Source organism: Trachypithecus francoisi, unplaced genomic scaffold (genome assembly GCF_009764315.1).
Source record: "Trachypithecus francoisi isolate TF-2019V2 unplaced genomic scaffold, Tfra_2.0 Lachesis_group6, whole genome shotgun sequence".
In the NCBI taxonomy this organism is placed as follows: Eukaryota; Metazoa; Chordata; class Mammalia; order Primates; family Cercopithecidae; genus Trachypithecus; species Trachypithecus francoisi.
The window spans coordinates 67,437,150-67,509,238 of NW_022681471.1; the positions used below are offsets into that span (position 1 = coordinate 67,437,150).

At 38.6% G+C, this 72,089-nt stretch overlaps 1 pseudogene across 1 annotated transcript; it reads left to right on the plus strand.

Annotated features, from left to right (window-relative positions):
- The first annotated feature begins 29,149 nt into the window (after nt 1-29,149).
- Nucleotides 29,150-58,821, plus strand: LOC117077531 (annotated as a pseudogene). Its single transcript, XR_004434794.1, has 3 exons — nt 29,150-29,154; nt 37,198-37,202; nt 57,267-58,821. The product of XR_004434794.1 is annotated as an elongation factor 1-alpha 1-like (transcript).
- Nucleotides 58,822-72,089: the final 13,268 nt, after the last annotated feature.

The following is a 72,089-nucleotide window of genomic DNA, read 5'->3' on the forward strand; positions in this document are numbered from 1 at the left end:
AGGCAAGGAGATGGAGAGCATTAGGACAAATACTTAATGCATTCACGTTCTGCACATGTATTCCAGAACTTAAAGTAAAATAAAAAATAAAAATAAAAATAAATTGTTCATATTCTTTGCCCATTTTTAAATGGATTTATTTTTTCTTGTGTATTTGCTTAAGTTCCTTATAGATGTTGGATATTGACTTTTTTAAGATGCATAGTTTGCAAAATTTCTTCTTTTCTGTAGGTTGTGTTTACTTTGTTTATAGTTTCTTTTGCTGTGTGGAAGCTCTTTAGTTTAATTAGGTCCCACTTGTCAATTTTTGTTTTGGTTGCAATTGATTTTGGAGTCTTCATCATGAAATATTCACCAGTTCCTATGTCCAGAATGGCATTGCCTAGTTTGTGTTCCAGGGTTTTTATAGCTTTGGGCTTTACATTAAGTGTTGAATCCATCTTGAGTTGATTTTTGTATACGATGTAGGAAACAAGTCCAGTGTTAATCTGCAAATGGATGGCCAGTTATCTCAGCACCATTTATTGAATAGGGAGTCCTTTCCTCATTTCTTGTTTTCATCAAACTTTATCAAAGTTTCAGTATACAAAATCAGTGTAGAATAATCACTAGCATTTCTGTGCAACGGCAATAACAAAGCTGAGAGCCAAATGAGGAATGCAATCCCATTCACTATTGCAACAGAAAGAATAATATACCTAGGAAACTGAGAATCAAGTAAAGAACTCAATTCCTTTTACAACAACTGCAAAGAAAATGCATAGAAATATACCTAACCACAGAGGTCAAAGTTCTCTACAAGGAAATCTACAAAACACTGCTGAAAGAAATCATAGATGACACAAACAAATGGAAACATATCCCATGCTCGCAAATGGGTAGAATCAATATTGCAAAAATAATCATATTGCCAAAAGCAACCTATAAATTCAATGCAATTCCCATCAAAATACCACCATCATTCTTCAAAGAACTAGAGAAAACAATCCAAAAATTCATGTGGAACCAAAAAGCCTCTGCATTGCCAAAGCTAGACTAAGCAAACAGACAAATCTGGAGGCATCACATTACCCGACTTCAAGATATACTACAAGGCTATAGTTTCCAAAACGACATGGGCCTGGTATAAAGATAGGCACACAGACCAATGGAACAGAATGGAGAACCCAGAAATAAACCCAAATACTTACAGCCAACTGATCTTCAAGAAAGCATACAAAAACATAAAGTGGTGAAAAGAATCATATTCAACAAACTGTGCTGGAATAATTGGAAAGTCACATACAGAAATATAAAACTGAAACTTCATTTCTCACCTTACACAAAAATCAAGTCAAGATGAATTAAAGACTTACATTTAAGACCAGAAACCATAAACATTCTAGAAGATGATACTGGAAAAACTCTTTTAGACGTTGGCACAAGCAAACAATTTATGACCAATAGCCCAGAAGCAAATGCAATGAAAACAAAAAGAAATAAATAGGACTTGATTAAACTAAAAAGCTTCTACACAGTAAAAGAAATAATCAGCAGAGTAAATAGACAATCCACGGAGTGGAAGAAATTCTTTGCAAACCATGCATTTAACAAAGTACTAACATCCAGAATCTACAAGGAACTCAAACAAATCAGAAAAACGAAGTCAAATAATCCCATCAAAGAGTAGGCAAGGGACATGGATAGACAATTCTCAAAAGAAGATACACAAGTGGCCAACAAGCATATGAAAAAAATGCTGAACCTCACTACCATCAGAGAAATGCACATTAAAACTACAATGAGATCCCACATTACTCCTGCAAGAATGGGCATAATTATTATGAAAAATATAAAATAATAGATATTGGCATGGATGTGGTGAAAAGGGAACACTTTTATACTACTGTTGGAAATGTAAATGAGTACAGCTACTCTGGAAAACAGTATGGAGATATATGTTTAAAAACTAAAAGTACAACTATCATTCAATCCAGCTATCCCTCTACCAGGTATCTACCCAAAGGAAGAGAAATCATTATTTTAAGAAGAAACGTGCACCATGCATGTTTATAGCAGCACAATTTACAACTGCAAAATTATAGAACCATCCCTAATGCCCATCAACCGAGTGAATAAATAAAAATATTATATATATAATATATATACCATAGAATACTGTATATATACACCATATATATATATATATATATATATATATATGTGCCATAGAATACTACTCAGCCACTAAAAGAAACAAAATAATGGCATTCACAGCAACCTGGATGGAATTGGAGACCATTACTCTTAGTGAAGTAACTCAGGAATGGAAAACCAAGTATTGCATGTTCTCACTTATAAGTGGGAGCTAAACTATGATGATGAAAAGACAAGACTAATATTATGGACTTTGGGGACTCAGGGAATGGGTTGAAGAGGGGTGAGAAATAAAAGACTACACATTGGGCACAGTGTACACTGCTTGAGTGATGGGTGCACCAAAATCTCAGAATTTACCACTTCAGAACTTATCCATGTAACCAAAAACCACTTGTTCCCCCAAAACTAATGAAATAAAAAAAAATTTAAACACCAAAATAAGAACAAGATACCTAAAATTACAGCTAACAAGGGAAGTGAAAGGTCTCTACAATGTGAACTACAAAACAGTGCTCAAAGAAATCAGAGATGCCAGAAAGAAATGGAAAAACATTCCATGCTCATGGAGAGGAACAATCAATATTGTTAAAATGGCCATAATGCCCAAAGCAACATACAGATTTAATGCCATTTCTATCAAACTACCAACAACAATCTTCACAGAACTAGAAAAAATATTTTAAAATTCATACAGAACTGAAAAAGAAGCCCAAATAGCCAAGGCAATCCTAAGCAAATAGAACAAAACTGGAGGTATTATCTTACCTGACTTCAAACTGTATCACAGGGCTACAGTAACCAAAACTGTATGGTATCAGTACAAAAACAGACACATAAACCAATGGAACAGAATAGAGAATCCAGAAGTAAGGCTCCACATCTACAACCATCTGATTTTTCACAAATGCATAGACTCTAAATAAAATTTAAAAAACTGGAATTTAGCCATCTAAAAATATGGTTTAACTCAGAACACCAAGAATAGTTGTATGTTAGAAAATTTATAAATTAACTTAATAGTTTTAAAGTTTTTGATAAATTCAAGACTAAGAAAAGGATGGAATAAAAATACTTTTATATGTTAACAAATTTAATCCTCACAATAACCTTACAATAATTTTCCTACCATTATTATTCTTATCTTACTGATAAATAGGCAGAAATATATTAAATAACTTTCCCCTACCTATGCAATACACCGGCAAGTAACACTAGAAAATGTAATTAGAGAAAGCTCCTTCTTGCCATAGCACAAAAATTATCATACACCTTAGAATAAACCCAAGAAGAAATATGAAATGGTAACATTTGATATAGTTTGGCTGTGTCCCCATTCAAATCTCAATTTGAATTTTATCTCCCAGAATTCCCACATGTGGTGAGAGGGACCCAGTGGGAGGTAATTGAATCATGGGGACCAGTCTTTCCTGTGCTATTCTTGTTATAGTGAATAAGTCTCACGAGATCTGATGAGTTTATCAGGGGCTTCTGCTTTTGCTTCTTCCTCATTCTCTGTTGCTGCCACCATGTAAGAAATATCTTTCACCCTCCACCATGATTCTGAGACCTCCCCAGCCCTGTGGAACTGTAAGTCCAATTAAACTTCTTTTTGCTCCTAGTTTCAGGTATGTCTTTATCAACAGTGTGAAGACAAACTAATACACATTTTATTGAATGGCATGATAAATGGGGAATAAATCATACTCATCAATGGGAAGACCCAATATTATAAATTTGTCAGTTCTTTTCTATTTTAGTCTAAGAATTTGAATCAATAGTAATTAAGGATTTTGAAATGTTGATTCTACAACTCAAATCTGAGTATTCAGGAAAGGCCAAAATAATGTAGTGGACTTAATAATAGGTATCAACACATACGAAATTATTAGAAATAAAAGAAAGTGACAGTGGAATAAGCAAAAACAATCACTGCAAAAGGATAAAAAGTCCATGAAGACAATTCCATATCATCTTTTAATATTTGAGAGGAGCAAACTGCCCAATGTAACCTGAAATATTTTATATATTTTGTGTTAAAAAGAAACCCATAAATAAAAGTCCATATATTTTATGACTCACAATGTGTATATAAGTTAATTGAAAAATGCCGCAAAGAAAACCCATCATACATTAGTGGCTAATTTGTGGGGTGGATTGTTAATGAAAAAATTTAACATAATTTATAATGCTTTGCGTCTTTTTAACACAGAAAATGTATTTATGTATTTTTTGTAATTAAAATTAATTTTATAATAAAAACAAGAGACGGTTTGTAAGAATATGGAGTTCTTTTCACATACTCAAATATTGAGTGATTACAGTGTATTATAAGTCATTCTAAGCAACTTATGTGTACTAGTGAATTTTTAAAATTTCATAGATATGAAAACTCTCACAATGTCACACAGCTTGCAAAGTGTAGAATGAGGACTGAATTCAGGCAATCTGGTTTCAGAGCCTGTCATCATAGCCCCCACCACTGTATATGTTAATCAGATTTTTATATTTTAATAGATTAAAGGTTAATAATCTAATAAGCTATTATAACATTAGTATGAATATGAAATGACATAAACATATGGCAAAATATATAAATAGAAAATTCAGAGATAAGAAATAAAAATGATGGCTGAGAGTGACAAGCAATGATAAGAGGTGTCACGATGGCTGACATTGTGAAGATAGTACTACACTTAAGTTATTCTAGGGGGGGCGGAGCAAGATGGCCGAATAGGAACAGCTCCAGTCTCCAACTCCCAGCGCGAGTAACACAGAGAAGACGGTGATTTCTGCATTTTCAACTGAGGTACTGGGGTCATCTCTCTAGGGAGTGCCGGACAATCGGTGCTGGTCAGCTGCTGCAGCCTGACCAGCGTGAGCTGAAGCAGGGCGAGGCATCGCCTCACCTGGAAGCGCAAGGGGGAAGGAATCCGTTTTCCTAGCCAGGGGAACTGAGACACATAACACCTGGAAAATCGCGTAACTCCCACCCCAATACTGCGCTTTAAGGAAACAGGCACACCAGGAGAATATATCCCACACCTGGCCGGGAGGGTCCCACGCCCACGGAGCCTCCCTCACTGCTAACACAGCCGTCTGCCGCGATCTATCCGCAAGGCAGCAGCGAGGCTGGGGGAGGGGCGCCCGCCATTGCTGAGGCTTAAGTAGGTAAACAAAGCCGCTGGGAAGCTCGAACTGGGTGGAGCTCACAGCAGCTCAAGGAAACCTGCCTGTCTCTGTAGACTCACCTCTGGGGACAGCCACAGCTGAGGTCCAATAGGGAAAGCAGCAGGGGCGGTGCAGAGGCGAACGACTCTGTCTGACAGCTTTGGGGAGAGCGTGGATCTCCCAACGCGGAGGTTGAGATCGAGAACGGACAGACTGCCTGCTCAGGTGGGTCCCTGACCCCTGAGTAGCCTAGCTGGGAGACATCCCCCACTAGGGGCAGTCTGACACCCCACACCTCACAGGGTGGAGTCATCCCTGAGAGGAAACTTCCAAAGGAAGAATCAGACAGGTACACTCGCTGCTCAGCAATATTCTATCTTTGGCAACCTCTGCTGCTGATACCCAGGCAAACAGGGTCTGGAGTGGACCTCAAGCAATCTCCAACAGACCAACAGACAGTCCTTCTGACTGTCAGACGGAAAACTATCAAACAGGAAGGACACCTATACAAAACCCCATCAGTACGTCACCATCATCAAAGACCAGAGACAGATAAAACCACAAAGATGGGGAAAAAGCAGGGCAGAAAAGCTGGAAATTCAAAAAATAAGAGCGCATCTCCCCCTGCAAAGGAGCGCAGCCCATCGCCAGCAACGGATCAAAGCTGGTCAGAGAATGACTTTGACGAGATGAGAGAAGAAGGCTTCAGTCCATCAAACTTCTCAGAGCTAAAGGAGGAATTACGTACCCAGCGCAAAGAAACTAAAAATCTTGAAAAAAAAGTGGAAGAATTGACAGCTAGACTAATTAATGCAGAGAAGATCATAAACGAAATGACAGAGATGAAAACCATGACACGAGAAATACGTGACAAATGCACAAGCTTCAGTAACCGACTCGATCAACTGGAAGAAAGAGTATCAGCATTGAGGATCAAATGAATGAAATGAAGCGAGAAGAGAAACCAAAAGAAAAAAGAAGAAAAAGAAATGAACAAAGCCTGCAAGAAGTATGGGATTATGTAAAAAGACCAAATCTACGTCTGATTGGGGTGCCTGAAAGTGAGGGGGAAAATGGAACCAAGTTGGAAAACACTCTTCAGGATATCATCCAGGAGAACTTCCCCAACCTAGTAGGGCAGGCCAACATTCAAATTCAGGAAATACAGAGAACGCCACAAAGATACTCCTCCAGAAGAGCAACTCCAAGACACATAATTGCCAGATTCACCAAAGTTGAAATGAAGGAAAAAATCTTAAGGGCAGCCAGAGAGAAAGGTCGGGTTACCCACAAGGGAAGCCCATCAGACTAACAGCAGATCTCTCGGCAGAAAATCTACAAGCCAGAAGAGAGTGGGGGCCAATATTCAACGTTCTTAAAGAAAAGAATTTTCAACCCAGAATTTCATATCCAGCCAAACTAAGTTTCATCAGTGAAGGAGAAATAAAATCCTTTACAGATAAGCAAATGCTTAGAGATTTTGTCACCACCAGGCCTGCCTTACAAGAGACCCTGAAGGAAGCCCTAAACATGGAAAGGAACAACCGGTACCAGCCATTGCAAAAACATGCCAAAATGTAAAGACCATCGAGGCTAGGAAGAAACTGCATCAACTAATGAGCAAAATAACCAGTTAATATCATAATGACAGGATCAAGTTCACACATAACAATATTAACCTTAAATGTAAATGGACTAAATGCTCCAATTAAAAGACACAGACTGGCAAACTGGATAAAGAGTCAAGACCCATCAGTCTGCTGTATTCAGGAGACCCATCTCACATGCAGAGACATACATAGGCTCAAAATAAAGGGATGGAGAAAGATCTACCAAGCAAATGGAGAAAAAAAAAAAGCAGGGGTTGCAATCCTAGTCTCTGATAAAACAGACTTTAAACCATCAAAGATCAAAAGAGACAAAGAAGGCCATTACATAATGGTAAAGGGATCAATTCAACAGGAAGAGCTAACTCTCCTAAATATTATGCACCCAATACAGGAGCACCCAGATTCATAAAGCAAGTCCTTAGAGACCTACAAAGAGACTTAGACTCCCATACAATAATAATGGAGATTTCAACACTCCACTGTCAACATTAGACAGATCAACGAGACAGAAAGTTAACAAGGATATCCAGGAATTGAACTCATCTCTGCACCAAGGACCTAATAGACATCTATAGAACTCTCCACCCCAAATCAACAGAATATACATTCTTCTCAGCACCACATCGCACTTATTCCAAAATTGACCACATAATTGGAAGTAAAGCACTCCTCAGCAAATGTACAAGAACAGAAATTATAACAAACTGTCTCTCAGACCACAGTGCAATCAAACTAGAACTCAGGACTAAGAAACTCAATCAAAACCGCTCAACTACATGGAAACTGAATAACCTGCTCCTGAATGACTACTGGGTACATAACGAAATGAAAGCAGAAATAAAGATGTTCTTTGAAACCAATGAGAACAAAGATACAACATACCAGAATCTCTGGGACACATTTAAAGCAGTGTGTAGAGGGAAATTTATAGCACTAAATGCCCACAAGAGAAAGCAGGAACGATCTAAAATTGACACTTTAACATCACAATTAAAAGAACTAGAGAGGCAAGAGCAAACACATTCAAAAGCTAGCAGAAGGCAAAAAATAACTAAGATCAGAGCAGAACTGAAGGAGATAGAGTCACAAAAAACCCTCCAAAAATCAATGAATCCAGGAGTTGTTTTTTGAAAAGATCAACAAAATTGACAGACCGCTAGCAAGACTAATAAAGAAGAAAAGAGAGAGGAATCAAATAGATGCAATAAAAAATGATAAAGGGGATATCACCACCAACCCCACAGAAATACAAACAACCATCAGAGAATACTATAAATGCCTCTACGCAAATCGACTAGAAAATCTAGAAGAAATGGATAATTTCCTGGACACTTACACTCTCCCAAGACTGAACCAGGAAGAAGTTGAATCCCTGAATAGACCAATAACAGGCTCTGAAATTGAGGCAACAATTAATAGCCTACCCACCAAAAAAAGTCCAGGACCAGATGGATTCACAGCTGAATTCTACCAGAGGTACAAGGAGGAGCTGGTACCATTCCTTCTGAAACTATTCCAATCAATAGAAAAAGAGGGAATCCTCCCTAACTCATTTTATGAGGCCAACATCATCCTGATACCAAAGCCTGGCAGAGACACAACAAAAAAAGGAATTTTAGACCAATATCCCTGATGAACATCGATGCAAAAATTCTCAATAAAATACTGGCAAACCGGATTCAGCAGCACATCAAAAAGCTTATCCACCATGATCAAGTGGGCTTCATCCCTGGGATGCAAGGCTGGTTCAACATTCGCAAATCAATAAACATAATCCAGCATATAAACAGAACCAAAGACAAGAACCACATGATTATCTCAATAGATGCAGAAAAGGCTTTTGACAAAATTCAACAGCCCTTTATGCTAAAAACGCTCAATAAATTCGGTATTGATGGAACGTACCTCAAAATAATAAGAGCTATTTACGACAAACCCACAGCTAATATCATACTGAATGGGCAAAAACTGGAAAAATTCCCTTTGAAAACTGGCACAAGACAGGGATGCCCTCTCTCACCACTCCTATTCAACATAGTGTTGGAAGTTCTGGCTAGGGCAATCAGGCAAGAGAAAGAAATCAAGGGTATCCAGTTAGGAAAAGAAGAAGTCAAATTGTCCCTGTTTGCAGATGACATGATTGTATATTTAGAAAACCCCATCGTCTCAGCCCAAAATCTCCTTAAGCTGATAAGCAACTTCAGCAAAGTCTCAGGATACAAAATTAATGTGCAAAAATCACAAGCATTCTTATACACCAGTAACAGACAAGCAGAGAGCCAAATCAGGAATGAACTTCCATTCACAATTGCTTCAAAGAGAATAAAATACCTAGGAATCCAGCTTACAAGGGATGTAAAGGACCTCTTCAAGGAGAACTACAAACCACTGCTCAGTGAAATCAAAGAGGACACAAACAAATGGAAGAACATACCATGCTCATGGATAGGAAGAATCAATATCGTGAAAATGGCCATACTGCCCAAGGTTATTTATAGATTCAATGCCATCCCCATCAAGCTACCAATGAGTTTCTTCACAGAATTGGAAAAAACTGCTTTAAAGTTCATATGGAACCAAAAAAGAGCCCGCATTGCCAAGACAATCCTAGGTCAAAAGGACAAAGCTGGAGGCGTCACGCTACCTGACTTCAAACTATACTACAAGGCTACAGTAACCAAAACAGCATGGTACTGGTACCACAACAGAGAAATAGACCAGTGGAACAGAACAGAGTCCTCAGAAATATACCACACATCTACAGCCATCTGATCTTTGACAAACCTGACAAAAACAAGAAATGGGGAAAGGATTCCCTATTTAATAAATGGTGCTGGGAAAAATGGCTAGCCACAAGTAGAAAGCTGAAACTGGATCCTTTCCTTACCCCTTATACGAAAATTAATTCAAGATGGATTAGAGACTTAAATGTTAGACCTAATACCATAAAAACCCTAGAGAGAAAATCTAGGTAGTACCATTCAGGACATAGGCATGGGCAAGGACTTCATGTCTAAAACACCAAAAGCAACGGCAGCAAAAGCCAAAATTGACAAATGGGATCTATTAAACTAAAGAGCTTTTGCACAGCAAAAGAAACTACCATCAGAGTGAACAGGCAACCTACAGAATGGGAGAAAATTTTTGCAACCTACTCATCTGACAAAGGGCTAATATCCAGAATCTACAAAGAACTCAAACAAATATACAAGAAAAAAACAAACAACCCCATCAAAAAGTGGGGAAAGGATATGAACAGACATTCTCAAAAGAAGACATCCATACAGCCAACAGACACATGAAAAAATGCTCGTCATCACTCGCCATCAGAGAAATGCAAATCAAAACCACAATGAGATACCATCTCACACCAGTTAGAATGGCAATCATTAAGAAGTCAGGAAACAATAGATGTTGGAGAGGATGTGGAGAAATAGGAACACTTTTACACTGTTGGTGGGATTGTAAACTAGTTCAACCATTATGGAAAACAGTATGGCGATTCCTCAAGGATCTAGAACTAGATGTACCATATGACCCAGCCATCCCACTACTGGGTATATACCCAAAGGATTATAAATACTCTACTACAAAGACACATGCACACGTATGTTTATTGCGGCACTATTCACAATAGCAAAGACTTGGAATCAACCAAATGTCCATCTGTGACAGACTGGATTAAGAAAATGTGGCACATATACACCATGGAATACTATGCAGCCATCAAAAAGGATGAGTTTGCGTCCTTTGTAGGGACATGGATGCAGCTGGAAACCATCATTCTTAGCAAACTATCACAAGAAGGAAAACCAAACACCGCATGTTCTCACTCATAGGTGGGAACTGAACAATGAGATCACTTGGACTCGGGAAGGGGAACATCACACACTGGGGCCTATCATGGGGAGGGGGGAGGAGGGAGGGATTGCTTGGGGAGTTATACATGATATAACGTTATGCACATGTACCTAGAACTTAAAGTATAATAAAAAATAAAAAATAAAAAATAAAAAAAAAAAGAAAATGAATAAGCAAAAAAAAAAAAAAAGTTATTCTAAAAATTAAATGCAGTTAAGTAAAAAATCAATAGGCCATAGATTTGTTGTTCGTAATTGACAAGCTGACTGTCAAATTCAACTGGAGCAGAAAATATGAAAGATTAAAACATGTTTTTTAAAGATAAAAATGAGTAACAAATTTTCTTACACAAATAAAGCATTATAAGAGCCCAGTAATTAACACAATGTAATATTGACACATAAATCAAAGGAATACAATAATTTTAGAAATCAATGTTACCTAAGCACTACTATACCTGCACAGAGATACATATTCAGTGACGTTCCCTATGTCAGTATTAGTAATTGTAAAATAAAATGTAAATAGCTCAAATATTCATCAGAAAAAATTGGTTAAATTACTGTAAAACTTAATGATGGTACATTATGCTATGCATAGGATCTCTATGTAATTACATGTTAATGCTGTTGCTGTACTACATAACATCAGTTGCAAAAGGAAAGTTACAGAACAATGTTAGTCCAGAGCTTATTCTGTCAGTTAAAGTCAAATTCCCTAGCTTTTCAAGGTATTAGTAATCTTTCTTGCCCAATAAATATAGTAATGGGACCAACCTAATTGTGATATTGTTAATTCTTATTGACAAAACATAAAAAGTGCTTAGTGTAGTGTGTTGCACAGAGTAGGCCCATCATAAACATTAGCTATTAGTATTCATAGTGGATGTAATATGTAAATATTAATGTTAGCAGGGAAAGGTGGGGGTTAAAAGCAGAAAATCTTTCCTTCTATTCCCTTTCCCTCCTTTCCCCTACTTCTCCCCCTCTTTATTTTCTCTTATGTTCTTTCTAATGATATATAATTGTATCAATATATTTATAGCATAAAGTCAGAAGTTTAAAAAAAGATTTTTCAGCCCTACCTAGCATTGAAAGATTCTAATATCACTGAAAATTAGAATCCTGATTGATAGTCTCTGAGTCTTGAGCAAACAAAAATTATTACCCTCTGGGTTTTTTCTTGGAAATATCTCTAATGAAAATCCTTTATTTCCTGATTAAGGCTCATTATTTGGGCACTCTTTTGCAACTCCAGCATGCTACAAATGCTTTATTGACAGGTGGCCAGACTGCATACCACATGACCCCCACCCCCACTGCTCCTTGCCAGGCACGACCCTTCAACTTGGGCTCCCTCCCAGTGCAGCCAACCCATCCCTGCCTAACACTGCAGTCAGTCATGATTTTGTATTCCTCTGGGACCAAATTGCCCAGAGGTACCTGAAAGCCTTTCACTATCACCTATGCTGTTGCCCTTGCCCACACTACCCTCAGGCCAGAGAGGGAATGAGGAGACTTGGCACAGTTGTGCACAACCAGAATGGATTCTACAGCCAAGATATAAAGAAGGAGTGGGCAGACTGCACACCCCACAACTCCCCACCTTCACTACTCCCTGCCAAATGAGGCTTGCCACCTTCTGGCATCCAGCCCACTCACTTTTCCCCAAATGAGCATTTTAGTTATGTCTCAAAGCCCTTCTGAAAACCCAGCCCCAACAGGCATGTGATATTCCCTTGGGCTCTCACCACCTAAGCATTTTGCCTTCCCCTTCCTGAGCATCTGGCCAGTGACCTGGGGATCAGTTTGCTCCTTCCCATCACAGGAAGCACTTGAACTCTGGTCTATCCTGACCCTGCTCCAACCCCTCAGGACTCAAACATGCTGTTCACCAGGCCACATAGGGGCCGGCGAAGTGGGTAACTATGTATCAGTTTCCAATTCTGCTGTCACATAACCACATCCCCAGAGCCTGTGGTCATGTGAACTCAAGCATCCAACACCATGACAACCAACACCTACCTGCATGAGTTGAAAGACAGAGACCTGCCTTTACACAAATCAGCAGTGCTATTACACTGGGGAACAGGCAAACTATAAAGCTATCTGTATTGGGCTGAGTAACAAGGTTCTACCCTGACACCGTTTCCACAGAGTCATTAAACAAGAGTTTCCTGTGGCCCTCAATAGTATTGTGCTCTGGAGAGAGACTACAGTGTCCATCTGAAATAGGAGTAGCCTGGAACAGAATTTTGAGAGGAAAACATTTCACATTCCTGCATAATTAGGATTCTTGAAGAAATTGCAACCAAGAATTTCATATCTCATAAAAACAAGCTTCACAAATGATAGAGAAATAAAATATTTTCCAGACAAGCAATCACTAAGGAAATTTGTTACCGCTAGGTCAGACTTACAAGGAACACTTAAGGAAGTTTTAAACATGGAAATAGAAGAATGATACCTGCTATCACAAAAACACACTTAAGTACATATCTCACAGACCCCATAAAGCAATTACAAAATCAACATTACAAAGTAACCAGTTAACTACTTCATGACCAAATCAAAATCTCAGATATCAATATTAACCTTGAATGTAAGTAATATAAACATCCCCTAAAAAGCACAGAGTGGCAAGGTGAATAAAACACAAGACTCAACATCTTCTGTATTTAAGATACAAATCTCAGATGTAAACATTCATAGGCTTAAAGTAATGGGTTACAGGAATTGCTGTTGTTATATTTGATAAAAGAAACATTAAGCCAACAACAGTCAAAAGGGACAAAACGGGATATTACATAATGATAAAGGGTTAAATTCAACAAGAATATTTAACTATGCTAAATATATATGCACTCAATATTAGGGTACCTGGATTCATAAAACAAGCACTTCTAAACCTACAAAATGACGTAGACATCCGCACAATAATATTGGGAGACCTCAACACCCCACTGACAGTGGTGAACATATCCTTGAGGTGAAAAACAAAGAAATTCTGGACTTAAAGCTGACACTTGCCCAATTGGACTCAATAGACTTCTACAGAATACTTCACCCAAGAAATCACAGAACATACATTCTCCTTCTCTGCACACAGAACATACTCTAAGATTTACCACTTGCTCAACTATAAGCAAGGGTCAATAAATTCAAAAATATTAAAATCATTAAACTTATGCTCTTCGGCCAAAATGAAATAAAAATATAAATCAATACGAGGAAGATCTCTAAAAACCACACAATTACATGGAAACTAAACAACTAGCTCCTAAATGACTTCTGGTTAAACAATAAAATTAAGGAAGGAATAAAATGTTCTTAGAGACAAGATAAATAAAAACAGAGACACAACATACCAAAATCTCTGGATACAGCAAAACAGTGCTTAGAGAAAACTTTATACTGCTAAACACCTACATCAGGAAGTTACAAATATCTCAAATTAAGAATTTAACATTGCATTTACGAAAAAGAAAACTAACCCTAAAGGTAACAGAAGAAAGAAATAACTAAAATCAGCAGAACTGAATAAAATTGAGACCTCAAAATCCAAACATATGATTTAAAAAACTAGTTTTTTCTTTTTTGTAAAGACAAATAAGATCAATACACCATCAGCTGGGTTAAAGAAAAGAAAGAAGATCCAAATAAGCACAATAAAAAATGACAAAGGTGACATTGCAAGCAACCCTACAGAAATACAAAAGATCCTCAGACTACTATGAATGCCTCTGTGTATACAAACCAGAAAAGATAGAGAAAATGAATGAACGCCTGGAGCCACATAACCTCCCAAGATTAAATCAAGAAGAAACTGAAACCCTGAAGAATGATATAATGAGTTTCAAATTTGAAGCAGTAATAATAATAAAAAAAAAAAAGCAAAAGAAGTTCTGCACCAGATGAAGTCACACCCAAATTCTATCAGGCATACAAAGAGAGCTGATACCAATCTTAACAAAACTATTCAAAGAGGAGCAACTTCTCCTTTCATTCTATGAAGCCAGTTTCATAGTCTGGCAAGCACAAAATGAAAAAGTAAATTACAGGCCACTGTCCCTGATAAAGAAAGATGCAAAAATCCTCAGTAAAATACTAGTAAAGTAAATCCAGTAGCACACCAAAAAAACTAATTCACCACAATCAAGTAGGCTTTATTTTAGAAATGCAAAGTTGCTTCAACATATGCAGATCAATAAATATTAATCACTACATAAATAAAAACAAAAACTGTATGATTATTTCAATAGGTGTAGGAAAAGCTTTTGATAAAATTCAACATTTTTTCATGATAAATACCCTCAACAAACCAGACATCAAAGGAACATACCTTAGAATAAGAGCCATTTATGACAAACCCACAGCCAACATCATAGTAAACAGGCAAAAGCTGGATGCATTCTTCTAAAGATCTGGAATAAGACAATGACGCCAACTCTCACCATTCCTATTCAACATAGTACTAGAAGTCCTAGCCAGAGCAATCAGACAAGAGAAATAAATAAAAGGCATCCAAATAGGAAAAGAAGTCAAATTATCTCAATTTACTGATGATATAATTCTATGCCTAGAAAATTCTAAGAACTCCACCAAAATGCTCCTAGGCCTGATAAAAGACTTCAGTAACGTTTTGGGACACAGAATCAATGTACAACTATTAATAGCATTTCTTAACTAAAAGCCAAATCAAGAATGCAATCTCATTCATAATAACCACATCGTGTACAAACACACCTAGCTAAAAGGGGAGATATCTTTATGAGAAAAACTACAAAACACTGCTGAAATAAATCATAGATATCACAAACTAATGGAAAAACATTCTGTGCTCATGGAATCAAAAGTGAATTAATATTGATAAGTATTGTTAAAGAATCAATCAATATTGTTAAAATGGTCATACTACCAAAAGCAAACTACAGATTCAATGGTATTTCCTACCAATCTATTAATATCATTTTCCACATAATTAGAAAAGGCTATTGTAATATTCACATGGAACCAGAAAATAGCCTGAAAAGCTATAAGAATAGCCAAAGAAATCCTGAACAAATTGAACAAGACTGGAGGCACGACATTGCCTGTCTTCAAACTCTACTACATGGCTACAGTAACCAAAACAGCATGGTACTGATTAAAAACAACAACAACAACAACAACAACAACAAAACAGACACATAAACCAATGGAATGGAATAGAGAATCCAGAAGTAAAGCTTCTCACCTAAAACCATTTGATTTTCAACAAAGTTGACAAAAGTAAACAATGGGAAAAGGACCCCCATTCAACAAATAGTGCTGTAATAACCAGTTAACTATATGCAGAAGAATGAAATTGAACCCCTACTTTTTTTTTTTTTTTTTTTTTTTTTTTTTTTTTTTTTTTTTTTTTTTGAGACGGAGTCTTGCTCTGTCGCCTGGGCTGGAGTGCAGTGGCCGGATCTCAGCTCACTGCAAGCTCCGCCTCCCGGGTTTACGCCATTCTCCTGCCTCAGCCTCCCGAGTAGCTGGGACTACAGGCGCCCGCCACCTCGCCCGGCTAGTTTTTTGTATTTTTTAGTAGAGACGGGGTTTCACCGTGTTAGCCAGGATGGTCTCGATCTCCTGACCTTGTGATCCGCCCGTCTCGGCCTCCCAAAGTGCTGGGATTACAGGAACCCCTACTTTTAACCATATACAAAAACTAATTCACGGTAAAGTTAACACTTAAAGATAATACCAAAAACTATAAAAATCCGGGAAAACATTTAGGAAACACTATTCTGGACATTGGCCGTGGCAACTGATTTATGACTAAGGGTTCAAAAGCAGTAGTAATGGAAACAAAAATTGTCAAGTAGGACCTAATTAAACTTACGAGCTTCTGCACAGCAAAAGAAACTATCACTTGTACACTGTAGGTGAGGAAATAAATTAGTTCAGCCACTGTGGAAAGCAGTTTGAAGATTCTTCAAAAAACTAAACATAGAACTACCATTTGACCCAGCAATCTTATTACTGGGTATATACACAAAGGAAAATAAGTAATTCTATCCAAAAGATACATGTGAGGATTGGGGCCAAGATGGAGGAATAGGACCAGCACCTGTCTGCAGCAATCAGATACACCAATGCAGAAGGTGGGTGATTTCTGCATTTCTAATGGAAGTACCCAGTTCATCTCACTGGGACTGGTTAGGCAGTGGGTGTAATCCACGAGGGTGAGCAGAAGCAGTGTGGGACATCGCTTCATCCGGGAAGTGCAAGAAGACGGGAAAACCTCCCTCCCCTAGCCAAGTGAAGCCTTGAGGGACAGTGTTACCTGGCCAGAATACTATGCTTTTCCCATGGTTTTTGCAATCTGCAGATCAGGAGATTCCCTCATGTGCCTGCACCACCAAGGTCCTGGGTTTCAAGCACAAAACTGGGCAGCTGTTTGGGCAGACACCAACCTAGCTGCAGGAGATTTTTTTGCATAAGCCAGTGGTGCCTGGAACCCCAGCGAGTCAAAACCATTCACTCCCCTGGAAAAGGGGCTGAAACCAGGGAGCCAAGTGGTCTCACTCAGCGGGTCCCACTCTCATGGAGCCCAGCAAGCTAAGAACCACTGGCTTGAAATTCTCACTGCCAGCACAGCAGTCTGAAGTTAACCTCGGATGATCGAGCTTGATAGGGGGAGGGGCATCCGCCATTACTGAGGCTTTAGTAGACGGTTTTCTCCTGACAGTTCTAAGGAGACCGGGATGTGTGGACTGGGTGGAATTTACCACAGTTTAGCAAAGCGACTGTGGTCAGACTGCTTCTAAATTCCTTCTAACTGGGCAGGGCATCACTGAAGGAAAGGTAATAGCCCCAGTTGGGGGCTTACAGATAAACTCCCATCTCCCTGAGACAGAGCACCTGGGAGAGGGGTGGCTGTGGGTGCAGCTTCAGTGAATTTAATCTCTCCTGCCTACTGGCTCTGAAGAGATCAGCTGATCTTGACAAGAGGGAGTCTCCCAGCACAGTGCACCAGCTTTGTTAAGAAACAGACTGCCTCATCAAGTGGGTACCTGACTTCCGTGCTTCCTGACTGGGAGAAACCTCCAAACAGGGTTAGACAGACATCTCATACAGGAGAGCTCCAGCTAGCATCAGGTCAGTGTCAGTCTGGGATGAAGCTTCCAGAGGAAGGAGCAGGCAGCAGTCTTTGCTATTCTGCAGCCTCCACTGGTGATACCCAGGTGAACAGGATCTGGAGTGGACCCCTAGCAAACTGCAGCAGACCCGCAGAAGAGGGGTGTGACTGTTAGAAGAAAAACTAACAAACAGAAAGCAACATCAAAATCAACAAAAAGACTCCCACACAAAAATCTCATTCAAAGGTCATCAGCCTCAAAGATCAAAGGTAGATAAATCCACAAAGATGAGGAAAAACCAGCACAAAAATGCTAAGAATTCCAAAAACCACAATGATCCTCTGAATGATCACAACTCCTCTCCAGCAAGGGCACAAATTGGATGAAGAATGAGATTGAAAAATTGACAGAAGTAGGCTTCAGAAGGTGAGTAATAACAAACTCCTCTGAGCTAAAGGAGCATGTTCTAACCCAATGCAAGGAAGCTAAGAAACTTGATAAAATGTTACAGGAGCTGTTAACTAGAATAACCAGTTTAGGGAGAAACATAAATGACCTGATGGAGTGGAGAAACACAGCACGAGAACTTCATGAAGGATACACATGTATCAATACCTGAATTGATCAAGCAGAAGAAAGGATATGAGAGATTGAATATCAACATACTGAAATAAGTTGTGAAGACAAGATTGGGAAAAAAAGAATGAAAAGAAACGACCAAAGCCTCCAATAAATATGAAACTGTGTTAAAAGACAAAACCTATGATTGACTAGTGTACCTGAAAGTGACAGGGAGAATTAAACCAAGTTGGAAAACACACTTCACGTTATTATCCAGGAGAACATCCCCAACCTAGCAAGGAAGGCAAACATTCAAATTCAGGAAATACAGAGAAAATCACTAAGATACTCCTAGAGAAGAATAACCCCAAGAAACATAATTTCACATTCTCCAAGGTTGAAACGAAGGAAAAAATGTTAAGGAAGCCAGAGAGAAAGGCAAAGTAACCTACAAATGGAAGCCCATCAGACTAACAGCGGTTCTCTCTGCAGAAACCCTACAATCAAGAAGAGAGTGAGGGGCCAATATTCAACATTTTTAAAGAAAAGAATTTTACACCCAGAATTTCATATCCAGCCAAACATAGCTTCATAAGCAAAGGATTAATAAAATGTTTACAGACAAGCAGATGCTGAAGGATTTTGTCATCACCAGGCCTGCCTCACAGGAGTTCTTGAAGGAAGTATTAAATATGGAAAGGAAAAACTGGTACCAGCCACTGCAAAAACACACTAAAAGATGAAGATCAATGACACTATGAAGAAAGTGCATCAACTAATGTGCAAAACAAGCAGCTAGCATCATGGTGACAGAATCAAATTCACACATAACAATACTAACCTTAAAGGTAAATGGGCTAAATGCCCCAATTAAAAGACAGACTGGCAAATTGGATAAAGAGTCAAGACCCATTAGTGTTTTGTTTTCAGGAGACGCATCTCACATGCAAAGATGCACATAGGCTCAAAATAAAGGGACGGAGGAATATTTACCAAGCAAATGGAAAGCAAAGAAAGCAGGGGTTGTAATTGTAGTCTCTGAAAAAACACAGTTTAAACCAACAAAGATCAAAAAAGACAAAGAAGGGCATTACATAATAGTAAAGGGATCAATGAAACAAGAAGAGCTAACTATCCAAAATATATATGCACCCAATACAGGAGCACCCAGATTCATAAAGCAAGTTCTATGAGACCTACAAAGAGACTTAGACTTCCACACAATAATAGTCGGAGACTTTTAATTGGAGACTACTGCCAATATTAGACAGATCAACAAGACAGAAAATTAACAAGAATATTCAGGACTTGAACTCAGCTGTAGACCAAGTGGACCTAATAGACATCTACAAAGCTCTCCACCCTAAATCAACAGAATATACATTCTTCTTAGCGCAAGATAACACTTATTATAAAATTGACCACATAATTGGAAGTAAAACACTCCTCAGCAAATGCAAAAGAATGGAAATAATAAGAAACAGTCTCTCAGTCCACAATGCAATCAAATTAAAACTCAGGATTAGAAATACACTCAAAACCGTACAACTACATGGAAAATGAACTACCTGCTCCCAAATGACTACTGGGTAAATAACAAAATTAAGGCAGAGATAAAAAAAAAATTATTTGAAACCAATGAAAACAAAGAGACAATGTACCAGAATCTCTGGGACACAACTAATGCAGTGTTAAGAGGGAAATTTATAGCACCAAATGCCCATATCAGAAAGTGGGAAAGATCCAAAATGGAAGCCCTAACATGAGAACTAAACAAACTAGAGAAGCAAGAGCACACAAATTCAAAAGCTAGCAGAAGACAAGAAATAACTAAGACCAGAGCAGAACTGAAAGAGATAGAGATACAAAAACCCTTCAAAAAAATCAACGAATCCAGGAGCTAGTTTTTTGAGAAGATTAACGAAATAGATACACTGCTAGCCAGACTGATAAAAAAGAAAAGAGAGAAGAACCAAACAGACATAATAAAAAATGATGAAGGGGCTATCACCACTGAGCCCACAGAAATACAAACCACCATCAGAGAATACTATAACCAACTCTATGCAAATAAACTAGAAAATCTAAAAGAAATAGATATTCCTGGACACATACAACCTCCCAAGACTAAACCAGGAAGAATTTGAATCCCTGAATAGACCAATAACAAATTCTGAAATTGAGGCAGTAATTAATAGCCTAACAATGAAAAAAAAAAGGCCAGGACCAGAGGAATTCACAGTCAAATTCTACCAGAGTTACAAAGAGGAGCTGGTACCATTCCTTCTGAAACTATTCCCAAAACATAGAAAAAGAGAGACTCCTCCCTAACTCATTTGATGAGGCCAGCATCATCCTGATACCAAAACCTGGCAGAGGCACAACAAAAAAAGAAAATTTCAGGCCAACATCCTTGATGAACATTGATGCAAAAATCCTCAATAAAATACTGGCAAACCGAATCCAGCAGCATGTCAAAAAGCTTATCCACCATGATCAAGTCACCTTCATCCTGGAATGCAAAGCTGGTTCAATGTATGCAAATCAAGAAATGTGATCCATCACATAAACAGAACTAATGTCAAAAACCACATGATTACCTCAATAGATGCAGAAAAGGTCTTTGATAAAATTAAACATTGCTTCATGATAAAAAAAAAACTCTCAATAAACTAGGTATTGATGGAACATATCAAAAAATAATAAGTGCTATTTATGACAAACCCATAGCCAATATCATACTGAATGGGCAAAAGCTGGAAGCATTCTATTTGAAAACCAGCAAAAGAAAAGAATGCCCTTTCAAATCACTCCTATTCAACATAGTATTGGAAGTTCTGGCCAGGGCAATCAGGCAAGAGAAAGAAATAAAGAGTATTCTAATAGGAAGAGAGGAATGGAAATTGTCTCTGTTTGCAGATGACATGACTGTATATTTAAAAAACTCCATCGTCTCAGCTCAAAAACTCCTTAAGCTGATAAGCAACTTAGTAAAGTCTCACGATACAAAATCAAAGCATTCCTACACACCAATAATAGACAAGCAGAGAGGCAAATCATGAGTGAACTCCCATTCACAATTGCTACAAATAGAATAAAATACTTAGAAATACAACTTACAAGGGACATGAAGGACCGCTTCAAGGAGAACTATAAACCACTGCTGAAGGGAGTAAGAGAGGAAGCAAACAAATGGAAAAACATTCCATGCTATATGGATAGGAAAAATTGACATCACGAAAATGGCCATACTGCCTGAAGTAATTTATAGGTTCAATGCAATTCCCATAAAACTACCCTTGACTTTCCTCACAGAATCAGAAAAAAACTACTTTAAATTTCATATAGAACCACAAAAGAGCCTGTATAGCCACAACAATCCTAAGCAAAAAAAAACACAACTGGAGGCATCACGCTACCTGACTTCAAAGTATACTACAAGCCCACAGTAACCACAACAGCATGGTACTGGTACCAAAACAGATATATAGACGAAAGAAACAGAACAGAGACCTTAGAAATAACACCACACGTCTACAGTCATCTGATCTTCAACAAACCTGACAAAAATAAGCAATGAGAAAACGATTCCCTATCTAATAAATGGTGCTGGGAAAACTGGCTAGCCATATGCAGAAAACTGAAACTGCACCCTTTCTAAACACCTTATACAAAAATTAACTCAAGATGGACTCAAGACTTAAATGCAAACCGTATAATTATAAAATGTCTAGAAGAAAACCTAGGCAATACCATTCAGAACATAGGCATGAGAAAATAATTCATGACTAAATTACCAAAAGTAATTGCAACAAAAGCCAAAATTGACAAATTGGATCTATTAAATTAAAGAGCTTCTGCACAGCAAAAGAAACTAGCATCAGAGTGAACAGGCAATCTAAAGAAGGTGAGAAAATTTTTGCAATCTATCCATCTGACAAAGGTCTAATATCCTTAGGAACTTAATATACAAGGAACTTAAACAAATTTACAAACAAAACAAAACAAAACAAAACAAAAACAACCCAATCAAAAAATGGGCAAAGGATATGAACAGACACTTCTTAAATGAAGACACTTATGTGGCCAACAAACATATAAAAAAAGCTTATCATCACTGGTCATAGAGAAATGCAAATCAAAACCACAATGAGATACCATCTCACACCAGTTAGAATGGTGATCATTAAAAAGTCAGGAAACAACAGATGCTGGAGAGGATGTGGAGATATAGAAATGCTTTTAGACTGTTGGTGGGAGTGTAAATTAGTTTAACCATTGTGGAAGACAGTGTGGTGATTCCTCAAAGATCTAGAACCAGAAATACCATTTGACCAAGCAATCCCATTACTGGGTATATACCCAAAGGATTATAAATCATTCTACTATAAAGACACATGCACACATATGTTTATTGCAGCACTATTTACAATAGCAAAGATTTGGAACCAACACAAATGCCCATCCATGATAGACTAGATAGAGAAAACGTGGCACATATATTTCATGGAATACTATGCAGCCATAAAAAAGAATGAGTTCATGCCCTTTGCAGGGACATGGATGAAGCTGGAAACCATTATTCTCAGCAAACTAACACAGGAACAGAAAATCAAAGACTGCATATTCTCACTCATACATGGGTATTAAACAATGAGAACACATGGACATAGGGAGGGGAACATCACACACTGGGCCTTGCAGGGGGTGGTGGCAAGGTGAGGGAGGTCATTAGGACAAATATCTAATGCATGTGGGGCTTAAAACCTAGATGAGGGGTTGATAAGGTGCAGCAAGCCAACATGGCATCTGTATATCTATGTAATAAACCAGGACATTCTGCACATGTATCCCAGAACTTAAAGTAAAAAAACAATAATAATAATAATACATGCATGTACGTGTTCATCAGAGCACAATTCACAATAGCAAATATGTGGAATCAACCTAGGTACTAAACAATGCTGGATTCAATAAAGAATATATAGTACATACTATGGCATACTATGCAGCCATAAAAATGAATAAAATTATATTATTTGCAGCAACATGGATGCAGCTAGAGGCCATTATGCTCAGCAAATTAATGAAAAAATAGAAAACCAAATACTGCATGTTATCACTTATATGTGGGAGTTAAACTTTGGGTACACAAGGACATAAAGATGGTATCAATAAACAATGGAGATTACTAGGTGTTAAGGGTTGAAAAACTACCTACTGGGTACTCTGATTACTACCTGGGTAATGAGATCAATTGTACCCCAAACTTCAGCACCACACTACATACCCATGTAAAAAACCTTCACATGTATGCCTTGAATCTAAAATAAAAGTTGATTTTTTTTTTTAAAAAAAGGCTCAATACTCACATTTAAATATTTTTCTCTTCTACTTTAGGCGCATATTTAGTGCTCCCTTCAGAAGCTCTTGCGAGGGAGGCCTGGTGGTAACAAAATCTTTCAGCATTTGCTTGTCTGGAAAGGATTTTATTTTTCCTTCACTTATGAAGCTTAGTTTGGCTGGATATAAAATCCTGGGTTGAAAATTATTTTCTTTAAGAATATTGAATATTGGCTGGCTCCCACTCTCTTCTGGCTTGTAGAGTTTCCGCTGAAGCTCCATTCTTAGTCCTATGGGCTTCTCTTTGTAGGTTACTTTGCCTTTCTCTCTGGTTGCACTTAACATGTTTTCCTTCATTTCAATCTTGGAGAATCTGGTGATTATGTGTCTTGGGAGTAATCTTCTTGAGGATTATCTTAGTTGTGTTCTCTGTATTTCTTGAATTTGAATGTTGGCCTTTCTTGCTAGGTTGGGGAAGTTCTCTTGGATAATATCCTGAAGTGTGTTTTGCAGTTTGTTTCCATTCTCCCCATCTCCTTCAGGTACTCCAATCAATCGTAGGTTTAGTCTTTTTACAAAGTTCCATATTTCCTGGAGGCTTTGTTTGTTCCCTTTCATTTTTTTTTCTCTAATCTTGTCTTCATGCCTTATTTCAGCAAGATGGTCTTCAAACTCTGATATCCTTTCTTCCACTTGGTCTATTCGTCTACTGATACTTCTGTATACTTCATGAAGTTCTCCTGCTGTTTTTCAACCCCATCAGGTCACTTGTTTCTCTCTAAACTGATTATTCTAGTTAGCAGCTCCTCTAACTTTTTATCAAGGTTCTTGGCTTCTTTGCATTGGATTAGAACATGCTCTTTAGCTCAACATAGTTTTTTATTATCCATCTTCTGAAGCCTACTTCTGCCATTCATTCATCTCGCTTTCCATCCAGTTTTGTGCCCTTGCTGGGAGACCTTGTGATCATTTGGAAAAGAGTCACTATAGCCTTTTTGGTTTTCAGCTTTTTTTTGTTGATTGTTTCTCATCTTTGTGTGTTTGTCTAGTTTCAATTTTGAGGCTGTTGACCCTTGGATGAGGTTTTTGTAGGGAATTTTTGTTGTTGATTCTTTTGTTACTTTCTGTTTGTTTTTATTTCAATCATCAGGTGTCTCTTCTGTAGGGCTGCTGTGGTTTGTTGGATGTTCACTTCGGGCCCTATTCATCTGGTTCACTCCAGCACCTGGAGATGTCACTCAAGGAGGCTGGAGAACAGCAAAGATGGGTGGTTGCTCTTTCTTCTGAAATCTCTAATGTCAAGGGGCACCAAACTGATGCTAGTAGGATCACTCCTGTATAGGTTTTCTGACAACTCCTGTTGGAGGGTCTCACCCAGTTGGATGTTGTGGGGAATAGGACCCTTTTAATGAAGCACTTTGACTGTCCCTTGATGAAGGGGGTGTGCTTCACTGAGGGGAAACCTACTCGTCTGGGCTTCCCGGATTCCTCAGAACTATTTGGAGGAAAGGCTAAGTCTGCTGGTCTGCAGAGACTGTGGCGACCCCTCCCACTAAGGGCTCAGGCCCAGGGAGATCTGGCTTCTGTCCCTGAGCTTGCGGCTAGAGTTGGAGTTCCTGCAGGAAGCCCCACTCAGTGAGAAAGGATGAGTCAGTTTCAGACCTGAAGACACGCTCTGGTCGCAGTCTGTCACTGTTAGTGTGTTGGGCTGTGAGGGACACTTCTTGGGACCAAGCCGTCCAGCTTCCCCAGCTCCAGCAGGGAAAAAGCATGGCCTGGAGCTATAGAGATGGATGGCACCCTTCCCCTGCCCAGGGAGCTTAGTGTTTTAGGCAATTGTGAGTCCCATTATTGGCTCCTGCCCCTCCGCAAGGAGCTCAAAGGGCTTAGACAGCAGGCAGTTGCAGCTGTGCTGCTGGTAGCCCTTCCCCTCAGGAACTCAGCATGCTTAAGCAAATTCTAGCTGAGAGGTGCTTGAGAATCTGGGGCCCTCGGTCCTAGTGGTGTGGGTTTGCGAGCGGGATCTTCTGATCCGTGGGTTGCACAGTTCTGTGGAAAAAGCATGGTTTCCCTGGCTGGGTGGCACACTCACCACCACTCTTGGCTTGGGTGTGGGAGCTCCTATGCTTCATGTTGCTCTCAGTTGGCCACCACAGGACTCTGCTCTTTCTTCCTCTCCATGGATCACGCCAGCCGCTTAATCAGTTCTGGCGAGAGAACCTGGATATCTTGGTTGCTGGTGAAGGATTCACATGCTAATTATGGTTCTTTCCGATGGGAGACTCTGATCGCTGCTGTTTCTAGTCAGCCATCTTGGGCCCCACCCAATAAATTTCTTTTGACCCCGCCCCAATAAATTTCTGTCCTGGAAGCTTTAACATCCTTTTTGTTTTTATTCTCAATTGACCACCTTATCTCCTACTATACTAAGAATACAGATACAATTAAAAGTGAATATCACACATACTCTTATCACTGTGTCTACAAACATATGAGATATACACCCATATATTCTCCCACCTCACATGCTATTATAAATTAACTCTCCAGCAAAAGTCAGAAATCCATTTTTGCACTATATTCCATTCTATCCCTTTTCTTTCTCTTTCTCTTATATACCACCTCCAAAGCATACAGGAAGACTTATTTTTCCTTTCTAAACAAGGAAGTCTTCCTCTACTTATTCCTCACATTTCTCTGTTTTGTTTATAAAAAAGCTCCTCAATACAACCGGATGCGGTGGCTCACACCTGTAATCCCAGAAGTTTGGGAGGCTGAGGTGGGTGAATCACAAGGTCAGGCATTCAAGACCAGCCCGGCCAACATGGTGAAATGCCATCTCTACTAAAAATACAAAAAATTAGCTGGGCGTGGTGGTGGGCACCTATAATCCCAGCTACTCAGGAGGCTGAGGCAGGAGAATCACTTGAACCTGGGAGGTGGAGGTTGCAGTAAGCCGAGATCACGCCACTGCACTCCAGCCTGGGTGACAGTGTAAGACTCCATCACACACACACACACACACACACGCACACACACACACACACACATTGTGTAAATAAAAGATTGCTACTTTTTTTTCCCAATTCTCTCAAGCAAGGCCCTTGATTTATCCTACTCTTGTTTCCACTACATTAATTAGCCCAGCATTTCCTTCTGTGTTATCTTTCTTTTTTTTCCCCCGAGATGGATTCTCACTGTGTCACCCAGGCTGGAGTGCAGTGGCATGATTTTGGCTCACTGCAACTTCTGCCTCCCTGGTTCAAGCAATTATCCTTACCTCAGCCTCCCGAGTAGCTGGGATTACAGGCGTCTGCCACTGGGCCTGGCTAATTTTTGTATTTTTTAGTAGAGACAGGCATTTGCCACGCTGGCCAGGCTGGTCTTGAACTCCTGACCTCAGGTGATCCACCTGCCTCGGCCTCCCAAAGTGCTGGGATTACAGGCATGAGCCGCTGCGCCTGGCCCTGTGTTATCTTTAACTCACTGTCTTCCGTATATATGTGCCAATGGTTCTCAAAGTATGGTTTCCAGGCCTGCAACATCATTATCACCTGGGAACTTGTTAAAAATGCAAATTTTATGGCTCCATCTCCAACCTTTTATATCAGAAACTCTAAGAAGCCTACTTTGCAGAAGTAGGTTTCAGAAGATGGGTACTAAAAAACTACCCCGAGCTAAAGGATCATGTTCTAACCCAACGCAAATCAGCTAATTTCTCAGCAATTTGTATTCTAACAAGTGCTTCAGGTGACTTTGGTTCATGCTAATGTCTGATAATCATTTTCCTACAAGGAATTTAATAAATATTCTCATTGTGGTTGCCACTTTGATGGGGAAAGGGCAGATTCTATAAAGAAAGCAATGAAGAGACTGCATCCTAAAGGTGTAGCTTCTTGGCACCTGGCTGTGAGATGTCTTCTTTCAGAAAAAAAGGGAGGCCAGGCACAAAAAGAGTGTATTAAGTTGGTGGTAGAGATGGAGATTTGCTATGGTTCTACCATTGTTGCTTGCTCAGTTCGACATGGGTTGATAGTCTAAGAAGCTTTCTGTAACATCTAGAAGCATCCTTGCTAAGGTCACTTAATGCCATTAAAGAAAAAATTTAGGTACTATAGAACAGGGAGTATAATTGTAGGTATGATATAGGAAGAAATGAACTTTTAAAATTTGTCCAAAACTTTGATATTTAGTGGATTCATCCATGATAGAAACCCAAAATGTTTTTCCCCTTAGGAAACCCTAAAATTCACATGGGTCTCGGTGCTCCATTTCTTTGAGAATAATTATGGAGACCCTGTGGAATCAATATGCTGCTTTATAAGATCCTCAGAAATTTCTTCCTCAGTTTTTCTTCAGGATGTTGGTGTAAAGCATGAATAATCAGCACATTGCCATCTGATTTGATGAAGTTAAACAGAGTTCCTCACATACAGGAAGGCTGTGTCATTTCAAAGTCCTATTCCTTGCCTTCCTGCCTACAGATTTTCATGAGTAGACTAGTGAATACACACAAGGGGTAGTTGAGAGTTGCCTTTCTTAATTAAACAATATTCTATTTTACCGTACTTTTCCCATTTATTTCTAGTTTCCTTAGATTAAGTCACCTACTCTACAGTCTTAAGGCTCCTTTCTTTTCTCATGTAGAATCATTGCAAATCTGTAAGATGACTGACTTTGTAATAATGACATATAATAGTGTTTGTAATTCTAGCAGTTCTGATTTTAATTCTAAATGTATTTCCTGAGGAATCTCGGTTAACTTCTCTGCCTCTTATTTCCAATAAAGGAGGTAAAGGAAACAGCGATGCCTTCAAAGTTGTCTCTGTTCTTCTAATTTTCCTCTGAAAGGTTTTATACTCCTCATCCACAAAAGTTATGTGATGATCTTTTCATAGTTTTCATACTTATTACACTAAACTTGCCCCCTTATTCTCAGCAGTAACTTCAACACTCTTTCTCAAATAAAATAGCCAGTAGGCAGGAACAAGTATTTGCTTCTTTCTTGAAAAAAAGGGATCCTTTTTCTTTCTGTTTAAGTGCAATCACGTTACCAGTGCACGGGAAAGTGATCAGTCTGCCTTGTGATTATGTTATTGCCTAGCATCTTAGAAATTAATTTATTTATTTATCTTTTAATAATTTTTATTTCCATAGGTTTTTGAGAAACAGGTGGCATTTGGTTACATGAATAAGTTAGTTCATGGTGCTTTGTGAGATTTCGAAGCACCCATCACCAAAGCAGTATACACTAAACACAAGTTGTAGTCCTTTATCCCTCACCCCCTTCCTACCCTTTCCCCCGAGTCCCCTAAGTGCATTGCATTATTCTTTTTTTTTTTTTTTTTTTTTTTTTGAGACGGAGTCTCGCTCTGTCGCCCAGGCTGGAGTGCAGTGGCCGGATCTCAGCTCACTGCAAGCTCCGCCTCCCGGGTTCACGCCATTCTCCTGCCTCAGCCTCCCGAGTAGCTGGGACTACAGGCACCCGCCACCTCGCCCGGCTAGTTTTTTTGTATTTTTTAGTAGAGACGGGGTTTCACTGTGTTAGTCAGGATGGTCTCGATCTCCTGACCTCGTGATCCGCCCGTCTCGGCCTCCCAAAGTGCTGGATTACAGGCTTGAGCCACCGCGCCCGGCCGCATTGCATTATTCTTATGCCTTTGCATTCTCATAGCTTAGCTCCCACTTATGAGTTAGAACATACGATGTTTGTTTTTTCATTCCTGACTTACTTCACTTAGAATAATAGTCTCCAGTTCCATCCAGGTTGGTGCAAATACCATTAATTTGTGTGTTTTTTTTTTTTGTTATGGCTGAGTACTAGTCCATTATATATATATTTATATATATTACAATTTCTTTATATATATTTTTATATATTATAATTTCTTTATATATATTTATATATAAAGAATAGAATACTAAAATATGTATTCTAGTTAGCAGCTACTCTTTTTATCAAGGTTCTTAGCTTCTTTGCATTGGGTTGGAACATGCTCCTTTAGCTTGGTGTAGTTTTTATTACCCACCTTCTGAAGCCTACTTCTGTTAATTCATTCATCTCATTTTCCATCCTGTACTGCACCCTTGCTGGAGAGACGTTGTGATGACTTGGAGATGAGGCACTCTAGCCTTTTGGGTTTCAGCTTTTTTGTTGTTGTTGATTCTTTCTCATCTTCGTGAGTTTGTCTAGTTTCAATCTTTGAGGCTGCTGACTCTTGGATGGGCTTTTTGGGGAGATATATATATATATATATCTCACAATTTCTTTATCCACTTGTTGACTAATGGGCTGGTTCCATATTTTTGAAATTGCAAATTGTGCTGCTATACACATATGTGTGCAAGTTTCTTTTTTGTATAATGACTTCTTTTCCTCTAGGTAGATGCCCAGTAGTGGAATTGCTAGATCAAATGCAGATCTACTTTTTGTTCTTTAAGGAATTGCCAAACTGTTTTCAATAGTGGATGTAGTAGTTTACATTCCCAACATCAGTGTGAAAGTGTTCCCTATCACCGCATCCACGCCACATCTACTGTTTTTTTATTATGGCCATTCTTTTTTTATTATTTTATTTTATTTTTTATTATACTTTAAGTTCTAGGGTACATGTACACAATGTGCGGGTTTGTTACATATGTATACATGTGTCATGTTGGTGTGCTGCACCCATTAACTTGCCATTTACATTAGGCATATCTCCTAATGCTATCCCTTCCCCCTCCCTCCACCCCACGACAGGCCCCAGTGTGTAATGCTCCCCATCCTGCGTCCAAGTATTCTCATTGTTCAATTCCCACCTAGGAGTGAGAACATGTGGTGTTTGGTTTTCTGTCCTTGTGATAGTTTGGTCAGAATGATGGTTTCAGCTTCATCCACGTCACTACAAAGGACATGAACTCATCCTTTTTTATGGCTGCATAGTATTCCATGGTGTATATGTGCCACATTTTCTTAATCCAGGCTCTCATTGATGGACATTTGGGTTGGTTCCAAGTCTTTGCTACTGTGAATATTGCCACAATAAATATACGTGTACATATGTCTTTATAGCAGCATGATTTATAATTCTTTGGGTATATACCCAGTAGTGGGATGGCTGGGTCAAATGGTATTTCTAGTTCTAGATCCTTGAGGAATCGCCACACTGTCTTCCAAAATGATTGAACTAGTTTACAGTCCCACCAACATTGTAAAAGTTTTCCTATTTCTCCACATCCTCTCCAGCACCTGTTGTTTCTTGGCTTTTTAATGATCGCCATTCTAACTGGTGTGAGATGGTATCTCATTGTGGTTTTGATTTGCATTTCTCTGATGGCGAGTGATGATGAGCATTTTTTCATGTATCTGTTTGCTGCATAAATGTCTTCTTTTGAGAAGTGTCTGTTCACATACTTTGCCCACTTTTTGATGGGGCTGCTTGATTTTTTCTTGTAAATTTGTTTAAGTTCTTTGTAGATTCTGGATATTAGTCTTTTGTCAGATGGGTAGATTGTAAAATTTTTCTCCCATTCTGTAGATTGCCTGTTCACTCTGATGGTAGTTTCTTTTGCTGTGCAGAAGCTCTTTAGTTTAATTAGATCCCATTTGTCAATTGTGGCTTTTCTTGTCATTGCTTTTGGTGTTTTAGTCATGAAGTCTTTGCCCATGCCTATGTCCTGAATGCTATTGCCTAGGTTTTCATCTAAAGTTTTTATGATTTTATGTCTAACATTTAAGTCTTTAATCCATCTTGAATTAATTTTTGTATAAAGTGTAAGGAAGGGATCCAGTTTCAGCTTTCTACATATGGCTGGCCAGTTTTCCCAGCATCATTTATTAAATAGGGAATCCTTTCCCCATTTCTTGTTTTTGTCAGGTTTGTCAAAGATCAGATGGATGCAGTTGTGTGGTATTATTTCCGAGGCCTTCTTTTGTTCCATTGGTCTATATCTCTGTGTTGGTACCAGTACCATGCTGTTTTGGTTACTGTAACATTGTAGTATAGTTTCAAGTCAGGTAGCATGATGCCTCCCACTTTGTTCTTTTTGCTTAGGATTTTCTTGGCAATGCGGGCTCTTTTTTGGTTCCATATGAACTTTAAAGTAGTTTTTCCCAATTTTGTGAAGAATGTCATTGGTAGCTTCATGGAGATGACATTGAATCTATAAATCACCTTGGGTAGTATGGCCATTTTCACGATATTGATTCTTCCTGTCCATGAGCATGGAATGTTCTTCCATTTGTTTGTGTCCTCTTTTATTTGTTGAGTAGTGGTTTGTAGTTCTCCTTTAAGAGGTCCTTCACATCCCTTGTAAGTTGGATTCCCAGGTATTTTATTCTCTTTGAAGCAATTGTGAATGGGAGTTCACTCCTGATTTGGCTCTCTGTTTGTCTGTTATTGGTGTATAGGAATGTTTGTGGCCGGGTGCGGTGGCTCAAGCCTGTAATCCCAGCACTTTGGGAGGCCGAGACGGGCGGATCACGAGGTCAGGGATCGAGACCATCCTGGCTAACACGGTGAAACCCTGTCTCTACTAAAAAATTCAAAAAAACTAGCCGGGCGAGGTGGCGGGCACCTGTAGTCCCAGCTACTCGGGAGGCTGAGGCAGGAGAATGGCATAAACCCAGGAGGCAGAGCTTGCAGTGAGCTGAGATCCGGCCACTGCACTCCAGCCTGGGCGACAGAGCGAGACTCCGTCTCAAAAAAAAAAAAAAAAAAAAAAAAAAAAAAAAAAAAAAAAAAAAAAAAGGAATGTTTGTGAGTTTTACACATGGATTTTGTAACCTGAGACTTTGCTGAAGTTGCTTATCAGCTTAAGGAGATGTTGGAATGAGACGATGGGGTTTTCTAAACATACAATCATGTCATGTGCAAACAGGGACAATTTGACTTCCTCTTTTCCTAACTGAATATCCTTTATTTATTTTTCCTGTCTGATTGCCCTGGGATTATGGCCATTCTTACAGGAGTAAGGTGGTATCGCTTTGTGGTTTTGATTTGCATTTCCCTGATCATTAGCAATGCTGAGAACTTTTTTTTCTAATTGAGCATTTGTATATTTTCTTTTGAGAATTGTCTATTCATGTCCTAAGCCCACTTTTTGATGGCATTGTTTGTTTTGTTCTTGGTGATTTGTTTGAGTTCGTTGTAGATTCTGGATATTAGTCCTTTGCAGATGTGTAGATTGTCAAGATCTCCCACTCTGTGGGTTGTCTCTTTACTCTGCTGCTTCTTTTGCTGTGCAGAAGCCCTTTCATTCAATTAAGTCCCTCCTATTTATCTTTGTTTTTGTTGCATTTGCTTTTGGGTTATCGGTCATGAAATCATTGCCTGAGCCAATGTCTAGAAAGATCTTTCTGATGTTATCTTCTGGAATATTTATGGTTTCAGGTCTTAGAGTTCAGTCCTTGATCCACCTTGAGTTGACTTTTCTATAAAGTGAGAAATGAGGATCCAGCTTTATTCTCCTACCTGTGGTTTGCTGATTATCCCAGCACAATTTGTTTAATAGGGTGTTTTCCCCACTTTATGGTTTTGTTTGCTTTCTCCAAGATCAGTTGGCTCTAAGTGTTTGGGTTTATTTCTGGGTTCTATACTCTGTTCCATTGGTATATATGCCTATTTTTATACCTGTACCATGCTGTTTTGGTGATTATAGCCTTATAATATAGTTTGAAGTCAGGTAATGTGATGCCTCCAGATTTGTTCATTTTGCTTAGATTTAGTTTGGCTATGCAAGCTTTTTTTTTTTTTTTTTGGTTTGTTTATTTCATATACATTTTAGGACTTTGTTTTTCTAGTTCTGTGAAGAATGATGATGGTATTTTGATGAGAGTTGCATTGGATTTGTAGATTGCTTTTTGCAGTATGGTCATTTTCACACTATTAATTCTACCCATCCACGAGCATGGGATGTGTTTCCATTCATTTGTGTCGTCTATGATTTCTTTCAGCAGTGTTTTCTTTATTTTTTTTTTTTTTTTCTTGTAGGGTTCTTTCACATCCTTGGTTAGGTATATTCTTATGTATTTTCTTTCTTTTTTTTGTATGTGTTGTAAAAGTGGTTGAGTTCTTGATTTGATTCTCAGTTTGGTCACTGTTGGTGTATAGCAAAGCTACTGATTTGTGTACATTAATTTTGCATTCTGACAGTTTGTTGAATTATCAGTTGGAGGAGCTTTTTGAAGAAGTATTTAGTATTTTCTAGGTATACAATCATATAATTAGCAAACAGCAACAATTTGACTTCTTTTTTACCAATTTGGATGTGCTTTCTTTCTCTTGCCTGATTGCTCTAGCTAGGACTTCCAGTACTATGTTGAATAGAAGTGGTGAGAGTGGGCATCCTTGTCTTGTTCCAGTTCTCTGAGGGAATGCTTTCAATTTTTCCCCATTCAGTATTATGTTGGCTGTGGTTTGTCAGAGATAGCTTTGTCATAGATGAGGTATGTCCTTTGTATGCTGATTTGGCTGAGGGTTGTAATCATAAAGCAATGCTGAATTTTGTTAAATGCTTTTCTGAATTTTTTGAGATAATAATGTGATTTTTGTTTTTTAATTCTGTTTATGTGGTATATCACATTTATTGACTTGAATACGTTAAACCGTTCCTGCACTCCTGGTATGAAACCCACTTGGTCATGGTGGATTATCTTTTTGATATTCTCTTGGATTTGGTTAGCTAGTATTTTGTCAATAATTTTTGCAGCTCTGTTCATCAGTTATATTGGTCTTCAGATTTCATTTTTTGTTATGTCTTTCTCTGATTTTGCTCTTATGGTAATACTGGCTTTATAGAATGATGTATGGAAAATTTTATCTTTCTCTATCTTGTGAAAGAGTATCAATAAGATTTGTATCAATTGTTCTTTAAATGTCTGATTAAATTAAGCTGTGAATACCTGTTCTCCTGGATTTTTTTGTTGGTAATTTTTATTACCTTTTCGATTTTGCTGCTTGTTATTGTTCTGTTCAGGGTTTTCAGTTTTTCCTGATTTAAGTTAGGAGGGTTGCATATTTCTAGAAATGTATCCATCATCTCTAGGTTTTGTAGTTCATTCATGCAAAGGGTTCATAGTAGCCTTGGGTAATCTTTTGTATTTCCGTGATGTCGGTGGTAATATCTCTCATTTCCTTTCTAATTGAGCTGATTTGAATCTTCTCTTGTCTTTTCTTGGTTAATCTTGCTAATGGTCTATCAATTTTATTTATCTTGTCAAAAAACCAGATTATTATTTTATTTAACTTTGTATTTTTTGGTTTCAATTTTATTTAGTTCTGCTCCGATCTTGGTTATTTCATTTTCTCTGCTGAGTCTGGGTTTGGTTTCTTCTTGTTTCTCTAGTTCCTTGAGGTGTGACCTTAGATTGTCTATTTGTGCTATTTCAGACCTTTTGATGTAGGCATTAAGGCTATAAACTTTCCTCTTAACACTGCCTTTGCTGTATCCAAGGGGTTTTCATAGGTTGTGTCACTATTATTGCTCAGTTCCTAGAATTTTAAAATTTCCATCTTCATTTCATTGTTGACCCAATGATTATTCAGCAGCACGTTATTTAACTTCTATGTATTAGATATCCATTTTTATTCCACTGTGGTGTGAGAGAGTGCTTGATGTAATTTTAATTTACTTAAATTTATTGAGACTTGTTTTGTGGCTACTGCATCATCTATCTTGGAGAAAGTTCCATGCACTGATGAATAGAATGTATATTCTGTGTTGTTGGGTAGAATGTTCTGCAAATAACTGTTAAGTAATTTGTTCTAGGGTATAGTTTAAATTCATTGTTTCTTTGTTGACTTTCTGTCTTGATGACTTGTCTAGTGCTGTCAGTAGAGATTGAAGTCCCACACTATTATTGTGTTACTGTCTATTTCATTTCTTAGGTCAAGTAGTAATTGTTTCACAAATTTGGGAGCTCCAGTGTTAGGTGTACATATATTCAGGATTGTGATATTTTCCTGTTGGATAAGGCCTTTTATCATTATATAATATCCCTCTTTTTTCAACTGCTGTTTCTTTAAAGTTTGTTTTGTCTGATATAACAATAGCTATTCCTGCTCTCTTTTTGTATCCATTTGCATGGAATGTCTTTTTCCACCTTTTTAACTCAAGTTTATGTGAGTCTGTATGTGTTAGATGAGTCACTTGAGGGGAGCAGATACTGCCCTCATGAGGCCTTATCCATGGGTAAGCCCTCAATGCTTATCCATTCTGCCATTTTGTATCTTTTAAGTGGAGCACTAATGCCATTTACATTCAATGTTTGCAATGAGATGTGAGGTGGTGTTTCATTCATCATGTTATTTGTTGCCTGAATACCTTCATTTTATTTATTGTATTTTTGTTTTATATGTCCTGTGAGATTCATGCTTTAAAGATTTTTTTTACGTGTTTCCAAGATTCATTTCAAGATTCAGAGCTCCCTTTATCAGTTCTTGTAGTGCTGGCTTGGTAGTGGTGAATTCTCTCAGCATTTCCTTGTCTGAAATAGACTGTACCTTTCCTTCATTTATAAAGCTGTTTTGCTGAATACAAAATTCTTAGCCGATAATTGTTTTGTTTAAGGAGACTGAACATAGGGCCCCAATCCCTTCTAGCTTGTAGGGATTCTGCTGAGAAGTTTGCTGTTAGTCTAATCAGTTTTTCTTTATAGGTTACCTGTGCCTTTGCCTCATAGGTATTAAGATTATTTCCTTTGTCTTGACTTTAGATAACCTGATGACTATATGCCTAGGCAATGTTCTTTTTGTGATGAATTTCCCTGGTGTTCTTGGAGCTTCTTGTATTTGGATGTCTAGATCTGTATCAATTCTGGGGAAGTTTTCCTCAGCTATTTCCCCAAATGTGTTTTCCAAAGTTTTGGATTTCTCTTCTTTTTCAGAAATGCCAATTATTCTTATGTTTGGTCATCTAACATAATCCCAAACTTCTTGGAGGCTTTGTTTATGTTCACTTTTTTAAAAGTTCTCATTTCTTTGTCTTTGTTGGATTGAATTATTTCAAAAACTTTGTCTTTGAGCTCTGAAGTTCTTTCTTTTGTTTGTTTAATTCCATTGCTGAGACTTTCTAGTAAATTTTGCATTTCTCTGTGCCCTTTATTTCCTGAAGTTGTGATTGTTTTGTATTTATGCCAATTCACTGAAGATTTCTCTCCTCACACCTTCTATCATTTTTTAAAACAGTTCTTTAAGTTGGGCATCATCTTTTTCTGGTGCCTCTTTGATTAGCTTAATAATTGACCTTCTGAATTCTTTTTCTGGCAATTCAGGGATTTCTTCTTGTTTTGGATCTATTGCTGGTGAGTTAGTTTGATTTTTTTGGTGGACATTAAAGAATCTTGTTTTGTTATATTATCAGATTGTTTTTCTGGTTTCTTCCCATTTGAGCAGTCTATGTCAGAGGGAAGATCTGGGGCTCAAGGGCTGGTGTTCAGATTCTTTTGACCCACAGTGTGCTCCCTCGATTCAGTACTCTCCCCCTTTTCTTTGGGATGTGGCTTCCTGAGAGCAAACTGTAGTGATTGTTATTTCTTTTCTGGACCTATCCATGCAGCATAAGTGCCAGGCTTTGGGCTGATTTTTTGTCAGGGGGTGTCTGTACAGAGTCCTGTGATGTGAACCATCTTCAGGTCTCTCAGCCATGGATACCAGCACTTGCTTTGGTATAGAGGGCAGGGGAGTAGAATGGACTCTGTATTGGTCTTTAGCTGTAATTGTTTAGTGCACTAGTTTTGTGCTGGTTGGCCACTTGCCAGGAGGTGGCGCTTTCAAGAGAGCATCAGCTGTGGTAGTATAGGGAGGATCAGGCAGTGGGTGGGGCCCTAGAACTACCAAGAGAATATGATTTTTTACTTCAACTACCAGGGTCTGTGGGGAAAGACCATGTTGGGACAGGGTTAGGTGTATCTGAGCTCAGACTCTCGGTTGCGTTTGTTGTGGCTGCTGTGGGGGAGGGGGTGTGGTTCTCAGGTCAATGGAGGTACGATCCCAGGAGTATTTTGGCTGCCTCTGCTGTGTCATGCGGGTTGTCAGGGAAGTGGGGGAAAGTTGTCAGTCACAGGCCTCACCCAGCTCCCATGCGACCCAAAAGACCAGTCTTACTCCCACCTTACCCCAAACAACAGCACCAACTTTGTTTCCAGGTACTGAGTGAGCAGTCTGAGACCTTGTCCTAGGCTACCAGCCTCCCAGCTGAGACAGCAAGCAAAACTTTCACACCTCCTTCATAATAAGATAAATGCCATCTTACTCCCCTACCAGGCCATTCCTTGCCCTGTAAGTTTCTCTGAATTTTACACAGAGGCGAGAATAATTATACTACAATCAAAATAGTCCTCAGGGACTACTGAGGTAGTGCCAGGGAGAGTGCTGTTTAATGCTAAAGGAGATGTGAAGGAGTCTGCACACAAGACTCACACCCTCCCCCGAGTTCTGGCCAGGAAGCTTCACATTCAATTGTAATTGTTAGAAAGTTCAACTAAAAGTTTTCTTGTCCCTGTGGTCTTTTCCTAGTTCCTCTGGCAGCCCGCCCCAAGGATGCCTGTGAGACAAGTCAGAAATGTCTTCCCTGGGGATCCAGAGAGCCCACAGGGCTTTTCCCGCTGCTTTCTCTACCCGTGTATTTCGCTCGACTCTCTATATTGTCTCAGCTCCAGATAAGATCAAATCCTTCTCCCATGACCTGGACCTTCAGATTCCCCACTGAGGATGTGTGTTCAGGGGTGGATGACCCCCCTTTAATGCTTTCACAGTTTAGGCACTCACAGTATTTGGGCTGTCTCCCAGGTCCTGCAGGAGCAATCCACTTCCTTCAAAGGGTTTGTGGATTTTCTCTACTTTCCTGGTATATTCCCCCAGTTGTTCTTGGAGCGAAAGTTCACAATGTGAATCTCCACACACTGCTCTGTCCATTCGAGTGGAAGCTGCAATTTAGTCCTTCCTCCTATCCATCATTTTTTTTTTCTCCTTCTCATCTCTTACAAATTTAATTTCTCTCTCTTGGTTTCTCTGTCTTTATGTCTTTCTTCATCTTTCTCTAGGCTTCTTGCCATTCTCAGTTAAACTGCTTAAGTGTCTTGCATTTGAAATTGGAAATAAATAAACTTTCATCAATCACATATTTCTGAATAGCTAATTGCCTATATCTCCGTTAATAAGTAATGTCTTAAATGATTTTATTCATGTTCTCTATGTTTCTCATTTTCTACTGAATTATCAAGTAAATGAAACCTAACAATCTCTCTATCTTTTAGAGGTAGAGGATAAAATTTTCCTGTGGTTGGATGTTGCAATGACCTATAAATGCCATCTTATTCCCCTACCAGGCTATTCCCTGCCCTGTAAGTTTCTCTGAATTTTACACAGAGGTGAGAATAATTATACTACAATCAAAATAGTCCTCAGGGACTACTGAGGTAGTGCCAGGGAGAGTGCTGTTTAATGCTAATTTAGGGTCACAGCTGAGATGCAGCATTTACTTACGCCAAATTTAGGCATAACTCTTGAGATGTATAGCCTACTCAGTGGCCTCATGGAAGAAATAACTTAAAGAACTAATAGTGGCCCTTTGAACAATAGTGATAGATGTATAAGGAAAGCAGCCTGTGTCTTCACTGACCCATACAGCCAAGTAGGTAGAGGAGGTAGAGATCAGAGATGAATGACCAGGCCTATTCCAGACAAGGCAGACTTTTGTACAATCAGTTCAGTATATGGAGGCAGAAAGAACTAAATACAAATACCTTTTGGATACATTTTTAGCACCTTAACTGTTTATTTTCTTGATGATCTAGTTGCTTTTTATCTTTCCAGTTATTTTTTATGTGGCAACCAAACTTCAAGCATCATTATGTGGAAAAAAAAAAAAAACAACCTGTTTCCCTGAATTACCTCCTTCTCCTATGTATTGTTATATATTCCTGTACTTGTACTGAACACAGAATTTATCATACTGAATTTTAATTAATTTTTAAATTAACTTTTTACTTTTAATTTTTTAAATTAATTTTAATTCTTGTACGTTATGAATAATAATTTCTAGCTACCGTGGTTATAGAAAGAATTAAATGTGACATTACATGTGAAATATCTAGCATAGTCATCATGAGGTAGAAAGTATGCAATAAACAGAATGTCTAATTGCCTGCCTGGACTCAATGACTTTTCTCCTGGAGATCTAGATTGTAGACCATGGCAGTATCTAGCAAATGCCAGAAATCAAAGGATACCCTCCAATGACCAGAACTCTTCTCTTGTTATCCCAAAAGTCATCTAAGGCCTTGGACCCTGGAAGTGTGTGGTTTCTACTTTTCTCTGGGCTTGTTCTCTCTTCCATGAAGGGGCCTTAAACACATATGTCAGCCATGCTGTAAAGCTGTTTCTCCCAACTTCTTTTTATTTGTTTAAATTATTTTTTATTGTATCAGATGGAATCTCACTCTGTTGCCCAGGCTGGGGTGCAGTGGTACGATCTCAGCTCACTGCAACCTTTGCCTCTTGAGTTCAAGTGATTCTCCTGCCTTAGCCTCCCAAGTAGCTGGGATTACAGGTGCCCACCACAGCATCTGCCTAATTTTTGTATTTTTAGTAGAGACAGGGTTTTACCATGTTTGCCAGTCTGGTCTTGAACTACTGACCTCAAGTGACCTGCCCATCTCTGCCTCCCAAAGTGCTGAGATTACAGGCATGAGCCACTGTACCCGGCCTGTTTCTCCCAACTTCTGAAGCTTGTCCTAAGTACCTGTCTAAATTCAGTCTCATAGGAGAACACAGTTCATGCCATCTTCAGAAAGAGTGTGTACTCTTATATTCCTTGCTAAACTACTTGCCCCATCTGTCATTTTGTGGTTCCAGAGTCCTTACTTCTGTGAGATATCTACCCTGAGACCCAGTCTTTCTTTGTAGGAACCTCTCCAGTTGAGAGGCCATCCAGAGGGTCAGCAATTGACATTTCATGAGCCATTGAATAGTTCAGGCCTTTTGCACTGAGGTCATAAGTACCATTCGGAGCCAGTGTACCTGTGATGACTACCCCTGGTGTTGTGTTGATCCACAGACAATGCTGTTTTCAATCATAACTTCACAACAAAGAAATATATGTAAAATTTATTTGTTGATATTCCTACAGAGACAAGGAGGGATTTTGTTTCTTTCAAGGTGATCCCCTTGCCTCTGCCCCCAAGTGAAACTCATCTCTGGTGGGTCTGCAGGACTGTGTCTTGCATGCCTTCTCTGGAACTAGTCAGGGAATAAAGGCTCCTGAGATGTCACTTCTGGCTCACTCCTCTATAATTTCCTCTCTTTTATATCCTATACTGTTTTGCAGTGGTTTCAGGAAGAGTAGTGATGATTATGGTAATGATAATGATGATGGTGATTATGATGATGATAGTTGTCATTTACTGAGCAGCAACACTGTGCCAAGAACATGTTTCTGAGCATCATGAGAATTATCACTTTTAAGTCTCACAACAAAACTATGAGATGTGTAGTAACATTATCTCCAATTTGTAGGCAAAGATCCTGAGGCACAAAAAAAGGGTAGATATAATATCAAAGTCACGCACATTGGAAGTTGTTAAGACAGGATTCTAATCTCTCTGATCCCAGAAACAACTACCCTGTACAAAGAAATAAAGACATAGGAGGGGGCCGCCTAGAAGCAGCTACAGTGCATGGTTTTCACAGGGAGAAATAAAAGGAATGAGCAAATACAGCACCTTCAATTGAAACATCTAGGTACTTGCATTAGGACTGATCAAGGAAATAGCTCAACTCACGGAAAATGGAGAAAAACAGGTAAGAGCAATGGCCTACCAGGGAGCAACACAAAGCCAAGGAAACCTACCCCCCACCAGGGCAGCAGTGAGTGAATGTGCAACCCCAGAAAACCACACTTTTTCCAAAGATCTTTCAGTCTTTGGGTCAGGATATCCTGTCATGAACTCATTCTACCACGGCATTTGGTCTGACACACAGAGCTGCATGGAGTCTCAACAGAGCAGCTGCTCAGGCATGTATGGAGAACCAGGAGATATACCTACTCCAGCTCCAGAATTCCCAGCAAAAGTGACTGCAACTCAGGCAAGGCAGGAGGTTGAACTCTCGTACATACCCCCAAAAGGGGGCTGAATACAGGGTGCTGAGCAGCAATGATCTGCGGGACCCACTTCAATGGTGCGTCACAGGATAAGACTCACTGGCTTGGAATTCTAGCCAGCCACCAGCAACAGTGTTGCACCTACCTGGGACCTGGGACAGGATGAAGTTCCCAAGGGGAGGAGCAGGCCACAATCTTTGCTCCTTGAGCAACTCAGCCATTCTAGCCTGTGGGCTTTAGAGAGCCCAAGCTGATCAGGGCAGAAGTGGCACCCCAGCATAACACAGCTGCTCTATAAAAGCATGGCCACATTGTTTCCTTATGTGAGTCCCTGATTTGTTCCTCCTCAGTAGGGGGAACATCCCAACTGGGGACTCTAGCTATTCCTGCCAATGTTCTCTGGCCAACATAAATTTGAAAACTTTCTGAGACAGAGCTGCTAGAGGGAGGAATGGTCTGCCATCTTTGGTGTTTCAGTGACTTAGCCATTCCAGTCTCCACACTTTGGAGATCCCAAGCTGACTGACTGGAGGTAAAAGCAGTACCCCAGCCCAGCACACCTGCTCTATGAAAGCACTGCTGACTGCCTTTTGAAGCAGGTCCCCAGTTCTGTTCCTCCTGAGTGGGTGAGACCTCCCAGCCAACTTCTCCAGCCACCTCCTACTGGTGCAGTCAGGCTGGCAATAAGTCTGTACATACCGGAATGAAGCTCCCAAAAAAGGCTGTAGGCTGCCATCTTTACTGTTGTGCAACCTTCACTGGTGACACCTCTAAGTACTAGAAAATCCAAGGTGACTAAGGATTGGAGTGGACCCCCAGCAAACTGAAGCAGCCCTACTGAAAAGTGGCCAGACGGTTAAGAGAAAATAAAACCCACCCGAAGGTCAATAACCTCAAAGATTGAAGGTAGATAAGCCCACAACGATGAGAAAGAATTAGTGCAAGAACACTGAAACTTCAAAAAGCCAGTGTGCTCTTGTTCCTCCCAATGACTAAATCACCTCTTCAGCAAGGGTTCAGAAGTGGGCTGAGACTAAGATGGCTGAAGTGACAGAACTAGAATTCAGAATATGGATAAAAATGAATTTCACTGAGCTGAAGAAGCACATTGTAACCCAATGAAAGCAAGCTAAAAACCATGATAAACCAGTGCAGGAGCTGACAACCAAAATATCCAGTACAGAGAAGAATGTATCTGACCTGATAGAGCTGAAAAACACACAATTTCATAATTCAATTGCAAGTATTAATAGCAGAATACACCAAATGGAGAAAAAATGTGAGAGCTTGAAGACCTTCTTTTTGAAATAAGACAGGCAGACAAAAATAGAGAACAAAAAATAAAAAGAAATAAACAAAACCTCCAAGAAATATGGGATTGTGTAAAAAAATGAATCTGTGACTGATTGGTGTACGTGACAGAGATGGGGAGAATAAAACAAATTTGAAAAACGTATTTCAAGATATTATTTATAAAAACTTTCCCAACCTAGCTAGACAGGCTCACATTCAAATTCAGGAAATGCAAAGAACCCCAGTAAAATACTCCATGAGAAGATCATCTCCAAGACACATAATCATCAGATTCTCCAAGGTTGACATGAAAGAAAAAATGGTAAGGGCAACCCAGAGAGAGAGACAAAGTCACCTACAAAGGGAAGCCCATCAGACTAAAAGTAGACCTCTCAGTGGAAACCCTCAAAGCCAGGAGAAATTGGGGCCAATATTCAACATTCTTAAAGAAAAGAAATTTTAACGCAGAATTTCATATCTGGCCAAGCTATGCTTAAGCAAATAAAAAATAAGATCCTTTTTCAGTCAAGCATATGTTGAAGGTATGTATTACCATCAGACCTGCCTTACAAGAGCTCCTGAAGGAAACATTTAGTATGGAAAGAAAAAACTATTTCCAGCCACTAAAAAAACACACTGAAGTACACAGACAAACAAACTCACAAACAAACTCCCATTCACAATTGCCACAAAAAGAATGAAATATCTAGAAATAAAACTAACAAGGGAGGTAAAGGATGTCTACAAGGAGAACTAAAAACCACTGCTCAAAGAAATCAGAGATGACACAACCAAATGGAAACAATTTTACACTCATAGATACCAAGAATCAATATTGCTAAAATGGCCATACTGCCCAAGCAATTTATAGATTCAATGGTATTCCAATTAAACTACCATTGATTTTCTTCACAGGACTAGAAAAAAACTATTTTAAAATGTATATGGATCCAAAAAGGTGCCCAAATAGCTAAGGCAATCCTCAGCAAAAAGAACAAAGTTGACGACATCAAGCTACCCAACTTCAGACTACACTACAGTGCTACAGTAAACAAAACAGCATGGTATTGGTACAAGAACATACATATAGATCAATGGAAGAGAATAGAGAACCCAGAAATAAGACCACACACCAACAACTATCTGATCTTTGACTAACTGGACAAAAACAAGCAATGGGGAAAGGATTCCTTATTCAATAAATGGTGCTGGGATAACTGGCTAGCCATATGCAGAAAACTGAAACTGTACCCCTTCCTTAAACCACATGCAAAAATTAACTCAATATTTATGAATAACTTAAATGTAGAAACCCAAACTATAAAAACCCTGGAAGATAACCTAAGCAATACCATTCAAGACATAGGCATGTGCAAAGATTTCATGAGGAAGATGCCACAAGCAATTGTAACAAAAGTAAAAATTGTCAAATGGTATTGAATTAAACTAAAAAGCTTCTGTACAGCAAAATAAAATATCAACAGGGTAAACAGACAACCTAGAGAATGGAAAAAAATTTGCAAACTAAGTCTTTGACAAAGGTGTAACATCTAGCATTTATTTATTTATTTATATATTTTTGAGATGGGGTCTCACTTTGTCCCCTATGCTGGAGTGCAATGGTGTGATCTCAGCTCACTGCAACCTCCGACTCTGAAGTTCAAATGATTTTCCCACCTCAGCCTCCTGAGCAGCTAGGATTGCAGGCACCCACCATCATTCCTGTCTAATTGTTTATATTTTTTGTACAGATGGGGTTTCACCATGCTGGCCAGGCTGGTCTTGAACTCCTGACCTCAGTTGATCCACCTGCCTCGGCCTCCCAAAATGCTGGGATTACAGGTATGAGCCACCATGCTTGGCCTATCCAGCATCTTTAAACCAATTTATAAGAACTTAAACCAATTTAAAAGAAAAAAAAAAGCAAACAACACCATTAAAAAGTGGGGAATGCACATGAACAGACACTTTTCAAAGGAAGACAAACACATAGGCAACAGGCATATGAAAAAAAGCTGAATATCACTGACTATTAGAGAAATGCAAATGAAAATCACAATGAGATAGTATCTCACACCAGTTAGAATGACTACTATTAAAAAGTCAAAAATAAATCCTGGCAAGATTGTGGAGAAAAAGGAATGCTTATACACTGTTGGTGGGAGTCTAAATTTGTTTAACTATTGTGGAAGACAGTGTGATGAGTACTCAAGACCTATAGATAGAATTCAGCAATCTAATTACTGGGCATATACCTAAAGGAATATACATTGTTCTATTATAAAGACACTTGCATGTGTACATTTATTGCAGCACTATTTACAATAGCAAAGACATGGAATCAATCTAAATAACCATCAATGATACACTGGATAAAGAAATGTGGTACGCACACACCATGGAATACTATGCAGCCATTAAAAAGAATGAGATTGTGTCCTTTGCAAGAGCATGGATGGAGCTGGAGGACATTATCCTCAGCAAACTAACAGAAGCAGAAACCGAAAATCAAATACCACATGTTCTCACTTATAAGTGGGAGCTAAATTATGAGAACACATGGACGCATAGAGGGGAACAACACATACTGTGGCCTATCAGAAGGTGGAAGGTGGGAGGAGGGAGAGGATTAGGAAAGATAACTAATGGATACTAGGCTTAATACCTGTGTGAGAAAATAATCTATAACAAAACCTATGACCACATTACGTACGTAAGAAACCTGGACATCTTACACATGTACCCTGTAAACATAAAATAAATGTTTTTTGTAAAAGAAGAAACAATGTGTTTCGATACCCTGGACTTAGTTGAATTGAAGCTATTTGTATTCATAAGAGCCAATTATTAAATAATCAGAAATATTGTGAGCAGGTTGTTAACTATAAGAAGCTTAAAGTCAGTGATGTTGGGAGTATTTACAACATGAAAATTAGCAAATACTACATATCAAAATGTTTCTTTTATTTCCAGTTTGCTAACTCATCACTGCCTACCTGTGATCTTAGTAAAAGCCAGGAACAGAACAGTCCTATAGACTGTTTAGGAACTTTATGTCCTAAATCCCATTTTCCAGCCTCTGCTTCTGTTGCCACGGATGAGACTCAACATAAGCGTGTTTTAGGAGGAAAGGGCTGACTAATATTTATGAATTGAAACACAATGTTCCAACACAGGGACACAATAACCCATACCTTTTGATCAGATGTTTTACTCAGCACTTGCTATAATCTACACAATGTGGAGATTTTATCTTTCATTTAAAATGTCTGGGATTCACTTCCAAGATGGCCAAATAGGAACAGCTCCAGTCTGCAGCTCCCAGCGAGATCAATGCAGAACATGAGTGATTTCTGCATTTCCAACTAGTTGAGGTACCTGGTTCATCTCATTGGGACTGGTTGGACAGTGGGTGCAGCCCACAGAGGGTTAGCCAAAGCAAGGCGGGGAATTGCCTAACCTGGGAAGCACAAGGGGTTTGGGGATTTCCCTTTCCTAGGCAAGGGAAGCTGTGACAGACTGTACCTGGAGGAATGGTAAACTCTTGCCCAAACACTGCACTTTTCCCACAGTCTTAGCAACCGGAAGACCAGGGGATGCCCTCCTGTGCCTGGCTTGGCGGGTCCCACACCCGCAGAGCCTTGAACTGCTAGCACAGCCGTCTGAGATTGACATGCAAGTATGCAGCCTTGGAGGAGGGAAAGGTGTCTGCCATTGCTGAGGCTTGAAAAGGTAAATAAAGTGGCCGGGAAGCTTGAACTGGACAGAGCCCACGGCAGCTCAGTAAGGCCTACTGCCTCTTTAGACTCCACCTCTGTGGGCAGGGCATCACTGAACAAAAGGCAGCAGACTTCTGCAGACTTAAACGTCCCTGTCTGAAAGCTCTGAAAAGAGCAGTGGTTCTCCCAGCATGGCGTTTGAACAGACAGACTGCCTCCTCAAGTGGGTCCATGAACCCCGTGTAGCCTGATTGGGAGACACCTCCCAGTAGGGGCCGAGAGACAACACATAAAGGCAAGTGCCCCTCTGGGATGAAGCTTCCAGAGGAAGGATGAGGCAGCAATATTTGCTGTTCTGCAATATTTACTGTTCTGCACCCTCCACTGGTGATACCCAAGCAAACAGGGTCTTGAGTGGACCTCCAGCAAACTCCAATAGACCTGCAGTTGAGGGTCCTGACTGTCAAAAGGAAAACTAACAGAAAGGAATAGCATCAGCATCAACAAAAAGGACATTCACACCAAAACCCCATCTGTAGGTCACCAACATCAAACACCAAAGGTAGATAAAATCACAAAGATTGGGAGAAACCAGAGCAGAAAAGCTGAAAATTCTAAAAGCCAGAGCACCTCTTCTCCAAAGAATCACAGCTCCTCACCTGCAAGGGAACAAAACTGGATGGAGAATGAGTTCGATGAGTTTACAGAAGTAGGCTTCAGGAGTTGGGTAATAACAAACTTCTCCAAGCTAAAGGAGGATGTTCTAATCCATCATAAGGAAGCTAAAAACCTTGAAAAAGGTTAGATCAATGGCTAACTAGAATAAACAGTTTAGAGAAGATCTTAAATGACCTGATGAAGCTGAAAACCACAGCAGGAGAACTCCGTGACACAGGCACAAGGTTAAATAGCCGATTCAATCAAGTGGAAGAAAGGATATCAGTGATTGAAGATCAAATTAATTAAATAAAGCAAGAAGACAGGATTGGAGAAAAAAGAGTGAAAAGAAACAAAGCCTCCAAGCAATAGAGGACTATGTGAAAAGACCAAATCTACAGTTGATGGTGTACCTGAAAGTGATGGGGAGAATGGTACCAAGTTAGAAAACACTCTTCAAGATATTATCCAGGAGGACTTCCCCAACTGAGCAAGGCAGGCCAACATTCAAATTCAAGAAATAGAGAACACCACAAAGATACTCCTTGAGAGGAGCAACCCCAGACACATCAACGTCAGATTCACCAAGGTTGAAATGAAGGAAAAAATGTTAAGGGCAGCCAGAGAGAGAGGCCGGTTGCCCACAAAGGGAAGCCCATCAGACTAACAGTGGATCTCTCAGCAGAAACCCTACAACCAGAAGAGAGTGGGGGCCAGTATTCAACATACTTAAAGAAAAAAATTTTCAACCCATAATTTCATATCCAGCCAAACTAAGCTTTATAAATGAAGGAGAAATAAAATCCTTTACAGACAAGCAAATGCTGAGAGATTTTGTCACCACCAGGCCTGCCTTAAAAGAGTTTCTGAAGGAAGAACAAAACATGGAAAGGAACATCCAGTACCAGTCACTGCAAAAACATGCCAAATTGTAAAGACCATCGATGCTGTGAAGAAACTACATCAAATAATGGGCAAAATAACCAGCTAACATCATAATGACAGGATCAAGTTCACACATAACATTACTAACCTTAAATGTAAATGGGCTAAATGCCCCAATTAAAAGACAAAGACTGGCAAATTGGATACAGAATCAAGACCCATCAGTGTGCTGTATTCAGGAGACCCATCTCACGTGCAGAAACACACACATAGGATCAAAATAAAGGGATAGAGGAAGATCTACCACGCAAATGGAAAGCAAAAAATAGCAGGGGTTGCAATCCTAGTCTCTGAAAAAACAGACTTTAAACCAACAAAGATCAAAAGAGACAAAGAAGGTCATTACATAATGGTAAAGTGATTAGTTCAACAAGAAGAGCTAACTATCCTAAATATATATGCACCCAATACAGAGCACCCAGATTCATAAAGAAAGTCCTTAGAGACTTACAAAGAGATATAGACACTCACACAATAATAATGGGAGACTTTAGCACCCCATTATCAATATTAGACAGATTAACGAGACAGAATGTTAACAAGGATATTCAGGACTTGAACTCAGGTCTGCACCAAATGGGCCTAATAGACATCTACAGAACTCTCCACCACAAATCAACAGAATATACATTTTCTCAGCACCACATTGCCCTTATTCTAAAATTGATCACATAATTGGAAGTAAAACACTCCTCAGCAAATGTAAAAGAACAGAAATCACAACAAACTGTCTCTCAGAACACAGTGTAATCAAATTAGAACTCAGGATTAAGAAACTCACTCAAAGCCTCACAACTACATGGAAACTGAACAACCTCCTCCTGAAGGAGTAAACAACGAAATCAAGGCAGAAATAAAGATGTTCTTTGAAACCAATGAGAACAAGACACAACGTACCAGAATCTCTGGGACACATTTAAAGCAGTGTGTGAGGGAAATTTATAGCACTAAGTGCCTACAAGAGAAAGTAGGAAAGATCTAAAATAGACACCCTAACATCATCATTAAAAGAACTAGAAAATCAAAAGCAAACAAATTCAAAAGCTAGCAGAAGGCAAGATATAACTAAGATCAGAGCAGAACTGAATGAGATAGAGACACAAAAAACCCTTAAAAAAATCAATGAATCTAGGAGCTGACTTTTTGAGAAGATCAACAAAATAGACAGCTAGCCAGACTAAAGAAAAAGAAAAAAAGAAGAATCAAATAGATGCAATAAAAAATGATAAAGGGGATATCACCACTGATCCCACAGAAATACCAATTACCATCAGAGAATACTATAACCACCTCTACTCAAATAAACTAGACAGTCTAGAAGAAATGGATAAATTCTTGGACATACACTCTCTCCCAAGACAAAACCAGGAAGAAGTTGAATCTCTGAAGAGACCAATAACAGGCACTGAAATTGACGCAATAATTAATAGCCTACAACCAAAGAAAGTCCAGGACCAGATGGATTCACAGCCGAATTTTACCAGAGGAACAAGAGGAGCTGGTACCATTCCTTCTGAAACCATTCCAATCAATAGAAAAAGAGGGAATCCTCCCTAATGCACTTTATGAGGCCAGCAGCATCCTGACACCAAAGCGTGGCAGTGACACAACAAAAAAAGAGAATTTTAGACCAATATCCCTGATGAACATCAATGCAAAACTCCTCAATAAAATACTGGCAAACCAAATCCAGCAGCACATCAAAAAGCTTATCCACCATGATCAAGTGGGCTTCATCTCTGGGATGCAAGACTGGTTCAACATATGCAAATCAATAAACATAATCCATCACATAAATAGAACCAATGACAGAAACTACATGATTATCTCAATAGATGCAGAAAAGGCCTTTGACAAAATTCAACACCCCTTCATGCTAAAAACTTTCAATAAACTAGATATCAATGGATTGTATCTCAAAATAGTGAAAGCTATTTATGACAAACCCACAGCCAGTAATCATACTGAATGGGCAAAAACCGGAAACATTCCCTTTGAAAACCAGCACAAGACAAGGATGCCCTCTCTCACCACTCCTATTCAACATAGTGTTAGAAGTTCTGGCCAGAGAAATCAGGCAAGAGAAAAAAATAAAGGCTATTCAATTACGAAAAGAGGAAGTCAAATTGTCCTTGTTTGCACATGACATGATTGTATATTTAGAAAACCCCATTGTCTCAGCCCAAAATCTCCTTAACCTTATAAGCAACTTCAGCAAAGTCTCAGGATGCAAAATCAATGTGCAAACATCACAAGCATTCCTATACACCAATAACAGACAGAGACCAAACCATGAGTCAACTCCCAATCACATTGCTGCAAAGAGAATAAAATACCTAGGAATAAAACTAACAAGGAATGTGAAGGACCTCTTCAAGGAGAACTACAAACCACTGCTCAATGAAATAAAAGAGGACACAAACAAATGGAAGAACATTCCATGCTCATGGATAGGAAGAATCAATATCATGAAATTGCCATGCTACCCAAGGTAATTTATAGATTCAATGCCATCCCCATCAAGGTCCAATGACTTTCTTCACAGACTTTTAAAAAACTATTTTAAAGTTCATGTGGAACCAAAAAAGAGCCCGCATTGCCAAGACAATCCTAAGCAAAAAGAACAAGGCTGGAGGCATCATGCTACCTGACTTCAAACTATACTACAAGACTACAATAACCAAGACAGCATGGTACTGATACCAAAACAGATATATAGACCAATGGAACAAAAGAGAGGCCTCAGAAATAACACCACACATCTACAACCATCTGATCTTTGACAAACCTGACAATAACAAGAAATGGGGAAAGGATTCCTTTTTAATAATGGGCTGGGAAAAGGCTAGCCATATGTAGAAAGCTGAACTGATCCTTTCCTTACATCTTATACAAAAGTTAATTCAAGATGGATTAAAGACTTAAATGTTAGACATAAAACCATAAAAACTTTAGAAGAAAACCTAGGCAATACATTCAGGACATAGGCATATGCAAGTGCTTCATGACTAAAACACCAAAAGCAATGACTACAAAAGCCAAAATAGACAAATGGGATCTAATTAAACTAAAGAGCTTCTTCATAGCAAAAGAAACTACCATCAGAGTGAACAGGCAACCTACAGAATGTGAGAAAATTTTTGCTGTCTACCCATCCGACAAAGGGGTAATATCCAGAATCTACAAAGAACTTAAACAAATTTACAAGAAAAAAACAACCCCATCAAAAAGTGGGCAAAGTATTTGAACACACACTTCTCAAAAGAAGACATTTATGCAGCAAACAGACACACGAAAAAATGCTCATCATCACTGGTCATCAGATAAATGCCAATCAAAACCGCAATGCCATACAATCTCATGCCAGTTAGAATGGCGATCATTAAAAAGTCAGGAAACAACAGATGTTGAAGAGGATGTGGAGAAATAGGAACACTTTTACACTGTTGGTGGGAATGTAAATTAGTTCAATCATTGTGGATGACAGTGTGGCGATTCCTCAAGGATCTAGAACTAGAAACACCATTTGACCCAGTGATCCCATTGCTGGGTATATACCCAAAGGATTATAAATCATGCTGCTATAAATCACATGCACACATATGTTATTGTGGCACTATTCACAATAGCAAAGACTTGGAACCAACCCAAATGTCCATGAATGATAGACTGAATTAAGAAAATGTGGCACATATATACCATGGAATACTAGGCAGCCATAACAAAGGATGAGTTCCTGTTCTTTGCAGGGACATGCATGAAGCTGGAAACCATCATTCTGAGTAAACTATCACAAGACAGAAAACCAAACACTGCATGTCCCCACCCTTAGGTGGGAATTGAACTATGAGAACACTTGGATACGCCATGGGGAACATCACACGCTGGGGCCTGTAACGGGGTGGGGGGCTGGGGGAGGGATAGCATTAGGAGAAATACCTTATGTAAATGACGACTTGATGTGTACAGCAAACCAACATGGCACATATATACTTACGTAACAAACCTGCGAGTTGTGCACGTGTACCCTAAAACTTAAAGTACAGTATAAAAAAAATTCCTATGACATAGTCCTGGTCACAAAAACATCACCAAACTTTTAAATAAAGACCAAATGTTCTAATGGCAAATATGAAAATAAATGTGAGCTATAGATACATTTCAGAAAGATTAATAAAAACTATGAGAGAATTATTTACCCAAAAAAGATGAATTAACGGCAATCATTTTCAAATTCTTTGAACAAATGTAAGAAAAGAGAACACTTTCATACTACTTTTATGACTCTAGCATTACCTTGATACCAAAGCCAGACAAGGATATTATGAGAAAAGACAATAATAGGCCAATGTCTCTTAAGAATATAGATGTGAAGATCCTCAACAAAATACTAGCAAACTGAATCTGCCAACACCTTAAAAAGGTCATACACCATGGCCAAGTAGGATTTATCCCTGGAATTAAAGGATAATTCAATATATAAAAATCTATCAATATGATATACCATATAACAGAATAAAGGAATAAAAATCACACAATAACACAATCATTTCAGTAGATGCCTAAATACATTTGAAATAATTTTAAACACATTCATGATAAAAACTCTTAACAAACTGAGGCAAAAAGGAAGCTACCTCAACATAACAAAGTCTGTATACAGAAAGCCCACAGGTAACAGCATACTCAATGGTGAAAAACTGAAAGCTTTTCCTCTAAGTTTAGAAACAAGGCAAGAATGCCCACTTTCACTATTTCTATTCAACATAGTACCGCAAATCCTAGTCAGAGCAATTAGGCAAGAAAAAAAAAGGTATTCAAATCAGAATAGGTGAATTGTCCCTGTTTGCAGATGACATGATTTTATATGTAGAAAATGCTGAAGACTCCTAAAAACTGTTAAGGTTAATAAAGAAATTCAGTAAGGCTGCAGTTAACAATATCAACATATAAAATAAGTTGCGCCGGGCGCGGTGGCTCAAGCCTGTAATCCCATCACTTTGGGAGGCCGAGACGGGCGGATCACGAGGTCAGGAGATCAAGACCATCCTGGCTAACATGGTGAAACCCCGTCTCTACTAAAAATAAAAAAAAAAAAAACTAGCCGGGCGAGGTGGTGGCGCCTGTAGTCCCAGCTACTTGGGAGGCTGAGGCAGGAGAATGGCGTGAACCCGGGAGGCGGAGCTTGTAGTGAGCTGAGATCTGGCCACTGCACTCCAGCCTGGGTGATAGAGTGAGACTCCGTCTCAAAAAAAAAAAAAAAAAAAGTTGCATTTATGCACACGAACAATGAACTCTCCGAAAAAATATTAGGAAAGAAATCCCATTTACAATAGTACCAAAAATATTTTTTAGGAAAAAATGAAAGCAAGAAGATGAAAGACTCATATACTGAAAGGTATGAAACATTAATAAAAGAAATTAAATAAGGCACAAACAAGTGGAAAAAATATCTTGTGTTTGTGGCTTGTAAGATGTAATATTGCAAAAACATTTATATTACTCAAAAAGATCTACAAACTCAATGCAATCCATATCAAAATCTAAATGGCATTTTTTACACAAACAGAACAATTTTAAAATTTGTATAGAACCACAAAAGAATACAAATAGCCAAATCAATCGTGAGAAAGAACAAAGCTGGAATCATCACCCTTTCTCATGAAAAATGTAATACAAATAAACAATAAACAAAAGAGTATGGTGCTGAAATAAAAACAGACACATAGAACAATGGAACAGAATACAGAGCCCAGAAATTAGAAATAAATGCACACATATACAGTGAAATGATCTTCAACAGGGACACAAAGAATATAAAATGAGGAAAAGAAATTGGTGTTGGGAAAACAGGACATTCATGTGCAAAAGAATGAAATTGAATTTTCATTTTCAACAATTCACAGAAAATGAACTCAAAGTGGATTAAAGAGTTAAACAGAAGACTGAAAACTATAAAACTCTTACAAGTAAACAGGAAAAAACTATAGGACATTGGTCTTGGCAATGATTTCATAGATGTGACACCAAAAGCAAAGGCAAAAAAACCAAAAAATACATTAGAGAATTGGACTACATTAAACTAAAAATCTTCTGCACTACAAAGGAAATAATCAACAGAGTGAATAGGCAACATGTGAAATTAGAGAAAATATTGTAAGCCATATATCTGACAAGAGGTTTATCTCCAAAATTATAAGAAAATCCTATAACTCGGTAGTAAAAAAATTTAAAAATCTATTAAAAACTGGTTAAGAACTTGAAAAGACATTTTCCCAAAGAAGTCAGAGCAGGTCAACAGGTATATTTTATAAATGCATCAGGGAAATGCAAATCAAAAACACAGTAAGATATTACCTACCACTTCTCAAGATTACTATTATTTTAAAAAAACAACACAAGCGTTGGTGAGGATGTGAAGAAATTGGAACCATTGTACAAAGCTTGTGAGAATGCAAAATGGTGCAGTCACTATGGAATACAATATGGAGGTTCCTAAAACTTAAAAATAGAACTACCATATAATTCAGCAATCCCACTTCTGAGTATTTATTCAAAAAAATTGAAATCAGGAGCTTGAAGATACAGCAACACTCCTATACTCACTGCAGCACTATTCACAATAGCCAAGATGTGGGCAACAACCTAAGTGCCCATCAACAGATGAATGGATACATAAAATGTTGTATGCACAAAAGTTGAATAATATTCAATCTTTAAAAATAAGGAACACCTGAAATATGTGACAACATTTATGAACCTTGAGGATATTATACTAAGTGAAATAAGTCAGTCACAGAAAGACATAGACTTCATAATTCCACTTAAATGAGATGTCTAAACCAGTCAATTTCATGGTATCAGAGAGTGAAATGGGGGTTTCTGGGAGTTGGAGGGAGGGTAAGTTATAAATCAATGGTCATAAGGTTTTAGTCAAGTAGTATAAATTGGCTTTAAAGATCTGCTGTACAACATGGTACCTATAGTCAACAATAATGTATTGTACCCTCCCTGTGTCCATGTGTTCGCATTGTTGAGCTCCTATTTATGAGTGAGAACATGTGGTGTTTGGTTTTCTGTTCCTATGTTGGCTTGCTGAGAATGATGGTTTCCAACTTCATCCATGTCCCTGCACAGGACATGATCCTGTTCTTTTTTTACGGTTGCATAGTATTCCATGGTGTATATGTATCACATTTTCTTTATCCAGTCTAACATTGATAAGCATTTGGGTTAGTTCCGAGTCTTTGCTATTGCAAATAGTGCTGCAGTAAATATACATGTTCATGTGTTTTTACAGTAGAATAATTTATAATCCTTTGGTTATATACCCAGTAATGGGATTGCTGGGTCAAATGCTATTTCTGACTCTAGATACTTGAGGAATGGCCATACAGTCTTCTACAATGGTTGAACTAATTTAAACTCCTGCCAACAGTGTAAAACAACACCTATTTCTCCACAGCCTCCCAGCATCTATTGTTTCCTGACTTTTTAATGATCGCCATTCTGACTGGTGAGAGATGGTATCTCATTGTGTTTTTGATTTGCACTTCTCTAATAATTAGTGATGGTGAGCTTTTTTTCATATGTTTCTTAGCTGCATAAAAGCTGGAATCATCTTGCTACCTGACCTCAAACTATACTACAAGGTTATAGTAACTAAAACAGGATGGTACTGGTGCCTAAACAGATCTATAGACCAATGGAACAGAAGAGAGCCCTCAGAAAAAGCACCACACATCTACAACCATCTGATCTTTGACAAACCTGACACAAACAAGCAATGGGGAAAAGATTTCCTATTTAATAAATGTTGGGAAAACTGGCTAGCCATATGCAGAAAAACTGAAACTGCACCCCTTCCTTATACAAAAACCAACTCAAGATGGATGAAAGACTTAAATGTAAGACCTGGGACTACCAAAATCCTAGAGGAAAACCTGGACAATACCATTCAGGACTTAGGTATGGGCAAAGACTTCATGTCTACAACACCAAAAGCAATGGCAAAAAAGCCAAAATTGACAAATGGGATCTAATTAAACTGAAGAGTTTTTGCACAGCAAAAGAAACTATCATCAGAGTGAACAGGCAACCTACAGAATGGGAGAAAATTTGTGCAATCTACCAATCTGGCAAAGTTCTAATATCCAGAATCTATAGGGACCTTAAACAAATGTACAAGAAAAAATCAAATAACTCCATCAAAAAGTGGGCAAAGGATATGAACACCCACTTCCCACAAGAGAGAGTAAATTTTATGTTGGGTCTTCTTACAACAATAAAATGTTGTTTTTTTAAATGAACAATACAAGAAGCCAACAAACAATACATGAAATCATGGCAAGATGATTAATATTGACAGTCTCTTAGCAAGACTGATGATGAAAAAAGCCAGGAAACACGATTTATTAATGTGAATTATAAAACATAAGTCTAATGTGCAGATACTATAGACATTAAAAAGACAGTAAGGGATATCACTATTAAGTATGAGATGAGCTAAAGGTTTTTGTAGATATTCATTATAAAATTGAAGTTCTCATTTTTTCCCAGTTTTTATTTTTTACTAATTTTTATTTTGGTTCATAGGATACATGTACCGGTTTGTTACATGGGTAAATTGTGTGTCACAAGTGTTTGTGTACAGGTTATTGCATAACCCAGATAATGAACACAGTACCTGAAAGATATTGTCCTTATTAAAAGTAATAGCGCTTTTTCGCAACGGGTTTGCTGCCAGAACACAGGTGTCGTGAAAACTACCGCTAAAAGCCAAAATGGGAAAGGAAAAGACTCATATCAACATTGTCGTCATTGGACATGTAGATTCGGGCAAGTCCACCACTACTGGTCATCTGATCTACAAATGCAGTGGCATCGACAAAAGAACCATTGAAAAATTTGAGAAGGAGGCTGCTGAGATGGGAAAGGGCTCCTTCAAGTATGCCTGGGTCTTGGATAAACTGAAAGCTGAGCGGGAACGTGGTATCACCATTGATATCTCCTTGTGGAAATTTGAGACCAGCAAGTATTATGTGACTATCATTGATGCCCCAGGACACAGAGACTTCATCAAAAACATGATTACAGGGACATCTCAGGCTGACTGTCCTGTCCTGATTGTTGCTGCTGGTGTTGGTGAATTTGAAGCTGGTATCTCCAAGAATGGACAGACACGAGAGCATGCTCTTCTGGCTTACACACTGGGTGTGAAACAACTAATTGTTGGTGTTAACAAAATGGAGTCCACTGAGCCACCCTACAGCCAGAAGAGATATGAGGAAATTGTTAAGGAAGTCAGCACTTACATTAAGAAAACCGGCTACAACCCCGACACAGTAGCATTTGTGCCAATTTCTGGTTGGAATGGTGACAACATGCTGGAGCCAAGTGCTAACATCATGCCTTGGTTCAAGGGATGGAAGGTCACCCGTAAGGATAGCAATGCCAGTGGAACCACGCTGCTTGAGGCTCTGGACTGCATCCTACCACCAACTCGTCCAACTGACAAGCCCTTGTCCCTGCCTCTCCAGGATGTCTACAAAATTGGTGGTATTGGTAGTGTCCTGTTGGCCGAGTGGAGACTGGTGTTCTCAAACCCGGTATTCTGGTCACCTTTGCTCCAGTCAACGTTACAACTGAAGTAAAATCTGTCAAAATGCACCATGAAGCTTGAGTGAAGCTCTTCCTGGGGACAATGTGGGCTTCAATGTCAAGAATGTGTCTGTCAAGGATGTTCGTCGTGGCAACGTTGCTGGTGACAGCAAAAACGACCCACCAATGGAAGCAGCTGGCTTCACTGTTCAGGTGATTATCCTCAACCATCCAGGCCAAATAAGTGCTGGCTATGCCCCTGTGTTGGATTGCCACACGGCTCACATTGCATGCAAGTTTGCTGAGCTGAAGGAAAAGATTGATCGCCGTTCTGGTAAAAAACTGAAGATGGCCCTAAATTCTTGAAGTCTGGTGATGCTGCCATTGTTGATATGGTTTCTGGCAAGCCTATGTGTGTTGAGAGCTTCTCAGACTATCCCCCTTTGGGTCGCTTTGCTGTCCGTGATATGAGGCAGACAGTTGGGGTGGGTGTCATCAAAGCAGTGGACAAGAAGGCTGCTGGAACTGGCAAGGTCACCAAGTCTGCCCAGAAAGCTCAGAAGGCTAAATGAATATTATCCCTAATACCTGCCACCCCACTCTTAATCAGTGATGGAAGAACGGTCTCAGAACTGTTTGTTTCAATTGGCCATTTAAGTTTAGTAGTAAAAGACTGGTTAATGATAACAATGCATCGTAAAACCTTCAGAAGCAAAGGAGAATGTTTTGTGGACCACTTTCGTTTTCCTTTTTGCGTGTGGCAGTTTTAAGTTATCAGTTTTTAAAATCAGTACTTTTTTTTTTCAATGAAACTCATAGATATATTTTTATTTTCTAATATAATTGGTACATATTTTCATAAAGATGTCTCCAAATGTCTAAACATTATCTACATCTTCCTGTAACACTGAGATCTGTTTCTTTCTTTTTTTTTTATTATACTTTAAGTTCTAGGGTACATGTGCATAACGTGCAGGTTTGTTACATATGTATACTTGTGCCATGTTGGTGTGATGCACCCATCAACTCGTCAGCACCCACCAATTCATCATTTATATCAGGTATAACTCCCAATGCAATCCCTCCCCCTCCCCCCTCCCCATGATAGGCCCCGATGTGTGATGTTCCCCTTCCCGAGTCCAAGTGATGTCATTGTTCAGTTCCCACCTATGAGTGAGAACATGCGGTGTTTGGTTTTCTGTTCTTGTGATAGTTTGCTAAGAATGATGGTTTCCAGCTGCATCCATGTCCCTACAAAGGACACAAACTCATCCTTTTTTATGGCTGCATAGTATTCCATGGTGTATATGTGCCACATTTTCTTAATCCAGTCTGTCACAGATGGACATTTGGGTTGATTCCAAGTCTTTGCTATTGTGAATAGTGCTGCAATAAACATGCATGTGCATGTGTCTTTATAGCAGCATGATTTATAATCCTTTGGGTATATACCCAGTAGTGGGGGATGGTTGGGTCATATGGTACATCTAGTTCTAGATCCTTGAGGAATCGCCATACTGTTTTCCATATTGGTTGAACTAGATAAGCAACTTCAGCAAAGTCTCAGGATACAAAATTAATGTGCAAAAATCACAAGCATTCTTATACACCAGTAACAGACAAACAGAGAGCCAAATCATGAATGAACTTCCATTCACAATTGCTTCAAGAGAATAAAATACCTAGGAATCCAACTTACAAGGGATGTAAAGGACCTCTTCAAGGAGAACTACAAACCACTGCTCAGTGAAATCAAAGAGGACACTAACAAATGGAAGAACATACGATGCTCATGGATAGGAAGAATCAATATCGTGAAAATGGCCATACTGCCCAAGGTTATTTATAGATTCAATGCCATCCACATCAAGCTACCAATGACTTTCTTCACAGAATTGGAAAAAACGGCTTTAAAGTTCATATGGAACCAAAAAAGAGCCCGCATTGCCAAGACAATCCTAAGTCAAAAGGACAAAGCTGGAGGCATCACGCTACCTGACTTCAAACTATACTACAAGGCTACAGTAACCAAAACAGCATGGTACTGGTACCAAAACAGAGATATAGGCCAATGGAACAGAACAGAGTCCTCAGAAATAATACCACACATCTACAGCCATCTGATCTTTGACAAACGGAGAGAAACAAGAAATGGGGAAAGGATTCCCTATTTAATAAATGGTGCTGGGAAAATTGGCTAGCCATAAGTAGAAAGCTGAAACTGGATCCTTTCCTTACTCCTTATATGAAATTAATTCAAGATGGATTAGAGACTTAAATGTTAGACCTAATACCATAAAAACCCTAGAAGAAAACCTAGGTAGTACCATTCAGGACATAGGCATGGGCAAGGACTTCATGTCTAAAACACAAAAGCAACGGCAGCAAAAGCCAAAATTGACAAATGGGATCTCATTAAACTAAAGAGCTTCTGTACAGCAAAAGAAACTACCATCAGAGTGAACAGGCAACCTACAGAATGGGAGAAAATTTTTGCAATCTACTCATCTGACAAAGGGTTAATATCCAGAATCTACAAAGAACTCAAACAAATTTACAAGAAAAAAACAAACAACCCCATCAAAAGTGGGCAAAGGATATGAACAGACATTTCTCAAAAGAAGACATTCATACAGCCAACAGACACATGAAAAATGCTCATCATCACTCGCCATCAGAGAAATGCAAATCAAAACCACAATGAGATACCATCTCACACCAGTTAGAATGGCAATCATTCAAAAGTCAGGAAACAACAGGTGCTGGAGAGGATGTGGAGAAATAGGAACACTTTTACACTGTTGGTGGAATCAGTACTTTTTAATGGAAACAACTTGACCAAAAATTTGTCACAGAATTTTGAGACCCATTAAAAAAGTTTAACGAGAAAAAAAAAAAAGTAATAGCAAAAACACAATTACTTTTGCACCAACCTAATAGTTTGTTTTATCCTCACTCTCCTTCCACCTTCCATTCTCAAGTAGGCCCCAGTGTCTATTGTTCCCTTCTTTGTGTCAATGTGTACTCAATGTTCAGGTCCCACATATGATATGAGAACATGTGATATTTGTCTTTCTGTGCCTGGTTTATTTCTCTTAATGTAATGACCAGTAGTTTCATTCATGTCGCTACAAATGACAGCATTTCACCCCTTTTCTGGATGAATAAGATCTCAGTGTTTGTACTTAACACGGTTTCTTTATCAATTCATCCACTGAGGGATACTTAGGTTGATTCCATATTTTGGCTATTGTGAATAGTGCTATAGTAAACATGAACTTGTGGATATCTCTTCAATATATTGATTTCCTTTCTTTTGGAGATATATCTGGAGTGGAATTGCTGAATCATATGGTAGTTCTAGTTTTTAGTTTTTTGAGGACCCTCCATACTGATTTTCATAGTGGGTATACTAATTTACATTCCCACCAACAATGTACAAGGTCCCCTTTCTCCTTACCCTCACCAGCATCCATTATTTCCTATCTTTTTGATAAAAGCCATTTTGACTGGGGTGAGATGACCATTATTGTGGTTTTGATTTGCATTTCCCTGATAAGTAGTGATGTTGAGCATTATTTCATATTTACTCCTAGGTCTTCCTTTGATAAATGTCTATTCTGACCATTTGCCCATATTTATTTAGTTTTTAGTTTTATGTTTATGGTTATTTTATTTTTTCCATAAGTTATTAAGATACTGGTAGTATTTGATTGCATGAGTAAGTTCTTTAGTTGTGATTTGTGAGATTTTGGTGCACCCAAGCAGCATACACTGCACCACATTTGTCGTCTTTCATCCCTCGCCCCCTCCCACTCTTCCCCAAGTCTCCATAGTCCACTGTATCATTCTTATGCGTTTGCGTCCTCATAGCTTAACTCCCACATATCAGTGAGAACATACAATGTTTCGTTTTCCATTCCTGATTTCCTTCACTTAGAATAAGAGTCTCCAGTCTCATCCAGGTCGCTGCAAATGCTGTTAATTCATTCCTTTTTATGGCTGTGTAGTTTTCCATCTTATGTATACATGCCACAGTTTCTTTATTCATTGATTGATAGACAGTTGGGTTGGTTCCACGATTTTGCAGTTGTGGATTGTGCTGCTATAAGCATGCATGTGCAAGTATCTTTTTTTTGTATAATGGCTTCTTTTCCTCTGGGTAGATACCTAGTAGTGCATTTGCCCATTTTTAAATTAGATTTTTTTTTCTTTTTTTCTTTTTTTTGCTATTTATTTGTTTGAGCTCCTAGTATATTCTGTTATTATTCCCTTGTCAGATGGATAGTTAGTAAATATTTTCTCCCATTCAGTGCATTGTCTCTCTACTTCATTGATTGTTTCCTTTGCTATGCAGAAGCTTTTTACCTTGATGAAACACTGTTTGTGTATTTTTACTTTGGTTGCCTGTGATTTTGCAGTCTTACTCAAAAAAATCTTTACCCAATGTTCCAGATCATTTTCCAAAAGTTTTCTTGTAACAGTTTCATAGTTTCATGTCTTATATTTATTTATTTAGTCCATTTTTATTTAATTTTTGTATATGGTGAGGCATAGGGCTCTGTTTTTATTTTTCTGCATATGGTTTTCTGAGCCCCACTTATTGAAGAGATTGTCCTTTTCCCATTGAATGTTCTTGGTATCTCTGTCTAAAATAAGTGGGCTGTAAATGTGTGGATTTATATTTGGTTTTTCTTTTCTGTTTCATTGGTCTATGTGTCAATTTTTAGGGCAGTACCATGCTGATTTTATTACTAGAGCTTTGTAATTTATTTTGGAGTCAGATAGTGTGATGCTTCTCACTTGGTTTGTTTGTTTGTTTGTTTATTTGCTCAACAGTAAGTTGTCTGTTTGGGGTCTTTTGTGGTTTCATATAAATTTTAGGATTACTTTCTTCTACATCTGTGAAAAATGTTATTGACATTTTGATAAGGAATGCATCCGATCTGTAAATTGCTTTGGGTATTATTGACATTTAAAAAATATTAGATTTTTTAAATCCATGAACATGGAATATCTTTCTTTTTTTTGTATTTTCTTCAATTTCTTTCATTAATGTTTTATATTTTTGTATAAAAATTTCACTTCTTTGGTTAAATTCATTCCTAGTTATTATATATTTTTGTAGGTATTATAAATGTAATTGCATTCTTGATTTCTTCTTCAGATTGTTTGCTACTGGCATATACAAATGCTGCTGAATTTTGTATGTTGATTTTGCAACCTGCAACTTTACTGAATTCATCTCAGTTGTATCAGGTTTTTGGTGAATTGTTTAGGGTTTTCTAATATATGATCATGTCTGTGAATAGGCTAATTCAACTTATTCCTTTCTAATATGGACGCTCTTTATTTCTTTCTCCTGCCCAATTGCTCTGGCCAGGATCTCCAGTATAATAATGAATAAATGTGGTAAAAGTGAGCATTATTTTGTTGTTCCAGACCTTAGAGGAAAGGGTGCCAACTTTTCCTCATTCAGTGTGATGTTGGCTCGGTTTGTCTTAGTGGCCTTTATTATTTTGAAGTGTGTTTCTTGTATACCCAGTTTATTGACGGTTTTATTTCATAAAGGGATGTTAAATTTTAACAAATATTTTTTCAGCATCTATTGAAATGATCACGTGGCTTCTGTTCTTGGTTTTGTAAATGTATTGTATCATTTTTATTCATTTGCATGTGTTGAACCATCCTTGAATCCCTGAGATGAATCGCACCTGATTGTGGTGAATGACCTTTTAAATGTCTTTTGTTGTTGTTGTTGTTGTGTCTTTGTTTGATTTTGGTATCAGGTTAATGCTGGCTTTGTAGAATGAGTTTGGATTTGTTCTCTCCTTTTCAAATTTTTGAAAAATTTGATGATAGTTGGTATTAGTTATTTAAATATTTGACAGAATTTAGCAGTGAAGCCATCAGATCCTAGGCTTTTCTTTGATGAGAGAATTTTAATTATGACTTTGATCTCATTACTCATTATTGGTTCTTTGAAGCTTTCTATTTCTTCATGGTTCAATCCTGGTAAATTGCATGTGTCTAGGAATTTGCCCATTCTTTTCGGTTTTCCATTTGTTGGCATATGATTATTTTTAATAGTCTGTAATGATTCTTTGTATTTCTGGGGCTTCAAGTGTAATGTCTCCTTTTTCATTTATTATTTTATTTATCTGAGTCTTCTCTGTGTTTTTCTTAGTCTACCTAAAGATTTGTCAATTTTGTTTATCTTTTTAAAAATGACTTTTTGTTAGTTGATTTTCTGAATTGTTTTTAGTCTCAACTTCATTTATTGCTGTTCTGCTCTTTATCATTTCTTTCCTTCTACTACTAATTTTGGATTAGTTTGTTTTTGCTTTTGTACTTCCCTGAGGTACATGGTTAGGTTGTATTTTTGAAGTCCTTTTTTTTTTTTTTTTTTTTTTGATGTAGGCATTTATTGCTGTAAATATCTCTCTTAGTACTGCTTTTGTTGTGTCTCATGAATTTTGAGATGTTATATTTTCCTTTTCATTTGATTAAAGACATTTTAAAATTTTCTTAATTTTTTTTCATGAACCCATTCGTCATTCAGGAGCATGTTTCAAAATTCTCGTGTTTTTGTATAATTTCTGAGATCTCTCTTGTAAATAATTTCTAGTTTGTTTTCACTGTGGTCAGAAATGATATAATAATATAATTTTTACTTTGTTAATTTTTTGAGACTTGTCTATCTTAAGCCACATGGAGAATGTTTCATGCAATGATAAAAATAAAGTGTATTCTGCACCAATGGTGTGAAATATTCTGCAAATGTCACTTAGGCCTGTAATGGCTATTGTGTAGCTTAACACTGATGTTTCTTTGTTGATTTTGTGTCTGGACAATCTGTGCATTAATGAGTGGGATGTGAAAGTATCATACTATCATTGTATTGTAGTCCATCTCTCCTTTTAGAGCCATTAATGTTGGCTTTGTATATGTGGATGCTCTGCTATCAGGTGCATGGACATTTATACTTATTATATTCTCTTGCTGAATTGACTTTATATAGTGACTTTCCTCATCTCTTTGTATGGTCTTTGACTTGCAGTATGTTTTATTTGATATGAATGTAGATACATTTTCTCTTTTGCAGCTTCCACTTGCAAGGAGTATCTTGCAATCACTTCACATTCCAACTATGTGCATCTTGTAGGCAGCAGATAATTGGATCTTATTTCTTTATCCATTCAAGGCACTTCATGTTTTTTATTGGAGAATTGAGTGTTTTACATTTATTGTTACCTTGATAAGTAAGGACTTAGTACTGTCATTTTGTTGTTTGTTTTCTGGTTGTTTTGTAACTCATATATTTCTTTCTTTCTTTTTATTGTATTTCTTTGTGGTTATTTTCTAAGGTAGTATGTTTTAATTTGTTTCCTTTTATTTTTAGAGTAGTACAGGTTTTGGCATTGTACCTCATTTTACCATGAGGTTTAAAAACACATCATACAGATATAACAAGTTATTTTTAAAAGGTGGCAACTTATCTTAGACCACAAAAATAGAATAGAAACAATGAAAAAACTAAAAATTAAACTCTACGATATAACTTCATCTAACCCATTTTGACATTTCTTTGTCTCAATTTACATATTCTAATATTGCCCATCTCTTAGTAGGTTAGTATAGCAATTATTAGCTTTGATAATTTGTCTTTTAACATTTATACTAGAGTTTTGAGTGAAATGTACAGCTAGTTAGAGAATTAGAGTGTTTTACAGTGTATACTTAATTTTACCAGTGGGATTTATACCTTCAAATGTTTTATTTCTGTACATTGGCATTTCTTCTTTTCAGACAGAAAAATTCCTTTTAGCCCTCCTTGTAAGACAGTTCTGGTGGTGCTTAATTCTCTCAACTTGAAGGATAGCTCTGCAGCATACAGAATTCTCGGATGGCAGTTTTTTTCTTTCAGTACTTTGAAAATATGCTTCTGCTTTCTAATGATGTCTCTGGTTTCTATTGAGAAGTCTATTGCTGGATGAATTGAAGAACTTTTACCTGTTATATACTTCTTTTGTTGCTTTTAGGATGTTCTTTTTGTGCTTGACTATTGAGAGTTTGATTATTATATTCCTTGCAGTAATCTTATTTGGGTCAATCTGTTTGGTGTTCTCTTACATTCCTATAGGTGGAAATGTACATCTTTCTCTAGTTTTGGAAAGTTTTCTGTTATTATTTCTTTGAATAAGATTTCTTCCCCTTGCTCTAGCTCAACTCTTTCATGAACACCAATAATTCTTTTTTTTTTTTATTATACTTTAAGTTCTAGGGTACATGTGCATAACGTGCAGGTTTGTTACATATGTATACTTGTGCCATGTTGTGTGCTGCACCATCAACTCGTCAGCACCCATCAATTCATCATTTATATCATGTATAACTCCCCAATGCAATCCCTCCCTCCTCCCCCCTCCCCATGATAGGCTCCAGTGTGTGATGTTCCCCTTCCCGAGTCCAAGTGATCTCATTGTTCAGTTCCCACCTATGAGTGAGAACATGCGGGAACACCAATAACTCTTAGATTTGGTCTTTTGAAGTAATTTTCTTTATTTCATAGGTGATCTTTATTTGTTTATTTTGTCCTCAAACTGTATTTTCAAATAGGTTGTTTGAGCTCATTGATTCTTTCCTCTGCTTGATCCATTCTGCAGTTAAGAGCTTCTAATGAATTTTTCAGTTCAGCAAATGTATTCCTTACTTCCATGATTAATTTAATTTAAAAAATTATTTCAATCTCTTTGTCAAATTTCTTTCATAAGTTTCTGAATTGTTTTCCTGTGTTATCTTGGAGATCGAGTTTCCTTCAAACTGCTATTTTGAATTTTTGGTCAGAGAGCTCAGTATTAACATGTCATTAAGGTCAGTCACTGGATACTTGTTTTGACCATTTGGGGAAGTCATGGTATCTGTTTTCTATTGTTTCTAGTAAATGTATGTTTATTTATTCACATTGACAGATTAGTTACTTATGCCAGTCTTCTCTGTCTGGATTGTTTTGTTTTCTGTTGCTTTTTTTTTTTTTTTTGGCTAGAGTTTTTTTTTTTTTTTTTTAATTTTTGAGTTTCTTCCTCCCCGTCCCCTGCCCCACTGGGTTGCTGCCTTTTTGTTTAGCACTAGATGGCACCTTAAGCCATGGTTTGCTTAAGGTTTAGTAACAGATCCTAGCACTATTTATCCCCAAGGGAGGAAGTCCTAAATGGGATACGTGATAGTGTGGGAAAGCTGAATGAGGGGTTGTGCCCAGGGGCCCTGTGGAATGAACAACTAACAGCATGGTGCTGCTGAACAGCCACTTTGAATGATGTCCTTTTTTGGCTGAGTTATAGAGCAGAGTTCTCAGGGTTGTGGGTGATAAAGTCCCACTTCCCACTTTGTGCCTGGCTGTCCTCAGGGATATTTCTCCCTATGGGCATTTGTGATGCTTCCCGTGGTTTAAGGCAGGATCAGATTTCCTGCGAAGGAACTCAAGATGGTGGAGAAGCTGTTTGTCTGCCTTGATCTCAGATATTCCAGTGTAGAACACATAAGTTTGGGGAAAATTTTCTGCACTCTTGGTGCAGGGCAGATTGAGTTTGGTGTGTTTCAGATGTAGAAATCGAATTCACTTATCTGTTTGGATTTTTTTTTTCACTTCTCTCTGACCCTGGAACTGCCTAATCTTCATATTTGAGTTCTGGGATATTGCTGGTAACAATCTCGGCACTGTATGTTTGATTTTGGTTTACTCAGGGAGGTAGGTGAGTTAAGCCAGGTTGCTTTTATACTGCCATTTTGGAACTGGAAGATCATCTTTTTGTAATCTGGTGATCTGATAACCAAGAAGGCTGCTAACTGACTAATGGGCAAGTAGCTTGTCAGATGTTATAGGCTGATTACCTTAGAGCCACATAATTCATTTTTTCTTTAAATGTGCTGAATGCTACTCCTGTGCTAATTTGCTTTGTGCCTGTCTCTGTCCCTAAATCATATGAAACTGCTTTTCCTGGATTATCTATCTTGCACTATCATTGCTCTCTGTTACAGGATGCTGCAAGAGTTTTTGCTAACAAATTGCTTCTTGTGTTCTACAGAGAAATAGTCCTGGAGTCATGAGCACCACTCACACATTCACCTTCTCTGTATCAATGCCCACTGATGCCCTATTAATCCACATTTGCAATGCGATGGCAAAGGAACAGATGTCAAATTGATTGCAAAAGTTCCTCCAAGTGACAAGGGAGGGGTTTTTTTCTTTCAAGATGATCTCCTGGCCCTGTGTGGTCCCCCAGCTCTACACCTTGCATGAGAGAAAACCTTCCATAGGCCTCACTCTTGCAACAGATAGACCAGATATACCCACTGGTGAGGTCTGCAGGAGTTTCCTGCATGCCTTCCTAGGGACCAGAATCAGGAGATTAAGGTCCAGATTGTGAGGGCAAACTGCCCTTCATGAATGAACACTCAGTGTAACAAAACCTCATTGATGATTCTAAGGGTAGCCACTGTTCTCCTGAACTCTGGTTTACAGACAACTAAAGGCCTTTGGGAGAAAGGTAGGCTATCACAGATGACAATAATGTGAAACACAGAGGCCTATGGGAGAACTTTGGGTCAGAATTTTAAAGGTACTGTGGGACTGTCCCTCATAAGTTCTCACTTAAACACATTGTCACTGCCTCATACTGACCATGTCTAGCTCTTCCCTATTTGCAAGTTAGAGAGAAAGAGGATCTCCTGCCATCACAGTCTTGGCAATTCTCATATCATAACCTCCCAAGAGAAATGACTGAAATCGATGGTTTGTTTATGGTTTTGAAGAGGCTGTTCTGTTGTGCTGAAGTAAAAGAGGGAAAAGCAGCTCCCTCCTGTGGTCCGGTAGACATTCCCTGCTTACCTGCCTGTGCACACTTGCACCAACCTCTAGCTGTCTGCTCCTTCCAGATCTGTCTGCTCCTGATTTGCATGCCTGTTCATGGGGGTCTCCAGGACTACCTTTCCCAGAATGGCTCTGCTTTGTGTTCAAAAGGAACAGTATTACCCACCAGGAGTAGAACAGGCCAGAAACCTAGAAAGATTTCTAGAAAGAGGCTATAACCAGAGCAGAAGTGGGATCAAGGGATGGAGGGAAGGGCTTTTCTCAAGGACAGAAGTAAAAGGCAGGGTGTCATCCACTTTCCTATAATGTGTGCATATATGTGTGCACACACATATACAGCTGTAGATCGGCTCTAGCTGCTGTAGGGGTAGGCCATGCTGTTTGTCTTGTATTTTTTCAAGTGAATATCACAGTGAGGGACAAGATTCTGCCATTTTTCCTTCTCTTCACTTCTTTCTTTCTTCACCTCTACCTCCTTCTTCTTCCTCCTTATCCCTCATTACTTTTTTTCTCCTTCATCATCATCTTTTTGTCTTCATCTTTTTTCTCTCCTTCTTCCTCTCTTCTTCCTCCTCTCTCCTTTGTTCTTTTCATTTTCTGTTAACAGCCCCAATACTCTTCCACTTATCCACATAGGATCTATTTCCAGCTGTCCCCATCCCTCCATATATCTATATTCAGCTAATCCTTGCAGAGACCCTCCTGCATCATGTCTCCTCTTTCCTGTGGTTGTCATTTCCCTAGCAGACTCTAAGTCTCCTAAATTTGATCCAGTTTCCACAATTTCCCCAACCTCCTGTGTTCCCAATATTTTTATTAAAGTAAACCTTGTAAACCTTCTGGTTCTTTGCATATATTAGCTAAGTTCTTCACAAAGCCCCAGTGGTAACTTATCACCTTTTGCTTTGAACTTCTTCTATGTCAATCCTGACCACAGTTATCATTTTCTCCTGCTATACTTTAAAGTCTTCCTGGTTGGAGCCCTGCATCCTTTGCCCACAGGCCAGAGGAAGGAGAATCAGGTCTCTTCAGGAAAGTACATAGGGTATGCCTCTCTACCACCATGTTTCTTGACACCCAGGTGTAATCATACTTTCCTATGGAAGTGCCTGGCACATAGAGAGTGCTCTTCCTGCTGCCTACACTCCTGCTAGACAGAACCCTGGCAAGGTCATCATGAGGGCTTGGATCCACTTACAGCTTTGACCCTAACAAGAGTCTGATATTGAGATGCCATTTCCTCACTCTGATATACTCGCTTTTCCATCTATATACTGTTTGGGCCAGGGGTGCTCTCAGACACCTCCAAATTAGCATCACACTCCCCTAGGTTCTCTAGCAAGATATTCTGGAGAAAAACCTCTGAATCTTATTTCCAGCTACTGCTCAAGGAAGGGACTGTTTCCAAAGAAAATCACATTCATAAACAGGGGAGTTTTTTGGTATTTTTTTCTTCTTTGTTCCTTTCCCTCTCTTTCTGTTAATGGCAGCCATCCCTTCACATCACTTAGAATCACTGAGAATCTTTCCTACCCTGGTTTACAAATTGTGTAGAATCCCTGTAGAGTAAGGTGCTCCTTTGTCTGCTTCCACTGTCTCTGACCTAATTCTTGACTGACTGGCCATTTACCTGATCTACATTAAAAGCGAGGAGAACTGTGTTCTCATCCCAGAAAAAAAAAAAAAAATATGTGACCTGGGCAGTTTCATTCCCCTCTCTGAGATTCATGTCTTCATTTGTAAAATGAGGCACTTGATCATCCTTGGCTCTATCTGGAGGCAAGTTGGTGTCATAGAGCTCTGGCATGGTGATCCAGGGCCATGAACTCCAGTCACAGCTCTTCTACTAACCTAGCATGTGATTTACTTCTAGTCCCTTTCCACTTCTGAGCCTCAGTTCCCCATCTAAACAGCTATGACTGACAATGGAGGAGTCCTAGACTCTTGCAAATGAGGAACCTAATCCCCTAACATGCCTGTGTGTTGATAAGTTCCATATCCTCTGATCTTAAGCAGATAGAGCCTTTTCTTTTCCTCTGGATTGCTTCTGAAAGTGGATGTAGTAAAAGTCCTTTCCTTTGTGCTAGATACTTTATTTTCCCAAGTAAGCTCTCCATACCTTTGCCCTGGAGGGATTTGGATTTTTCATCAGCAAAGCCTATCAATTAGTGTAATTATCTTATTGTCAACTTCAATCTTGGCCCTCTCCATGCACTGTCCCCCACCTACCTCAGGTTCTCTCTTATATTAACTTAGTGAGCAGAGCTCCTGACTGCATCACCATAGCAACCAACAGCTAGAGCCAATTAAGCCATGACTGAGTCATTAGACACCTAAGCTGATTATAGAGTCCAGAATATTAGCTGGAGGAAAGAGGCTGAAAGAAAGAATCCAAGGCAGAACTTAGCTGCAAAAAAGGTGGGCAGCAGAGAGCTGAATGTTTCAAATCATCCCCGACCTGGACGACATAGGAGTCATGGGCAGGGTGTCAACACTTTGGCATGTGCCACCAGGCCAGAGGGAGGGGCACCAGGCCCATTCTCTTCCTAAGAAAATAATTCTGGACACCTCCCTGCCAACATGCTTCAAATGAAAGGATTTGTGTCTAGATTTTTAAATAGCGCCAATTACTAAACTCACCCTGAATCCTACTCCTAATCTGGTGACATTTTTTTTAATCATTTTTTTTATCATTCAGCTTTACAGAAGTTTCTTGAATGAAACAAGGCTTTTTTCTACTTGTTTGAAGCTCTCTTTCCCAGTCAAGTCCCCTGCTGCCTTGGCCTGTGAGTTTGGCCTGTTAATCTCAAAAGTCTACTAATTACTGTAATTAGGATATTCAAATCACAATTCTCCCCCTCCTCCACATGGGCAGCCACCCGCCCTTCTTTTATGCTCTTTTAATTTCATTGAGGAAGAAAAGCTGTTGGTAGGATTGCTGTAGCAACCTGCCCCCAGGCAAATTAGGCCATTGTGCATCTGGACACCAACACTCAAAGTTGACTATGGGTCTGGAAACCTGGATAGCTGAGCAAGACTGATGGAATTGAGACAAAGAGGCTCTCAGCTAGAGAGAAGGGGTATATGAGCAACTCAGAACTTCAGACAAAACCCCAACCCTAACTTTATCT